The following is a 71,926-nucleotide window of genomic DNA, read 5'->3' as shown; positions in this document are numbered from 1 at the left end:
ACTTTTTACCTCCTTAGTTATGGAAAACATTCCCAAAACCTTATTCATCATACTTGACCGAGGAGTAAGTCTACTATCACCACTCATAAGTAGTAACGTGGACAAATTGTGAAAATAATTGTGGTACAAACAGAAATAGTTGTAGTACCGACTTACTCTTGACCGAGTTAAGATTCCTTGCTTCTTTTTCTGGTGCTGCGAAATTTCTGACGAATATAGGGCACATGAAATGAACACACATGGCACTGGTAAGATAAGTAGGCCACCATGTGAAATAACAAAAGCAGCTTCTGCGAAAGTTTAAATATATTTATTTGATTTCCATACCGACTTCATCTAACAAAATTTAAAAAAAACTAAAATATCACTACCAGTCAGTCAATAATGAATTACGCAGGCAGTGAATGCCAATCTACTCGTAATAAAATCCAGTAACAGACAGTCCAACTCGATCCTATGTCAAACCTAATGGTCTTTTATAGGTGTAAGTTTTGCTTGACCAAAGATAGTATATTATTGTAAAAATCTTTTAGTTCAAACCTGTAACAGATATTGGCCGTTCATCCATGAGCGGTCGGTCTCTGCTGCATTGGTGTTTTCACTCCCCACTCTCCCCGTAACAAAATGTTTCCACTATATCTCAGGAGTAGTAAAAGGAAGTACGGCGGGTCCAAAAAGCCATTAATATTATTTTTTTCTATTTTATTTGTTTTTTTTAATGAATTGTTAATGTTAGAAATACAAATTTATTTATAAAAAAATTTACAAATAACTAATTTGGTGAATAGTTATTGGTAAATGAAAAAGTGATGTTAATGGTGGGTCTAGATGAAAACCAATAAAAAACTAATCACATCGACAATTTGTAAAAATATTGTAAAATAGTTTGACGATAGTACTATTCTATTTTTATTATCTTTATTACTATTACTAAATAAATAAATAAAATGAACCACAAATACAAATAGTTAAAAAGGAGATTAATCCACTCTTAAGAGTCATTCAATCCTTGAAATGATTCTCTCATCATGTAAATTTTTTGAAATAAAAAACATCAAATGGAACAAAATATCTTGCATTTCAACCAACTATCAATGTATAAAAATAAATATATTTTTAATTATGAATTTATGATTAATATTTTTTGAATCATAATTAATCATAATTATGTCATTTTAATTATAATTAATATATTTTTAGAACATTTTGTATCAATCATTTATGTAAAATAATTTAGAGATTATAGGGTTATAGTTTATTAATAGTTTTAAAAATTGTGAAACATATAATTCTCTAAATAAAAAATTAAAAAAAAGGAAAATTAAGAAGAATTACCTGTTTATACTTTAAAGATATAGAATTATGAAGGTCAAGCTGACCAGCAACGACAAGTCGTCCCGAATACACTAGCATGTCCTTAGTGCTTAGTCCTTACTTTGTGAAATTGAAATTGTTGACTGGCAGTCCAGTCAATGCCGCTCTTATTACCGTTTACCAAACGTTTATCACACAGCGGCCAATATTTGCACAGTTTTATATATTTGGCCGCTAAAATTGTAAAGTTTTTAACTTATTATAGTTTCAAATTTCAAATTGGCACTTGAAAAGCTGCCTTATTAATATTATCACACTTTGCTGTTTGCATGATATTCAAGTGGATCACAGACTCACAGGTGACAGGACAGAAATGGACCCCACTTTTTTTGGGTTTAAACAAAGTGTGATATTGGCATATCATTGTTTGCTTTGCCTAAAATAATAGCTCCACGCTCTTTCCAATTGGGTGCTGAGAAACATTTTACAATTTTAAAACAAAGTGAGTGCGCTGGCTGGTGCTGAAAATAGTGAAATCTCTATCATTTCTTAGACCAATTTTCTTGAATCTTCCTGAGTTCTTAATTTAGACACCTTCTTTACTTACCTAATAAGTAATGAATTTGTTCTTATTAACCCAGTATGGTAACTGTAGTACAGGTCACTTGCTAATTTCCATTATATCTGCCTGTTTTTTTTGACATCAAGCAATTGTTTAGGCATATATATAGAAATACAGCAAAGAAATAGTTATTGTTAAAGATTCCTAGCAGTTCTAGAACAAAAAAAATTATGGATTCCATAACTTTTTGCTATAATTCGATATATAGTGAGCTGTTGTCAATCACTTATACATAAATCCACAATTTTTTCTTCGCCACATACTTTGTCACATAATAATTACGACAAAAAAAGAATCATGTAATTAGCCGTCGTACTAGATTTTTTTTTTTAATTCTTTTAAGGAAACTTCATTAATTCTCCACATGTAGTAATTTACAAACAAAACATGGCAATTTCTTCCACCAAAATCTGTTTTTTTAGTCAAAAATAGCATTTTCAAATGAAAAATATTACTATACACAATATTTTTGTAACAAATTATATGTAATAAGTTAACATTAATTCTAATTTAAATTAAACATTAAATTCTAATTTAAATTAAACATTAAATTCTTTTTTTACCCATTCATAGCAACTAATAAAAACTTATTACCTAAAATTTATTTAGCATAATTTCTCTTCTCAAATACATTGCTAAATATGAGCACCAAAATTTTATTAAAAAAAAAAAGAGCACTGTCGCTCATGAGACTGTTCTGCCACACGCATCAGGGTAGATAGCGTAGAACCGCGGACGGCACCATCGTGGCAAGTGTTGAAAAGCGTGTGTGTCTGCGTCCACATACAATAGGCCACGTGGATAACCATAACTGCCAACAACTCATATATCACACCTTATTGTCAACTTCGTTTTCCACATATTATCTGACGCGTGGATAGTCGTCACTGCTATCCATAATTTTAAAAAACAAAAAACAAAAAAAACGAGGTTATTAATGCAACGACAATAAAAAATTGAAATATAGGTACAATCTTCCTTAAGATACTTCTAGGAACTTGTTTCTTTTGTACCCCCCTATCTATTGGAACCACTTCCGAAACTTTCACCGCTTAACACGCATTTCAGTCTTCCTATATTTTTCTACAACGTTCTCAACAACAACAACTTCTTCAACAAACAAAACGCGAGAACATTTGAAAAAACCGAAATACTTACCGTTTCTTTCTAAAAGGGGCCTTTTTGTTTTCGGAATTTGTGGGTTTGTTTTTTCATTTTCAGTTTTCGTCCAAATTCTGATCGAACCAAAGGGGTTCGATCTCTGGACTATTATCGCTAAATCTAATGCCAGAGATCGAACACGCTCCCAACAACAACAATGCGTTGTTTGGGAAATACGAGCTGGGAAAGCTTTTGGGATGTGGTGCCTTCGCTAAGGTTTACCACGCACGCAATGTCCGTACCGGACAAAGCGTGGCGATTAAGGTCATCAACAAGAAAAAGATCGCCGGTACGAGTTTGATGTCTAATATCAAGCGCGAGATCTCAATTATGCGCAAGCTCAATCATCCAAATATTGTCAAGCTCTATGAAGTGCTCGCTTCGAAAACCAAGATCTACTTCGTGTTGGAGTTCATCAAAGGCGGCGAGTTGTTCGCCAAGATCGCTAAAGGCCGATTCTCCGAAGATCTCAGCCGGAAGTATTTTCAGCAGCTCATCTCCGCCGTCGGATTCTGCCATTCGCGCGGCATCTTCCACCGCGATCTGAAGCCGGAGAATCTCCTCCTCGACGAGAACGGCAATCTGAAAATCTCCGATTTCGGACTCTCCGCCGTCAAGGAGCAGATCAAACCCGACGGGCTCTTGCACACTCTGTGCGGCACGCCTGCTTACGTGGCGCCGGAGATTTTGACGAAGAGAGGCTACGACGGCGCGACGATCGACGTTTGGTCATGCGGCGTCGTTTTGTACGTGCTGAACGCGGGCTATTTGCCTTTTAACGATCCTAATCTGATGATGATGTACAAGAAGATTTACAAAGGAGAGTACCGGTGTCCGAAGTGGTTTTCCTCGGATCTGAAACGGTTCTTGTCTCGGCTTTTGGACACGAATCCCGAGAAGAGGATCACAATTGATGAGATGACGAGGGACCCGTGGTTTAAGAAAGGGTACAAGGAAGTGAATGTCTACGACGAGGAGGTTAAGGTGGATGAGTTCAAGGTCACAGATTTGAACGCCTTTGATATCATTTCATTCTCGTCAGGTTTGAATTTATCTGGTTTGTTCGACGACTCGTGTAACTCGAGCGATAATGGGCTACAGCGATTCTTGTCCACCGAGTCGCCGGAGAAGATCGTGGAGAAAATTGAGGACTTCGCGAAGGTGGAGAAGTTGAAGGTGAAGAGCAAGAAAGATTGGGGTGTTGAGCTCGGAGGGCAGAGTGGTAATTTGGTGTTTTGTGTCGATGTTTACCGGTTAACGGAGAAGCTGGTGGTGGTGGAGGCTAATAAAAGAGGCGGCGACACCGGTTGTTACAAAGATATGTGGAAGAACAAGCTTAGACCTCAACTCAATGGCTTATCATTATCAACGACAATAATGTCTCATCCTCAACCTGAAACTTCCCAGATTGCCGGATGCTAAATATGTTCATTTTGTCACTTCCATGTCATTCAAAAACAAAACATTTATTCACGATGAGGAACCCGGGATATCCGGATATGTTGTATGTTAGTACAGTGTAAAATATTATATATATTTCTAAGTAAGGTTATAATTATGGTGGTGTATTTTGGTGTTTGTGTTTGTGTTTTTTTTTTTTTTTTTTTTGCTGTGGAATAAAATATTATACTTAAAAAATAGGTTTAGTTTGTCATGGAGTTTCCAGTTTTCAATGTAACAGCAGCTCTGTAATTCTGTTCTGTTTCTTTAGATCTTTGTGTACATAAGAACAACAACAGTGATGGACTAATTAGTAATTACACAAATCGAAGATTCCTGAGTTCCTCCGCATAATTTTTGGAACAAATTTCTTTCCAAATTTTAAGATTTTTGAGTTCTCTGCAAAATTTTTGGAACAAAGTTTTTCTTCAAAAAATTTAACGAACTCCTCATATATTTTTATATTGAGTATGAATTTTGAAAATTTAACTGTTAGATTGTATGTTCTTATTATATTCTTTATGAAGGTAAAATTTCAAGAAAATCAAAGATTAATTTTTATCTCATCAAATAAATGTTAAAATTTTAAATTTTTATGATCTAAAATTGTGTATAAAAAAATAAGTTTATTGGTCAAATAATAAATAATATCTAATTTCAACGAAATTTGATATGCATGTTAAGAATATAAGGAACATAAAATTTAACAGTTAGATTTTCAAAATTCACACAAAAAAAAAGATATATGAGAAATTTGAAAAAATTTCTACAAACTAGTTTGAAGAGGAATTTTGTTCTAATTTTTGTTCTATTTTTACTGTGTTAGGATGTGTTAGGATTTTTGTTTGATTTCTGTGATTTCATATCTGAGTTCACAAAGATAGTGATAAATCAAATCTTTGAAGGTTGTATCGATTTTGTTAAGGAATATTGCATTTTTCTTGGCTTAGTCGATAATAAAGATTATTCCTTTAACCCCCCCCCCCCCCCCACCCAAAAAAAAAAGGTTTAGGCAAAGAAAGGGATCCGAAATATTTAAATAAATAACAGTCAATTTTCTTTTTTAGATTAAATAGTTTAGATTAATAGTCAATTTTCTTAAACTCTAAAACAATACTGATAACAGAAAATTTTAACAAATAATGTTACTCTCTGAAACTACTGTGGTAAGTACCCAGCGTTTAAAGCTTACCATTTTTTCTAATTTTTCAGTTGCACCAATTGTTTATGCTATGTTATCATTTATGCAAGAATTTCGGCAGACAGGGAACTACTATGCATATGGGAAAAAAAAATCATTCTACTCATTTATTAGCTAAATATGTTTTCGACATTGTTAATTTCACTGTTTCAATAGAAGAGAGTACTTTTTTTTTTTTTTTGAAAAGAAAGCATTCATTCATTCAATATTATGTAAAGAGTCTTGGTACAAAGCCTCCATCGCCGGCGGTGGTGAATCCTCTATCTAATAGATTACATCATCAACATTTTTTGCATACCTAGCTAAAGAATGCGCAGCCATATTCCCCCCTCGCTTAACACAACTAATTGAAATCTGCCTCATCCCATTCAGATTAATACAAATATCATCATAAATATGTCCAAGCAAGGAGTTACGGTAGGAAACATCTGATATAGCTCTCATTACTGTGTTGTTATCGCTTTCAACTACAAGCTCTGAAAATCCAGCTTCCATGGTAAAAAGTAAAAACCACTGCCTGTCGACACGCCAAAGCTTGAGCCTCTTCGCTATCTCTCACATAGGACCCCTTAGCCGACATCCCAGCCATTACTTCCCCTTGAGCATTTCTAATTATTGCTCCAACCCCAGAACACTGTTGCTCCATGAACACAGCTGCATCAAAATTCAATTTATACATATTCTGAGGTGGAGGCTGCCAATGGTGTCCACTTGATATTGTGTTCAAAACAACCAACTGCTCTTGCGCTATTCTATACTCTTCCATGTAATCTGCCGCTCGTTTGTTCAACCAACAAGGATGCTTCATCTGTCTGCCATGCACCATTGAGTTCCTCTGGTTCCACACAGTCCAAGCTTGCACCACAAAGATCTCCATCCCAGCTGCATCAAGTCTGTTCAACAATACCTCAAAAAGCTACATAAAATCATGAAAGTTAGTAGCACATTTCTACATCATGATGGAACTACCTGCCCACACATCTTGGGCTGCTGGACACTCCCAAATGGCATGAATCACGGTCTCTGGAGCTCTCTGACAGCAAAGGCATAAATTGTCTCAAATTATATTTCTTTTTGCCAAGTTTACACAGGTTGGCAGTATCTCATGACAAGCCCTCCAAGCAAATACTTTCATTTTGTTTGGCACCCTTATTTTCCACAATTTCTTCCATAATTGCTGCCCAGCACCTGTCGAACTTTCAGCCCATTCCCTCAATACTTTCCTTGCCACATGATATCTGGATTTAACTGTGTAAGCTCCTTCTTTATTGTGCAGCCATACCACAACATCAGCCACACGCCTATGGCTTAAGGGGATTTTACATATAACTTCCGCATCCTCTCTATTAAAAGTTGCCATGATGGCATCTCGCCTCCACCCATGTAAATCCAAATCAATAAGATCTGAAACCCTCCAATCCTCCTCTCCCTCATGAACCGGATGCAGCAACCTATTTGATGGATAATTTGGAATCCATTTATCCACAAAAACTTTTATGGATTCACCATTCCCCACACGCCAACAAGATCCACTTCTCAAAATTGGTATGGCAGCCACAATACTTCGCCATACATATGAGCAATTTGGGGACACAGCAGCATCCAAGAATTGACATCTCGGAAAGTATCTAGCTTTGAAACATTTGAAAAAGAGAGAATTTTGGTTCTGCATTAATCTCCAGCCTTGTTTAGCTAGCATAGCATAATTAAACAACCTCAAATTCCAAAATCCCATCCCTCCTTCAACCTTTGGTTGAGTTAGGCTATCCTAATTCTTCCAATGGATCTTTTTGCCATTTCCCACCTGTCCCCACCAAAATTTAGCACACAAGGCATTCAGTTCCACACACAATTTAACCGGCAACTGGAAAACCCCCATAGTATATGTAGGAATTGCTTGTATAACTGCTTTTATTAATACTTCCTTACCTGCTCTTGATAACATTATACCCTTCCACCCTTGCAATTTTTTCCAAACTCTATCCTTTAGAAAGGAAAAAGTTTGATACTTTGCCCTTCCCACCAAAGTTGGTAGCCCCAAATATGATTCAAATCTGTCCACCATCTTCACCCCTAACAATGACACAATTTCTGCCTTTTTCCCTTCTTGAGTACTTATTTTTTTAAACAAGATATACTTATTGCCTTTTATTATGAATAAAGTTGGTTGCTTTCCCATAAAAAAAAGTCCTCCATTATTTTGTTTTTATGTTTTTCCACTAATGTGTGTAACCATCCAAAATGGTAAATCTTACAATAAACTCATATTCACTTTATGGTGGTGTATTTTGGTGTTTGTGTTTTTTTTTTTTTTTTTTTTTTTTGTGTGGAGTAAAATATTATACTTAAAAAATAGGTTTAGTTTGTCATGGAGTTTCCAGTTTTCAATGTAACAGCAGCTCTGTAATTCTGTTCTGTTTCTTTAGATCTTTGTGTACATAAGAACAACAACAGTGATGGACTAATTAGTAATTACACAAATCGAAGATTCCTGAGTTCCTCCGCATAATTTTTGGAACAAATTTCTTTCCAAATTTTAAGATTTCTGAGTTCTCTGCATAAATTTTGGAACAAAGTTTTTCTTCAAAAAACTTTACAAACTCTTCGTATATCTCTAGATTGAGTATTAATTTTGAAAATCTACCCATTAGATTGCATGTTCTTATTATATTCTTTATGAAGGTAAAATTTCAAGAAAATCAAAGATTAATTTTTATCTCATCAAATAAATGTTAAAATATCAAATTTTTATAATCTAAAATTGTGTATAAAAAAATAAGTTTATTGGTCAAATAGTAAATAATATCTAATTTGAACGAAATTTGATATGCATGTTAAGAATATAAGGAACATAAAATTTAACAGTTAGATTTTCAAAATTCACATAAAAAAAAAGATATATGAAAAATATGAAAAAATTTCTACAAATTAGTTTGAAGAGGAAGTTTGTTCTATTTTTACTGTGTTAGGATTTTTGTTTGATTTCTGTGAGTTCACAAAGATAGTGATAAATCAAATCTTGGGTTGTATCGATTTGTTAAGGAATATTGCATTTTTCTTGGCTTAGTGGATAATAAAGATTATTCCTTTACACCCCCCCCCCCCCCCCCAAAAGGTTTAGGCAAAGAAAGGGATCCAAAATATTTAAATAAATAACAGTCAATTTTCTTTTTTAGATTAAATAGTGTAAGGACACAGTTCAAATTCTCAATCTACAACCAAAAGGAAAATGGCTTGAAAGGCCTTTTTACAATAAATTTGTAGAGAGTGGACTTGTAATCTAGATTTCAAAGATAGTTTAAATAACAAAAAAAAGAAACGGGCTCCGGGCCCAATGGTACGAAATAAAGAATTATTGTAAGAGTATCAATGAAAACTCTTCCTCGAATACAATCTGAGGATAGTTTATAATATTGCTGCCTAAGGTTGATTACAATTATAGATCGTTGGATTATCATATACTATTTTCTTTCTTTTCCAAAGAAAAAGCCTTCTCTCTTCCAAAGATCCTTTCCCTTATTTATACTTCCTCTTCTTCTCTTTATCATCTTCCACCTCATGGTTGTAACGCTGGTTTTGGATACTTGTCTCATCAATTTCTCCCCGAAGTCCGCTGGGGTCAGGGACCAAGTTCCGAACCTCATGCTCAGGTCCAACCTTTCCATTAATGTAGTCAGTATATCAATTACAGAGCCTTTAATGGGTGGGCGGTGGTAGCAGCTTTACCTTAAATATTCCACCGTTCTTTCTATTGTCCTCCACGTGTGCCGTGTCTTTCCGTGGTCATAGGATTTCTTATAACATAGCCCGGGGACTTTAAACCTCTCTTCCTATGACCTCGGCTTAACTATCCGAGGACAAATATATTCCTCGGACATAATTGGTCAATCGTTTATCACCTCTTACCTGGCATTTTCTTTATGAGGTACATTCACGCACTCCTAGATCATTTGATATCCTCGGATTTGGGTCTTTAGCCCAAAAGACTTTGTTGGGCCATTCTTTGTAAATTACTGGGCCCAATGTCCCTACAAATAGTTTAGATTAATAGTCAATTTTCTTAAACTCTAAAACAATACTGATAACAGAAAATTTTAACAAATAGTGTTACTATCTGAAACTACTGTGGTAAGTACCTAGCGTTTAAAGCTTACCATTTTTTCTAATTTTTCAGTTGCACCAATTGTTTATGTTTTGTTATCATTTATGCAAGAATTTCGGCAGACAGGGAACTACTATGCATGTGGATAAAACAATCATTCCACCCATTTATTAGCTAAATATGTTTTCGACATTGTTAATTTCTCTGTTTCAATTGAAGAGTCCTTATTTTTTAAAACAAGATATACTTATTGCCTATTATTATGAATAAAGCTGGTTGCTCCTCCATTATTTTGTTTTTATGTTTTTCCACTCATGTGTGTAACCATCCGAAATGGTAAATCTTACAATAAACTCATATTCACTTTAAATGGATTAAAAAACGACGAACCCTGTTCAAATAATTGGACACTTTTTTAAACAGACGAGAACGGAATATGATTATTTTGAAGAAAATCTGGTTTAATTTCCATGTGTGTGTGGTGCATGTTCTGCATGTCTGTCCGTTTCTTCTGTGTGGAATCGGACCTGTGACTGAACTGAAGGAAGCGGCTGGGAGGGATACATTTTTTGTATTTGGACTTTGGAGTAGGCCAGTTGTCTCTATATATATATTTTTTTTATAAAGCCAGTTGTCTCTATTTTAATAAAGTGTCATTATAGAAGTATCGTTTGTACTAATAAGAAAAGTCCATGACAACTCAACTTGATGGCTAGTTTACCTGTATTTAGCTAATTTGAAATTCAAATCTGTGACCAATCTAGAGTCAAGGTAAGTGGATCGGTTGATATGTGGTTGCAAATGTTTTTGTATCCAATATTCCAACCTGATTTGCTAGCTGAATTGTCATCACGTTTTCATAATTCATATAGCTTTAATTTTAAATTTTAATAACGATAGGTCAGAAGCTACTTCTATTTTTTTTTATGAGAAGAAAATTTTATTGCAAAAAAAAAAAAAAAAAAACATAAACTACAACCTAGCCTCATCCAGGATAATGCGAGCAAAACTTGGAGGGTAATGGCTCAAACAAAATGCACCAAAAACAGATTACTTCAAAGAACATTAAGATCATGAGAGCATTAACATCCGTGAATGTAAAATAAAAAAAGTGACCAATTTTGCATATTTAGCTCCAAAATTTTTGGAACAAAGTTTTTTTTCAAAAAATTCTACAAACTCCTCATATATCTCTCTATTGAGTATGAATTTTAAAAATTTAACTATTAGATTGTATGTTTTTATTATATTCTTCATAAATGTAAAATTTCAAGAAGATTAAAGATCAATTGTTATCTCATTAAATAAATGTTAAAATTTCAAATTTTTATGATCTAAAATTGTGTATAAAAAATAAGTTTATTCATCGAATAGTGAATAATATTTAATTTGAACGAAATTTGATATGAATGTTAAAAATATAAGGAATATGAAATAAATTTTCAAAATTCACAAGAAAAAAAGATATATGTGAAGTTTGAAAATTTTTTTCTACAAACTAATTTGAAGATAAACTTTATTCTAATTTTTTTTCTATTTTTACTGTGTTATGATTTTTGTTTGATATCTGTAATTTCATATTTGAGTTCACAGAGATAGTGATAAATCAAATCTTTGAAGGTTGTATCGATTTTGTTAAGGAATATTGCATTTTTCTTGGCTTTAGTGGATAATAAAGATTATTCCTTTCCCCCCCCCCCCCCCCTCCCAAAAAAAAAAAAAAAAAGGTTTAGGCAAAGAAAGGGGTCCGAAATATTTAAATAAATAACAGTCAATTTTCTTAAACTCTAAAACAACACTGATAACAGAAAATTTTAACAAATAATGTTACTCTCTGAAACTACTGTGGTAAGTACCTAGCGTTTAAAGCTTACCATTTTTTCTAATTTTTCAGTTGCACCAATTGTTTATGCTATGTTATCCTTTATGCAAGAATTTTGGCAGACAGGGAACTTCTATGTGTGTAGATAAAACAATCATTCTACTCATTTATTAGCTAAATATGTTTTTGACATTGTTAATTTCTCTGTTTCAATTGAAGAGAGTTCTTATTTTTTAAAACAAGATATACTTATTGCCTTTTATTATGAATAAAGTTGGTTGCTTTCCCATAAAAAAAGTCCTCCATTATTTTGTTTTTTATGTTTTTCCACCAATGTGTGTAACCATCCGAAATGGTAAATCTTACAATAAACTCATATTCACTTTAAACGGATTCAATAACGACGAACCGTGTTCAAATAATTGGACACTTTTTTAAACTGACGAAAACGGAATATGATTATTTGAAGAAAACCTGGTTTAATTTCCATGTGTGTGTGGTGCATGTTCTGTCAGTCCGTTTCTTCTGTGCGGAATCGGACCTGTCACTGAACCGAAGGAAGCGGCTGGGAGGGATACATTTGTATTTGGACTATGGAGTAGGCCAGTTGTCTCTATTTTAATGAATGGTATCAAAGTGTCATTATAGAAGTATCGTTTGTGCTAATAAGAAAAGTCCATGACAACTCAACTTATGGCTAGTTTACCTGTATTTAGCCAATTTGAAATTCAAATCTGTGACCAATCTATAGTCAAGGCAAGTGGGTCGGTTGATATGTGGTTGCAAATGTTTTTATATCCAATATTCCAACCTGATTTGCTAGGTGAATTGTCGAGACGTTTTCATAATTCATATAGCTTTAATTTTAAATTTTAATAACGATAGGTCAGAAGCTACTTCTTTTTTATATATATATAAGAAGAAAATTTTATTGCAAAAAAAATAAACATAAACTACAACCTAGCCTCATCCAAGATAATGCGAGCAAAACTTGGAGGGTAATGGCTCAAACAAAATGCACCAAAAACAGATTACTTCAAAGAACATTAAGATCATGAGAGCATTAACATCCGTGAATGTAAAATAAAAAAAGTGACCAATTTTGCATATTTAGCTCCAAAATTCTCCCACGTTAGTTGAGCTAAAACTTTGTAAATATACATATACAATTACTACAGTAACTGTATATATTTACACGGTTACTGTAACTTTATAATTTTGTATTAATTTCTCTCACCTCTCCTGTCGGACTCTCTCTCACTTCCTCTTGTTCTCTCACCATCTCATAGGACCTACAAGAGAATCACCACTAAAGCGCAGATTCCACCATCCACCCAACACTATCTAACCATCACCACCTAGCCACCACCATCGAAACCCGTTAAAACAATGAAAAACCCAAAATAAAACAGATTTCAAATATTATCAACCCAAAATCCACCGAAAAAAAAAAAAATCAATTCAATATTAAACTATCACTTCGAGGAAGATAAAGAGATTCCATTGTCTAGGCTCTGTGCTAGGCGACAGAGGCTAAGGCAGGGAAAAGTTTGTAATAATTAGCTTAGTTCCTTTTTATTGGTAACTTTAGTTTTATTTTAGAAAAATGATTAAAATGCAAACAATATTATTATTTTTTCCTTTTATAGAGTCTATTAACAATTTTATATCATTCGCATTGTGGGGACTGGATTTAGCTCTTTAGCCCAATCGACTGAAGGACCCAGGCTCAAATAGTCCAACATAATGAATTTGTTAGAGAGTGAGTTCTAAAACTAGGTTTTTATGGGTGAGATAACGCTTAATATGGGCAAAAAATAACAAGGAGATAAGGAAAAACAGAAGGCAAGAGAAGGATAATTCTCCTCGATCAAGTCCGAGGAGATTTGTTCTTGAATATATCACTATGAGGTTTGTTTACATTTTCAGTTCTTTGTGTTACAGTATTTTTCTCTACTATTTTTCTGATCCCCTTTCTCTAGGAGACCTTCTATCTTATATAGACCATTTTAAATGATCTTGGCTTTCCATTTGTTGATCACGTAGGTCACCACTCAAGTGCTAGTCCCATCAGTCACTTTCCCTGAACCCCTATGAGATGCGACATCCAAGGTAATACTGTTCAAGGGTCTTCTCCACATAAATGCGGTCAGGAGGTTTGGTGGGATGCATTAAATGTGGTGGTAGCCACTAGTTCTTCAATCACGTTAGTGCTAGTCCCCTTCCCAAAGCTCTTTCTGTACAGTAAGGCCTCCTCTGATGACGTATTGAAGACGTGATCATAGAATCCTAGGATGTAGACTCTTCGGCGCGGCAACTGCCCTTCTCGACCATGCTATGACACATGGTGTAATTACCTTACTCGAAATTTTAGTAACCCACACGCATTATGATCTCAAATTATGCATTGACTCCCCGTTCCGAACCTAAAAAAACAAGGAAATAAGAAAAAGCAAATCAATTACGTACCATGAATGAATGGTTTAATAATCTATATATTCAAATAAAGATTAAAGAGTTCCAATTCTTGCTGATGGGATTGGTAATGGTGGGGTGTCATTGTTTTTATCTAAAGCCCCCATTCCGGGTGTTCATTTTTCATTTGTTTGTTTGGTTAGACCGTTTTAGAAACCTGCTCTATGGGACCAACAACACGTGAGGAGCGGGCATAGGAGAGTTAAAAAAATATATGAATAATAAAATTGTTGCCATTAAAACAAAAAACTAAAACTCAAAATTAAAATTAAATTTTTTTTTTGAGGGACAAATTCAAAATTAAATTAATCACATGAAACTCCATACTAACATATGTATAAAAAATTGATACAAAATAATTTTTAGCAATACATTTTTATGTTAAATCTATATCCTAATATTAACTTATGATTGATTATGCATTAAATTTTGTAATTATTTTTCATTCAATGTTCGTAATTAAAGAGCCCATTAAAATTAGAATTATGCTATAGACACAAACTATTTTACAATATTTTTAAAAATTATTGATGTAGCTTTAGTAATTTTTCATATAATGATTAATAAACATAAATGTGATGTTAGTGGTGGACCCATATTATAACTAATAAAAATTTGCCATATCAATAGTTTGTAAAAATATTGTCAAATAGTTTATGTATGTAGCATTACTCTTAAAATTAATGTTTCGAAAATTATCTTTCACACAACCTACAAATTGAGGAAAATGCTAATAGATGTTGTAAGGACACAATTTGAACCTCCAATCCACAATCAAAGGGAATGGGCTTGAAAGGTCTTTTACAATAAATTTTGTAGAAAGTAGGCTTGAAATCTAGATTTTGAGGGTGATTCAAACAACAAAGAAAGAATGGGTCTTGGGCCCAATGGCACAAACAAGGAATTTAACTATAAGAATATAAATGAAAGTTCTTCATCGGACATAATCCGAGGATAGTTTATAGTATTGTTTCTCAAGGTTGATTACAATTATAGATCGCTAGATTATCATATACTCTTCTTTCTTCTCCCCCAAGAAAAGCCTCATTCTTCCGAAGGTCTTTCCCCTTATTTATACTTCCCCTTCTTCTCTTTATCATCTTTCACCTCATGGTTGTAACGCTGGCTTTGGATACTTGTCCCATCAAATTTCCCCGAAATCCTCTAGGGTCAGGGACCAAGTTCCAAACCTCATGCTCAGGTCTCCTTCCTCCATTAATGCAGTTAGTATATCAACTGCAGAGTTTTTAATGTGTGGGCGGTGGTAGTAGCTTTACCTTAGATATTCCACCGCTCCTCTATTGTCCTCCACGTGTACCGTGTCTTCCCGTAGCCATAAGATTTTTTATAACATAGCTTGGGGATATTAAACCTCTCTTCCTATGACTACAGCTTTAATATCCGAGGACTAATATCTTCCTCGGACATAATTGTTCACTCGTTTATCACATCTTTACCTGACATTTTCTTTATGGGGTACATTCAAGTACCCCTAGATCATGTGATGTCCTCGGATTGAGTTTTTAGCCCAATAGACTTTTTTGGGCCTTCCTTTGTAAATTACTGGGCCCAATGTCCCTACAGACACTCTTAGGGTAATGGTTAACAATCCATTTAAACAAACTTTTTATGGGAAAGGAAAAAAAAACAATTAATGTTTTAACAACTTTTTCAATTTTCCATAAAAGTGGGTCAAAATTTCCTAAAATGGATTGTTAATCGTTGCCTAAGGACACTTGTTACTTGTTAGCATGACCCATTTTTATTTTTTCATTATATATCAAATATTATTCAAACTAAGAAATTAATCATTGTTGCCAATTTGTGGGTTCCAGCTAGCTCAACTGGTAAAGTTTCTGATAGTCGAATAAGAGATCTAGGATTCAATCCTCGCTTATGCCAAAAACTGATTGGTGTCTTGGTCTGATGATAAAGAGCTATTATCAAGAGCAGGCGCAATAGGTTGAAACTCTCTCTCTTTCAAAAAAAAAAAAATTCATTGTTGCCAATTTTAAAAAGAAAAGGAAAATAAGAAAGATACACGCAAGCAAACAAAAGTTCAAAACTACCCAACTTTAACTACCTAACGTTATTTTTTTAATATAATATGTCTATAATTTTTTTAATGTGTTGTCATGTAAAAAGAATAAGAAAATCAAATCAAATCAAATGAATCTTTTAGGCGGCTAAGGCTCTGTTTGGATACTACTTATTGTTAAAAACTGAAAACTAAAAACTAAAAATATTGTAGCAAAATAATTTTGAAATGTATGAATAGTGCCGTAGAGCCAATTTTTAAAGTTGTTTTTACTGAAAAAGTATTTATGGATCCCGTGAACAGTATGCAAGACCCACTTAAAAAAACGTTAGACACTGGGAAACGCGCAAAATGCGCTTTCCAAACATATGCTAAAGTGGTCTGTTCATTTGGCATTCGTTTATTTAGCTTTTTTTTTTTTTATTATTATTTGTTGAAGGTAGAATAAAATTCACTTGTATTTGAAAAGTAAAGATTTTAAAACTATACATTACTAAAAATAAACTAAGAGCTAAAATGCTAAATTAAAAAAAGAAAAAACCGTTGGCAAACAAATTCTCAATTTTAAAGCCCTTTAAACCAACTATTTTAAGAAATCAAGAGTATGTGTGTCTATATATATATATATATATATATATATATATTTATTGATTCAAACTTTAAAATCGAATATATATAGCAATTAAAATTTAGTGGGGCCATGGCCCCCTTGATCTCTTCATTCGATCTGTCCTTGATCGGGAGTCCTATTAAACTTTGTGAATTTTGAATAAGACTTTCATCGTAAGTCGTAAACAAAGAATAGTTCAGTCCCTGCAAGTAAGTGCATCCTTTGAAGCTTGAATATTCCCTTTCCTCCACCATTATTTACTTGCCACAAAAAAAGAAATAAAAAAGCGTGTTAAATTTCTCTCAACCATTTCTTGAACTTAAAGAAACGACATAAAGAAACGAATGATTGATAATAAGGTCCATAAGTATAGCCGGATTGCCCAATAAAAGAAACTTCGATAAAGTCCAACAATCAAGTAAGCTTTACGTAACTGGCTACACATTACTCAAGACTTGATTAAGGCCTGCAGAGTTGGACCAAATAAATTCATATTCAAGCTGCATGCCAGTACATCAAAAGTAATTATTATTATTATTATTATTATTATTTTGGAGAAAAATCATTCAAATTCTTCATAAATTTTTATATTGAGCGTGAATTTTAAAAATCTAATCATTAAATTGCATGTTCTTATCATATTCTTAATGTTTGCAAAATTCCAAAAAAAATAAAAACGCAATTACTATGTTATCAAACAAATATAAAAACTTCAAGTTTGTGTGATCTAAACTTGTATATAAAAAATAAGTTTATTGATCGAATAGTAAATAATGTCCAATTAGAACTAAATTTGAAATGTATTTTAAGAACACAAGGAACATGAAATTTAACGATTAGATTTTTAAAATTCACACAAAAAATAAAATATATGTGAAGTTTGAAAAATTTCTCTCCAAACTAGAGGAATGAATGAATGCTAGATCTTTTTCTTTTTCTTTTTTTAACTTATTGTATTTCAATTGGATTATTTGGTGGCAATCCTCAATCAGATTTTTCTTCGATCTTGTCTTAAGTTGTTGGATCTTATTTTAGATTTTCTATGAGTTTTTGTATATCCCTGTTTTTTTGCTACATGTTTTATCTAAGTCTTTTATAGTTCTTGAATTAGTTAATTATTACCAAGTGTCCTTGTTCTTAATTAATCGTATCTTATGGTGTTTCTCTTGAAGACATTTAAGATTTAAATTTTCGAATCCCAATTATCAAATTACCCCCTCCCCCAAGTAAGATCCAGCAGCTCGACACAAGATCGAAGAAAAATCTGACCGTGAATTGCCACCAAATAACCCAATTGAAATACAATAAGTTAAAAAAAGAAAAAGAAAAAGAAAAAGAAAAAGATCTAGCACTCATTCATTCCTCTAGTAATCTAGTTTAGAGTGTAGATCTTCATGGGCCTTATCTAGTTCTCGCAAGTTACAAGTTTCAACAATTTGATTGGGGTTACAAAGATGGCCCAAATTTAAACAGAAGGGCTAGACCCTGTATGTGGGCCTCAGTCTTCTCTAATTGGACCCACCCATGATGAAGCAAGGTCTATTGTAAATCTTGGACCTCCCCAACCCCTATAACCAAATTCAGCCCAATTTCATATCCTAAACAGCTAAACTGAGTTCACTGAAAGCAGAGTTCAGAGTTGAAACTTGAAAGAGCAGAGTAGGGCAAACACAGCGCGGACACAAATGGTGGGTGGCAAATGAAAAGAACTCTTTTTGTCTTTCTGAAAGGTACATATGATTTTTGTGTTTTGGACTACAGTGTTTGTTATATTGTTGAGAATATCATTTGTCAGAATGTTTCTTTTCACTGTTTAGTTATGCTAGAAGGACTCTTCAAACTGCACGCAACGTGTTTGTTATATTGCGAAGTAACTGCGGCATAATCTAATCTCGCTGTATATGCATTAGTTTTGCCTTCTTATCCTCAATATTTATGGTGGCTTGGTTGTTGGGAAAGTTTTAGGATATTACAAAAACAATAAGCATTGTTGTAATTTTGGTATTTAAAAGTGTGCTAGCTAGGCCAAATATTTGCATTGTTCATAAGTTGAGCTGAGGTTCTTTCCTCCCTCAGGTCTCAAAATGGTGAAGTGTATAAGGTTCTTACTTTCAGTTTCAATCTTTTCTGTTTTTTTGGCAGCAACCAAATGGTGCTTTAATAACCTTGTTTGAATTTAAATGCAAATACCTTTCTTGTTGTCCATTAAATTAATGTCTACATGGGATTCAGTCAATCATTTTAGTTTCCAATTTTCCAGGTATAGAGTCTAAAGTTTACGCGAAGAAGGTATCTTCCTTGTTGCCAGGGTGCTGAGGGTGTTATATTTGTTGAATTGGGATATTGAGACAATATAATGTCTGGGGAGGCAGGATTAAGGCTTAAGCTCAATAAGAAGCTCAAAATTGCAAGTGGAAGATCTAGGAATTCCAAGGATGGAAGTAGAAAGTTTGAAAGGACACTAAATAATGATAGGAATGGAAACTTTAAACGTATGAATTCTGATAGGAAAAAGAAGAGAATTTATGCTGAGCAAGATACGGTTGGGGAGGTAGATTATTCTGACAATGAAAGGGCACCCAGTAAAAAGTTTGGGAGGACACTAAATAATGATAGGAATGGGAACTTTAAACGTATGAATTCTGATAGGAAAAAGAAGAGAATTTATGCTGAGCAAGATATATTTGGGGAGGTAGATTATTCTGACAATGAAAGGGCACCCAGTAGAAAGGTTTTGTCTATGAAAGAGCAGAAACAGGTGAAAAGTGACAATAAATCTTCGCGCTCAATATGGGTTTCTAAAAGATTGGAGGATGCTACTTCTGAAATCAAACGCTCTTCTTGTAAAGTTAAGGACACAGTGAAAGGTGCGCAGACATCAAATAGAACCAAGACAAAGGATGTTGATAACATGAATTTTGGCAGGGCTGACTCATTGAAGAAACCTACCAAAAGTAAATATGACTCAAGTAAGCTTGTGGATATTAGTAAGGAAAAATTCCCAGATGTATCTCCTTCAAAATCTGCTAAGAAAAATGTTCAGGAAAAGAGAGGGCTAGATGAGGGTACAGAGGTAATAGGTGATATGCCAAAGAAGAAGAAGCGGGTAATTCGGATAGATCCACATGATATCTCAAATAAGCGGCTAGATGATGGCATTGTTATATATGGTCAGTATTTATCATTTTATTCTGTTGGTAATGTAAATGCTGCTTGTATCTTCATAATTGTTTTGTTTACAGTTGTCTTAGTAGTCCTGTGACTTACCAACTTTTAGTCATTCAATTTGCAATTGGTCTCTTCTTTTTCTTTCCTTGTTTTATTTTTAAATGAAGTGGATAGTTAATGTTTTTCTTACAGCTCTTTGGTAATTTCTTGGCAGAAAGTGCCAAAGAGAAGAAAAAAGATTTGGAGGAGAATGCTAAAATGTCGAAGAATGCGCAGTTCCGAACAATACAACCCAGTCCCTCAATCCTTTCCTTTGTGGAAGAAAATGTAATTTGTATGAGTGAGGCCTTGTGATGTTTGAGCCATTTTTTTAAAATTTGAATTTCCAGCAATTTGATTATTCAAAACTTTATTCACAGTTGTTGGGCCGAAGACGCTTGATTGAACTGCGGAGGGCAGGCTATAACACTGAGCTTTCTGCCCCATTAGATAATATCCCCTTTTCTACCTGCTCCGAAAGAGAGCGAATTGAAGAAAATGTATGTTTATTTATTGCTTGTTGAGATAGTGTGTTAAATATTCCCATAATGATATATGCTTCTTTAATCTAGTAATCAATGCAGTAATGGCGTAGAATCTGTTTACTGTGAGCTTCTCTTTGCTCTACTGATCTATAATCAACTTTACTGCTAACTATTTTGCTCAGATGTTTAGGAATAAGTTGACATTTTTTGCCGCTGCAAAGGTTTCATCATCATTTCCTCCTCCTGAGCTTCCAGAGATTGCATTTGCAGGTAAATTCCATGTTGTCACCGTTCTTCTACACTTATTTTATTTCAATAAAGACCTTGTGTTTCCCTTATTTCTATGCACTGAATAGTTATTCTACTTTCAGTTTGTGAATGATTCATAGTCTGTTATATGTTCAGTTTTCCATTATTCCAAGGTGAATGCATGTAAGAATTTCACTGGTAGAGTTGTAGTCAATTATTTCAATTTTTTTTTTTTTTAAGTCATAGATTGGCTAGGATTTCTTGAAATTGTTATGGCACATTATGCCCTCAGCTACTGAGGTCAAAAGTTTTGGAATGGTGATGTTAATAGTATATATGAAGACAAACTTCATCCTTTTGGACAAAAGGAAGGATTTATTTTGTCTACTTACTAGTTAGTCTAAATGATTAGTGTTTTTCCTTTTTTTTGGAAGAGAACTTCCATTTGGCCTGTAGTACACAGGTCCCAAACTCCTGAGAGTGTGAATTGTTTATCATGTACTTTCTGAACTGAATGTCTGATATTTTTTCCTTTGGTTGCTTTTTTGATAGATTTGTACACTTAAGAATGTTTACTCATGTGTGTGTATATATATATATAATTTTTTTTCTTTTTCCTTTTTTTGATAAGTGAAAAAAAAATGTTTATTGCCCTGACTAGGGAATGAGGCAATGAGACATTAATTATATTTTATTGCTCTGACTAGGAAGGTCAAATGTTGGGAAGTCATCACTACTTAATTCACTTACCAGACAATGGGGTGTAGTTCGAACATCTGACAAACCCGGCCTTACTCAGGTGTTGTCATTTTCCTAGATCTTGTGATTTTAGTATCTATAGGACTTTGTTTGATATTGTCAATGGTTCTTCTGCAGACTATTAATTTCTTCAACCTGGGATCAAAACTCTGCTTGGTTGATTTGCCTGGATATGGCTTTGCTTATGCAAAAGAAGAAGTCAAGGATGCTTGGGAGGAGCTTGTAAGTATGCAAACAGAAACTCACATTCTCTCATGTAGCTGCTTTGTAGTCTAGACAGGACTTATACAGCTAAGACCAAGACGTTGGTATACCTCAAGACTTTGGTGCTACATGATACCATATTCTATTTGCATGATTTGCCTATAATCAGTTTGGTTTCTCATTAAAAATTATGTGTAGCTGACACTCAAAAACATCACCTATTGCTTGCTGCTGATCCACTGTTTTGGTGGGTAAGATCTGCATATAGATTATTTTGGTCAATTTTTGGGCCGGCTATTAAAGAATTAAAATTGCTATTTTGAAGCAATTTTGAGAAGCTTATAGGGTCAGAGTTCCATTCATTGATGCAGTAGTTGCTAATAATGCAGGCTACTGATAATTGGATAACCTTTTTGAGCCATCAAAATCTGAAATTAAGGTAAATGTCAGTGAGGGAAGTAGAAAATTAAGTGCATCCAAGTGCATGGAAAAGTCTTTAAAAAAATAAAGAAAAATAAATGGTACCTAGGCTATAATGGGTGTATAAGTAAGTTTACTTAAATATTACTTTTGCCTATTTCATGCATAGAATTGAGTCGATTTAGAATGTCTTATTGTTATATTTACCGATTAATTGTAAGCCTTCAATCTATAGGTAAAGGAATATGTTTCCACAAGAGTTGGTCTCAAACGGGTATGCTTACTTGTTGATACAAAATGGGGTTTGAAGCCAAGGGATCATGAACTTATCAATTTAATGGAAAGGTACATCCATTTCTTTGTAACATTGGTATTTTGACTTTTTAATTTTTTTTAATATATTTATTATCTGGGATGTATAGTTCTATGCTTTTTAAGTTGTAGATAAGTGGGTGTATAGTTCTACGCAGTAGTTGTTGCATAAACAATGGTGACCTGTATTGCAATAAAACCATTCCCATCTGTTAACATGACATTTGAAGGCACATACATAAATAACACCTGATTTTTTTTTTCTTCCTTTTATTCTAAGTTTCCTTCTCATATTGGTTGTGCCAGTCTGTTCAGTACATATATGCATTGGACACCATTTTTGGTATCTGTGGTGCATATCATTTGTTATATCTGCACTATCAACTTACTAGGGGCCAGCCATCTTGAAATTGACAAAGAAGTGGATTATAAAAAAGGTTATTAAAGGTTACATTCTTTAGGGAGTTTGACAGACATTTTGGAACGACATTTCTAGCCTATCACCTCAAGTTGATGTTGTGGATTGGTGACTAATACTATGATCTGGCCTAAAGCCACTTGAGGTGGTATGGTTACCACATTGCTCTTTTACATCTTCATTCTTGAATATGTATGTACTGGCCTCGTAGAAGTGGTTTTTACATAAGTTTAAAGGTCTTAATTATTTTTCTTCACAGATCCCAAACTAAATACCAGATTGTATTAACCAAGACAGATGTGGTATTCCCGATTGATGTGGCACGTCGTGCAATGCAAATTGAAGAGGTGAACATCAAATAAATATGGTGAAATTTTTATTACAACTTACCTTTGTCTCCTGTCTGACTAACAGCTTTCTGAATACTATTTGCTTCTTGCAGAGTCTCAAGGCGAATAAGTCTGTAGTTCAACCTTTGGTATGAAGGAACAAATTCATTTGATTGATTGATTGTTTCAATTATACACACACACACACACATGCAGACACACATTACATGTATGTATGTATTAACGTTGATTGAAGCAACCTAAGTACTTTGGATTTGGTTTTAATTTCAGATGATGGTAAGCTCAAAATCTGGAGCGGGAATTGGATGTTTAAGAACAGTGCTTTCTAAGATTGCGCGGTTTGCCAAGCTCTAATGTTTCATCAGGTAGCATTTTCCTACTCAAATTGTGTTTTGTGAAACCAAATTATATGTTGAATATAGTAGTGCAGTGCCCCTTTTAACATTTTCAAAATTCACATATATGTAGTCATCTTGTGGAATTAGAGATTTGAGTCTCATGAAATCAACTGGCAATTCAATTTCACAGCCCCAAACCTTCACAAATTAATCTCAATGTGCTAGCATGACTAGGACGAAATGCATGGTTATTATTTATTGTTTGTATTAAAATTTACAAGTGATGAATATTCCTTCTCTGCAGGCTGTGCCTTACTGCCGATGTAAACTTTTCAGGCACCCAATTATTTCCTTGTGAAGCTGAAAGCCTCTAATTCACTAAAACAATTATGGGGCGGATTTGGCTGTTCATGCGCAGCTTGCTGACAAGACGGATGGATGTCTTAACTTCATTTGTTTGGAGTAGCCTGCCCATTCCACTTTGCAGGATGATAATGGTGGAGTTGGAAGGTGTTAAAACAAAACCGTTTTTGTAGATTGTAGGGCTGGTGAAATATATCGTGTTCTGCCGTATTTATTTCAGAAGAAATCTTTGTGATCTATGAATCAAGACCTTTAACTATAAGGGCAATAATTTTCATGGTCTGTCAGGAATTATTGTAAATTTTAAAAGAAACAAAACTAAAGGCAAGAAGGTGTAGGTGTCATCTTCCTTGCAGATGGAGTTACTTTAAGCCAATTTAATTGGAGTAATTCCAATTGAGACTTCGTTCTTATTGGAAATTGAGCTTAGAAATGAATTGGTGGATTAAACTGAACGCATTAACTAGGCCGGAATGTTTGTGTATTATGACTAAAGACAATATGATGCAATGAAAAGGACTAGGTGATAACTGAAAAGTAGCATTTGGCCTTTTATTTTTATTTTTTACTTTGATTTGGGGCATGCATTGCAAGGATTTATTATTTTGTGTAATAGTAACATGCAATATCTCTAGTGGGTTTCACATCTGTGAGATCTATCTCCCTTTTAAGAGAGATATTGTATACAACAATTACATAAAATATTACCTCTATTATAAAGGATTTTAGGATGGCTAATGGTAGAATGGATCAAGCTGGTGTGCTAATGATATCGTGGAGAGTAATGCTATAGACAAAATTTCTCAAATTTTTTTTTTTAAATAGGTTGATTTGGCAAGTTTTTACTAGTTTTCATGTAAATAAGTTGATTTGAAGAGAAACATAACTTTTTTTTATTAACCAGTAACAATTTGCCATATTAGCCCTCGTAAATTGTGAACTTTCGGTAGTGTGAACAGTATTGAAAACGAATAATGGACGATTACAAAATTGAAGGTCCATAGAATATTGCTTGTATTTGGTAAGGTGTTTGATTATTAAATACATGGTTGATAGGATTAGGTTTTGAGATTTTTTTTTAAAAATTTATTTAATAACCTCAAAGTCAAATGGATAGATGTTCCAGTCCCTGTAAAAAGTCTGTAACACAGAAGTGGCAGCATATTCTTGTAATGCAATTCGTCCAAAAATAATAAATACAGCTGAAAAATATGAAGTGCGTTAGGAACGGGATCCAACTCATCGTCAAGGTGGACTTTTGCATTTGCAAAGCCGTGGTGGAATTATCATTCTACTCCATCTTCATCAAAATAAATAAATAATTTTTTCTCCATGCAATTCATATTATGTATTCTTAAATACTTTCGCCTGCTTTGATATCAATATGACAAAATGGGGCGGTTTTGAATCCGTTGAATTTGACCAACAAACAATAAATTTATATTCAAATCCTACATCAGCAACAAATTTATTAACGCATTTATATGGTAAAAAGTAGATGAAAATATGATTTTAGCTTATACGATTTCTTGTCATTATCAATTTAATTCCTTCATTTTGGTAGAGTTAATTTAGTTCTTGTAATTTTTAATTTGGAGTTAATTTGAATTTTAGTGTCAACTCGCTATCAAAAATTGACTACAAGTTAAAAATAATATAAACTAAATTGACAATAACTTTAAAATATAAAAACCAAAATGATATTTTAATCTCAAAAGTAATTATCATTGAGCAAATGTTACTGATCTAAATTCTATCAAATCTATATATATAATAATGACAGTCATTGTTAAAAATTTTATTTTACCTTATAACAATTTTGAGCAAATACTTATTTATAAAAATAAAAATACTAATCACTTTAAAGACAAATAATAAGTAGTTTTCTTCCCAATTTAATTAATACAGTCATTCATCAAATGGAAAGTTCTTAAATACTTTGCGCATGGAAAAATATTACTCTCCTTTTAAATTTATGATAAACCTCGTCATAAATTTAACGAGTAAATCTTGTCATAAATACGAGAGGGCATCATTTTTTGTGTTCGAAAAATAATTTCAATGGAAAAGAAAGGAGAGGAAATGGACAAAAGAAAGAGAGTAATAAATTGCAGGCATAGAAATAGAGAGAGAAATTGCGTGTGTGTCTGTGCAGTAAACAAAAAGAAATGATGAGCAACCGAATTTGACTAAGCTTCAACTACACCCACCGTCCCTCCTGACCTTTTTTCCCTTTACCCCATTTCTTTCATTTCAAAAAAATCCAAAAGAAAGACCTCTGTAACACACACGCATTTCCATTTCCATTTCCAATTACAATTTGTTGACATTTCTCTGTCTCTTTGTCTCTCTCGAAATGTGTCCGCTGAGGCTGATTCTGATATTCCTCTCCGCCACTCTGGCCGGCTTCTTCGTCCTCAGAAACCTCAAATCCCAACCTCAACCCAACTCCGACCTCGACCTCGACCACGACCACGACCACGACCACGACGTCGTTAAGGATCCCAACTCAACTGACTCTCAATCCACCAAGGTCTCCACTTTCAATTAATATAACACTTTCAATTTTCCTCTTTTATGTAATTGAAATTGAAATTGAAATTGAAATTGGTGGGTTTGTTTGTGCAGGTGCGTTCTGCTATAGAGTCAGGGTTTTGGACCTGTGTGGACATGGCCAGTGGTCGCTACCTCTGGAGGCATTTGGTCTCTAAGCGCTCCTCCTCCGATTGATCTCCGATCACACACACACACACACACAGTCTCTGTATTGTGTATTGTTTCTAGGTATATGCCTCATTCATAAATGTGTAATCTTTAGAATTACTTGATAAATAATCCCGTGTTGTGTTGTTGCAATTGTAATTTCAATTGACCTATGCTTGGATTACTTGGAAGAAACTATGCCCTTGTATAGATTTGTGCTTAGTCAAATTTAGATTTCATATTGAAACCTATGTAATTGGCTATTCTGTGGAAGGAACTATGTGTTTGGTTATCATGTGAAAGTGGTGCAAATGTTTATCTTGTGTCTGTCAGAAGAGGAAAAGTGAGGAATGGTTTACTTTGATGGTTTATCTAGTATGGGGTTTATATAATAGTTATACCTTGCTAGTGCTTCTTGATTTACATATATTTTTGTAATTCATGTTGTTATATTGATGTTGCGTCTAATATGCCAAATTAGATTTGTAGCTTAGCAGTGCTTGTGTGTAAAGTTTCATTTTGGTTGCTGGCATTGTGTCCAACGCATTTACACTAAGGCTACTTGATATATGTAGCTTATTTGTTTGGAAATGTTGATTTTGTTTGGTAAATATAGAATCAGTTCACCCAATACTTACATTCAACTAACAATGTAGGCTTGGAGGTCTACATTGTTTATGGTAGCCTCTATATCTGTCATTTTATGATCATGGCTTTAAATTGATATTTTGAAGATTGAGAGTATATGTTGGTACTTTATTCTGATGTCTGTTCTACTAGATTGGTTGTGTAACTTCTAAGCCTTGTACTGGCTTCTGTGCCCTAATAATCATTCTCTCCTGCAGTGTGCAGACGTGTGCGCATGTGTTTCTTTTAATAGGAAAAACTCTAAATTTACCATCTGTTTGAATATATTTGACCCCCCAATTAGAAAATCTTCTACAACTATCTTCAAGTGCATTTGATAGTCTGAATTTCTGATTTCATCAATTGTTACAACTTTAATGCTAGTTCGTAGTAAGATTGTGGCACTTAGCTAATTGAGATGTGTGTTTTCCACTTCCTGAATTTCATATTTATTTTCCTTAGTCTCAAAATAGAAAAGGGTTTGTATGCCCTGGACAACTTTAGTGATGCATCTTTCTGCATATCCACACTGTAGCTTAGCAGAACCTAAGGTTCTTGATGTCATGTTTGTGATGGGGGGCTACAATGCATAGAAATGGGTTGCCTTGGGAGTACATTTTGCAAGGCTCAATGGAGTTTCCAAGATAAAATTCAAGAAAAGTAAAAAGGAGACGTTTACTCTTATAAAGTATTCATGGTAGATTGTGAGATACGATTTTATGATTATTGATGGCTTAAATGATACTTTGTTTAAATGGGTAGTGTGAAAACAAGATTCTTGTGTAACTCATCTTCACAGAACCTTACCTCTTACATCTAATTATAGCGTGGCAAAATCTGTTTGGGGGTATCGGGATTCATGATTGTATAAATCATCCAATGTTTCATTTGGTCATCAAGAAGAAGATGGACAAAATAAAAGTTTGGGTAGTAGGGTTGTTGAACTTGCAAACCTAGCATAATATTCGTTCCATTGAGATTGAGAATGAACTATGAGATTGTCGGCAGTTCCCAATTTTCGCATTACAGTATCTTTTGAAATGAACAATATTCTTTATGTTACACTTTTATATTCATCATACCGTTGGGTTCTTTCCAAACTTTAAAAAAATATTGTATCTAATATGCTCTTTCACTGTAGTTACTAGGCACTCGTGATCTTTAATGTTCATAAATCCCACTTGGAAGCCATATGAACCTTGTGGACTAAAGTTGAGTGCTTGGTAGGAGCGGCTCAATTATTAGGCCATTGAATGACCTAATAAGATGATGATGATGATGATGAACTTTGGCTAAAAATTATCTTGGTCCTTTAAGTATGAAATTTGTCATTTTAGACTCATAATTTTGCCCAAAAATCATTTTCGTCCTTAAGTTTGAAGGTGGTCATTTTAGTTTAATAACTTTACCCAAAAATCATTTTAGTTCTTTGAAGACTCTCCTAGTTTGGTAATTTTGCCCAAAAATCACTCAAAATGACTGATCTATAGTAAAAAATGATTTTGGGGGTAAAGTTACTAGATTAAAATGACTAATTTCAAATTTAAAGAACTAAAATGATTTTTTGGCAAAGTTAACGAGTGTAAAATCCGTCTTTTCCTAATAATAAAGAAGTAAGGCCTCTCACGTAGTAAAAAAAAAACTTTTCTATTGGCCAATATAATGCATTGTCTATCAGTATTATAATGTAAAAATTTGAATTAAGAATCTATTGATACGCTTTACCATGATTGCGATAGTTTTAGAGGGTACTAATTTTTAATCTCCCAAAAAATTTACTCTTCCTTTCTCTCTATGCAAAATGGAAATTATAATTTATAGTTTTCCAAACCAATTCATTATAAAAATCTATTGTTTAATACTTGAAGTCCAATATTGCCAAGAGAGACGGACCATCTCAAACATTATATTTATTATGATACTTATTGTTTATTTTATTTTTAAATTTAAAATCTTTCAAGTATGTTTTATGAATAGATGAAAATAGTCCAATTAATGTATTAAATATATAAAAATGCTAGATTCTTTTTTTTACGGCATGTAGTTGCTTATAAAATATTAACTAACAATACATTTTACTCGTATAAAAAAAAAACATTTTACATTTATATCTCCAGAATGAAGTTATCCAAAATTAAAATTGATAAAATACTATTTAAGATCAACTATTCACAACAGGGACTAACCTACACTAGGGCAGGGGGCCTTGCCCCCCCCCTCCCCCCCAAATTAAAAAAAAAACCTGGTATACATATGTAATTTGAAAAATGAAGATTTGCCCTTAAATATATATATTTTTGGATCTCCTCTGAAATAGCGTCGAGTTTCATTTTGATAAATATGTTGAAATGTTTAAGAAATGCTTATTTTATATGTTATACTGTGTTGACATTTTTATAATATCAAATGTTTAAGAAACACTTATTTTATATGTAGTATTTTGTTGAATATGAAATAGCATCGAGTTTCATTTTGATAAATGTGTTAAAATGTTTAAGAAATACTTATTTTATATGTTATACTTTGTTGACATTTTTATAATATCAAATGTTTAAGAAACACTTACTTTATATGTAGTATTTTGTTGAATATAAAATAGATGTTAGTTTTTATTTTCATAAAAAAAATTTGTTTTAAGCTTTGGGCCTTCCCTAGGTTTGAATCCTGATTCCGTCCTTGATTCACAAGAAAGATTAAGGAGATTTACAATATTACCAATTGAAAAGGAATTGTTAGTGGAACTTGAACACAAAGATATAATTTTGGATCTAAGAAAAATAAAATTTTAAATGAAAAAAATAAAAAAATATTCAATTATTATTTAAAAATAAGAGAAGTCCCCCCAATAAATTATCCCCTTAGTCTCCAAAATGTGTTGAGCCGGCCTTAGACTAGACCCTATTATTGTAGACTGCGAATGAAACTAAATTGAGGTATTCAACATAAGCAACTCCATTTAGAATTTACAAATTGAAATACTTTGTGCATATGAAAAATCTTCATAGTAATGTGACCATATTTTATAAGAAAGACATTTAACATGCTAATAACATGGTTAGTATTTCATGATTTTGGCATGATTATCGTGGTATTAGTACAAAGAAACCAATTCAATTGAAGCTAAAGTTGTTAAAAACGCACAAATATCAAATTGATGGTTTTGCAAAGAAATGTACGAGGACCGTTGTTGGGATATTTTTTTTTTTCATTATTATAAAAAAGGGACCTTGCCTTAGACTCTAAAATGTGTTAAGCTGATCTTGACTGGTTGGAGGGTGATGAAAAAAATTAGAAGTGTTTTTTTTTTCTTTTCTTTTCTCTTTAGCCAATGGAGGGAAGGAACTTACAAATTATTTAGGAAGCATAAAGGTGAAAACTCAATGGAAAAGAACTTATAAAAGTGAAAATTTCTCCTTACCTAAGCATATGAATATTCTGTATTCATAGGGTTAATAATAGGATCTAGCACATAGTTGTCGTTTGCACATTTAAATCTTTTACGACTTCATGGTTTAGAGGACAAGAATGTTATTGCTGGAATTGGAGCACATTACGTTTATATTCATTTTTAAATCAAGCACTTGCACAAACTTGGAGTTTTGAAAGGATTATATTACGTTTATCTTCATCTATAAATCAAGCACTTGCAGAAGCTTGAAGTTTCGAAATCTAAATGTTTCACGACTTCATGTCACAAAAGGGAGTAGCTGTTGCATCTTTGCAACTTCACATTAAAATTAGTTTATTTCTTGACTGCAATTTTTTATTTTTTGATAATTCAATAGTTTTTTTTTTTTTTATACAAGATAAAATTCTACTCTAACCTAATCTAAGTTATATATGTGTGAAACTCTCTCCTGGAGACTTAAATCCCGAACCTTGCCCCCTACACCCCACAAGCACTTATACTTGTGGAGTGACCATCGCACCAAGAGTGTGCGGTGGTGATAATTCAATAGTTAGGAGTGAGAATATGAACTCTAATGTTAAAATATCAGGAGATGCCAACTAATTAAATCTCTTGGCTCTAGACTACCAAATTGTTTGGTTCAGGAATCAAGATTGTAAGTAAACCGAGCTATTCGTAAACTTGGCTTTACTAAATAATTATTTAACAAACAAATTAGGTTCAATTTTAAGTCTAGACTCAAGTGTTGAATGAATCAAGTCCAAGGAAAAAAAATATGTTCTAATGATTAACGTACAACTTCATGAGTAATGCTTGTACGAGAGTAGAAAATGACACGTTTTGACACGTTTAGACGACGACAAAAACCCCTATCATATAAATGTCCTCACATAATTGAGATAGCGCTTATTTTTAATAGAATTTTAATGGTTTTGTTTTATTCCAAACTTATAGGGTATACATGTAACATCAAAACTGTATGGACTAGAATGGTTTTACGTTTTTTCAAGTTGATTTTTTTTTTTTTTGTTTATTTATTATTATTCTTTTAAAGTAAGTCTATGACGCTGATTTCAAATTTGATTAAAAGTTATTGTTATAGGTCAAAGGCCCAATGCAACAAGAAGTGTCTAATCTCTCTGTTATTGGCTCAAAGAAAGACATGTTGGTAGAAAAGGTGAGCATGGACCTCACAATTGGATCATTCTCAGCCTAACATTCTTTCCTCAAACCCATTACCTGCTAAAAGAGCATGTACTACTGAAGAAGTCTTGGTTTTTGAAGTGGTTGCTCATGTTAAGTCTATTATATAAATGATATTTGGTTAGAGGATTTATCTCTTATTTTACTTTCGTTTTGATGGATGATGTACTCCAAATTTGATTATCTTAATAAAAATTTTTCAAAAATATAATTACAGGGGTTCAAACATATCCTCTAATAATCTCTAATAAATAGCCATTGGCTCTAATAAAAGATTAACCTTCTAACTAATCCCATTACTAACCAGTAGGTATTAGACATGTAGGTTGTGAATAATGGTTCAAAGGTTGCACAACTTGCAGTATGAAATGCTTTAACAGTGCGACACTTATAGTTTGGACATTGACAATAGTCATATTAATTGTAATGATTCCAGACAAACAATGGCGAAGCCAGACTATTTTCTCATAAGGGCCAATATGTAAAAATTAATATATAATTTTTATTTTTCATAGAAATTGCAAGGAGGAGGAGAGGTTTTTCCAAAACCCAAGGGGGCCATGGTCCCCCTCCGTCGTAGAAAACGAAAATGATTTTGACGACGACAACAACAACAACCTTGTCATATACATACCACATATGTGAGAGGTAAATGCTTATGTTTAAGTTTAGAAATTTATTGGTTTTATTCTATTTCAAACTTTTAGGGGGTATAAATGTAACATCAAAACTTTCTAGACAGATTTGTAATAACGGTTCAAACCACATGGGTTAAATTGTAATTTAACATTCTGTAAATAAAAAAAGAAAAAGAAAAAGTCTTTTGACGTCAATTTCAAACTTGCGTAGTTATCTGTATTAATTAATAGAAAAAGGAATATATCTAACGGTCGAATTGCAGTGCATCTTTTTTTGTCACTGTGAGCGTTTTTTGAGAGAGAGATGAGGAAAAGAAGGGGACGACCGGAGACCACGGAAACCCTAATGAAAGAAGAAGAAGGCGGAGTAGCAAACACAGGTAAAGAAGGGAAAGGGTTTTTCGCTTGCTATCTATTGCTCTCCCTCAGCCCACGCCACAAAGGCCACACCTACATCGGGTAAGGGTTTGCCCTCTTTTTCATTTCACTCAATTTGCTTAAAGTTTCAATCTTTCTTTAATATTTTGATTCTTTAGATTACATTTTTTTTTTTGTTTTGAAATTGCAATCTTCTCTGCTGCTTGTTGATTCAGCTGTGGTGGGGGGTTATTAGATTTTTTAACGTGACGGACTTACAGTTTATTTGATTTTGAACAATCACAATCACAGATTTACAGTGAATCCGCGGCGTCGAATCCGCCAGCACAATGGTGAAATAGTGAGTGGGGCATTCAGAACCAAGAAGAAGAGGCCCTGGGAAATGGTCTTGTGCATCTATGGCTTCCCAACAAATGTCTCTGCTCTCCAGGTTTCTATTCCTTGCACTACTAGATATTGTTTTTTTTTTGCACCCATTCTTTAGTACCATGATGCTTTTAATATTTTTCATGACTGTGGTGAGGTTCTTGGTTTTTCTTTTTTTTTTTTAGCTGCTTTTGACTAGTAATTGCCTTTGGTATGGGTAATTTTGGACTAAACTGTCTGCGAGCTGAACCTTGTTCCTATTGATGTTGTTGTTGTTGGTGGTGGGGAGTGCATTCAAACATGGGAATGTGTCACACGTGAGTATTTAAAATTCCCGGAATGTGTTATGTAATTGAGGAAAAATACTTGGTAATCCCATTACTTTCCTGGAAAGTTTAGGAATTTTGTTAGTATTCTGTGATGCCCTCTTAAAGTTTAGAAACACATAATGCCTTGTAATTGTAACCTTGCTCTTTGGCATGCTGCTTTTGTATATGGTAGAGTATTGATCTGTTTGAAATTTGCAATTTCTGTACCGTGCCTATACTAAGCCAAAGCAGCCTAATTGGTACTGCACTTTTATTTATATTATTTTTGGGAAATGGGAACGACAATTTGAGGTATTCATTGGTGTTGGTATCTGTGGGTGAAACTCAATACTGCAGAGATCCCTTTGGAAATCTGTTATCACATTTCATTCCTTTTATGGATGTGAACTAGATTGACCATCAAGCAATTTTTGACAATCCACTGTGAAGTCACATAAAAGCATTTTGTGTGACTTTCACGATGGAATATTTTTTATGAATCTTTTCTGTTACCAATCATTACAATAACCCAGATGCAGGCGTGTTAAACCATCTTGCAATTATTGTGCTATTTTCTTGTAATCATTTGTTGATTGACATCTCTTTTGGGTGAATTGATTAGCTTAGAATCCCACTTTGATTACAAAAAATGCTTTTGGTTTAGCTACTGGTTATTCTGAACTGCATAATTTCTTCATAATATAGCACTTTTCTTGTTTTCTGCATCCTCTGCAATAAATTAGCCCTATGCTTATTCCTGGACTCTGGCCATCTCTAGAATGTTTGAATGATTCTAATGTGTTATTGGTGAAGTTCATATCGAATAGCTCATTGATTAAGTTCACCCACATACTGTTACATCTTGCTCGAGCAACTTGTTCAATAGGTGGTTGTTTGTGTAGTATAGTAGTAGGTTTAAGATAACTGATACAAGTGGGCAATTTAGGATATAGCCCTAAGCACTTTTCTTTTTTAATGAGTGTGCACCATTCCAAAGGCATCTATTGATAGTTTTGAATTTTCCATTGGCTCAAAGTTTAATCTTAATATGATGTGTTGTTTATGAGTTTTATCTTTATTACAAAGCCAAATGTGAAATAAGAATTCTGCTGCTAACAAGTTAAAATGTTCTAAACATGTAGTTTGAATGGGCCTGGCAGCACCCACATGAATCGCTGGCTGTAAGGAAGGCAGCAGCAGACTTTAAATCTCTCTCTGGAATTGCAAATAAGGTCAAACTTGCATATACGATGCTCACCCTCCCAGCCTGGCAAAGGTATCAGCTTATGTCACTCAAAGTAATACACAAGGGGTTAATTTACTGCAACTAAATGGTTTGTTAATTAATATTGATTTTTGTAATACATCAGCTTGAACATCACTGTAAACTTTTTCTCAACCAAGTACACAACGCATTCTGCTGGTTGCCCAAGCTTGCCTGAGCATATGAAGGTCCAAGTATGCTCAATGGATGAGCTTCCATGCTACACTGAAATAGATGAGAGTCTAAGTGAAAATGAAGATGACTGGGCCAATAAGGAAGAATGTGATGAGGGTAGAAGTTCCAGTGAGCTTGTAGAAGAAACAGTAGCAGATTCTGCGGCTCGAATTTCAGCAGATTACGAGGTTAGTGTTGACATGACAACTGATGGTCTTTATAACAGGATTAAGGAACTAGGAGAAGATTGTTCACAGCCATCTAGTTTTGTCAAATCACTGATGAGCACATCGTCTTCGATTGTCACTGGCTCTTTAAGTGTAAAAGAAATTGCTGAAGATAGAGATATGATTAATGATGGTAGTGTTGAATTGCATCAACCAGCAAGGAATGTTTTGACAACTTTTGTAAACAATCAATTACCAAGCAGCAGCTGTATGGTGGTGCCTCATCAAGTTGAGATAATAGATGTGTCAACTCCATCTCCTGACTGCAGAACTAGTTTATACGGAAAGAAGAGAAGAATTTCCACTGTCCGTCCTGAGATTATCGACCTGACTAAATCTCCCAATTTTGTCCAATTATAGAAAGTTGGACATATCACTTAGGAATAATGACATTTGTCTTTGCATGATAATACACTGTAGTCTGTACACTGTGTTCACCATGGAATGAACAAAATAATGAAGATCCATCAGTTACATTGTAATAATTATTCCGAAATAATAAAGTTGAATTGCTTTCCGTCGCTGCTCATGGCAGCTCAACCATTAGGCCGCCTAAGCCCCAAATGGAAGATGACCTCCTAAAATAGAATATATTTACATCTATTTGTCTTTTAGTATTCTATTTGTATTTTAGTATTGCAAGTAAGGTCTTAATTTTTTTTAAACCTCTTTTATTAGCCAAAATAAAATGCCTTTTCCATTGTCCTACAATGTATAAATTTTAATTAAAGTCTAAAAATTTAATGAATAAAATTTTTATTTTTAAAATATTATACTTTTTTTTGTCAAATGTTATGTGTGGGGTGTTCGAGTGTTAAGAGTAAATCCAAAAACCAACAGAGTATTGCTCAAATGTCTAACCAGAATAAGGTTCAAATGTCCAACGGCTAGCACATATATACAACAGAACGGTGTCGTTCTATTTAACGCAGGATTGTAAGTGTATTTAATGAAACGCTGCGTTTTGTCCGCCTACTATTGGTTCATTAGATTAGCCTGTTAGGTAATTATGGCAGTTAATCAGTTCCTAATTTCCTTCCACACTTTACGGATCAATCCCGAGATTTCAGGTTTCTCTGTTAGGCAATTACTAATTCTCTTGTAATATATATATATTGTACATCAAGTGTAATAGATAAATGAGCAATCATTCTTCCAGAATTCTCTTTTCTTTCTTCTTCTCTCTCTGAACTTTCTCTCCTTTTCTCTCTACATTTATTGCTTCTCATTGAGTGTTTCATTGTGTGAACACCATTGTTGCAATCTTTTAAGCTTAGATTGATTCTTTTCATGGCATCAGAGCAGCAATCGATCCCAGCATCAATGGCAAAAACTACTTCAGCTTCACTTTCAACAACAGTGCCTTCAATCTCCACCACCATACCTTCAACTTCTAATTCTACCTCCACCAATCTAACAAATCAGCATCTGCTATTACTGCCTAATATGAGGACAGTTAAACTTGATTCTTCCAATTACATTGTTTGGAAGCATCAGTTCTCCATGGTGTTAGAAACATACTCCATGTTTGAGCTTCTTGATGAAGTTCCACTTGTTCCTGAGAAGTTTCTTAAGGATTTATCTGGTACAATCAATTCAGTGCTTAATCCAAATTATCTCATCTGGAAATCAAATGAAAAGGCACTTCTTACTTTCATTAGCTCAACCCTCACTCCTTCAGTTTTGGCTATAACTGTTGGATGTTCTTCAGCTTAAGAAGTTTGGAAGGTACTTAAGAACAAATTTCCTTCAATCTCAAGGTCACATGTGATTAATCTAAAGGGTGAGCTGCATACTGTGAAGAAAGGATTTGATTTTGTGGACACATATCTACAGAAAATTAAAGTGATCAGAGACAAGCTTATGGCAGTTGGTGTATTCTTGGATGATAAAGAGCTGCTTTATGTTGCAATCAAAGGTCTTCCAAAAGAATTCAGTGCATTCAGGTTTGTAATCAGAACCAGAAGCACCAAATTGAGTTTTGATGAACTAGCTACCTTGTTGAATGCAGAAGAGGAATCATTGAATGAAGGAATGTAGATAAAAGACTCCACCTTTGCAATGGCAGTCACTGCACCAAGATTTAACAACACTGGTGGTTATAATAATCACAACTAGTCTAATAATAGAGGAAGAGGAAGAAATAACAATGGAAGATGTAGAGGCAGAGGTTCCTCACCAAATCAGTTCAACCAATTCTCACAATCTCAATTTTCACAATCTCAAGGCTCTAATGCTAGGCCAGAAAGGCCAATCTGCTAGATTTGTGGTAAGGCAGGTCATCTTGCCTTAGACTGCTACCACATGATGGACTATGCCTATCAAGGCAAACATCCACCCACAAAGCTAACTGCAATGGCTACTTCTTCCAACTCTATGATAGCTTAGGAGCAACCTTGGCTAGTAGACAGTGCAACTACAAACCATGTCACTTCAAGTCTTAACCATTCGAGCTTTTTTAAGCCTTACACTGGTTAGGAGCATTTCACAGTTGGCAATGGTCAGAATTTGCCCATTACTCACATAGGTAACTCTCTAATCCCTACTTCAAATGCTCCTATTCAACTTAGAAATGTGCTTAGGGTTCCCTCTATTGCTTCTAATCTTGCTTCAGTTCACAAACTCTATCATGATAATAACTGTTGGTGTTACTTTGATGAAAACACCTTGCTAATTCAGGCCTTGGCCATGGGGAAAACTCTTTACAAGGGCAAGAGTAAAGGTGGTGTGTACCCCATCTATCCTCACAAGGCCACTAAGCTTTTGCTTCCTAATAAACTGTGCAATTCAGTCCAACTTTCTTCTTCTAGTTGGCATTTGTGGCACAGCAAGCTTGGCCATCCTAACTCTCAAGTTCTTAAGCTTTTGTTACAAAATAATGGACTGTTTTTCAATACTAGTGTTAATTTTGTCAATTCTTGTATTCACGGTCTTCATGGCAAAATGCACAAACTTCTATTTCCTAGTTCAAGATTTGTAGCTAATTCTCCCTTTGAACTTGTACATATTGATCTATGGGGTCTTGCACCTCTTAATTCAATAAATGGCTACAAATATTATGTCATTTTTGTTGATCATTTCACTCATTTTACATGGCTGTACTTACCTTCTGCAAAGTCTGAAGTTTACTCAAAATTTGTCATGTCTCATGCTATGGTTAAAACACAGTTTTCCTTAACTATTAAGACTCTTAGATCATATAGTGGAGGTGAGTACACTTCTAAGTGCTTTGAATCTTTTCTATCTTCCAATGGGATTAATCATCAAATTTCTTATCCCTATACACCTCAACAAAATGGCTTAGTAGAAAGGAAGCATAGACACCTAATTGAAACTACCATCACACTTCTGTCTCAAGCTACCTTGCCTTCCTCATACTGGTTTTTTGCTGTTCAATCAGCTTTGACTCTAATCAATTTACTTCCCACTGCTACATTAGGGTCCTGTTCCCCTTGGTACAAGCTTTATGGTCAACATCCTGATATTTCTTCTCTTAAAATTTTTCGTTGTGCTTGCTATCCTTTCCTTAGGCCCTACACCAAACACAAGCTTGATCATAGGACCTCAGAGTGTCTTTTCTTGGGCTATTTTTCCATTTCCAAAGGTTACTTATGTCTTGACTTGCTCACTCACACCCTATATACTTGTAGGCATGTTTTGTTCAATGAAGCTAAATTTCCCTTTCCTTCTAATGCATCATCTGCTTCAATCCCTCATACCTCTAATCCAGATATTTGGCTTTCTAACCTCCTACATTTACACTCTTCCAATCAGCCTTCTATCCTAGGACCTTATTCTACTCTTGTGTCTCACCCCACAAATCCTAATCCTACTCCTCCATCTCACACTTCTTGTCATTTTCCCCAACCTGACACTTCCACAATCTCTCAATCATCTGCCTCTATTCCTGCTACTACATCTCCACCTGTCTCTATTTCTCACTCTACACCTCATCATCCTACAAATTCATCTTTATCTATTCCTACTCCTTCAGCTCCTTCACAGCCTATTCACCCTATTTCTGTTCCCACTGCATCTTCACCTCTTGATGCCACTACTTCTGTCACTGCTCTAGTGAATATCCATCCTATGACCACCAGATCTAAAAATGGTATCTCCAAGCCTAAATTGTGTTACAAGGCTGTGGTTGATTATACTCACACTGAGCCCCTATCATATAGAATTGCTTGTAAGTTTTCTCAATGGGTTAAGGCCATGGATGAGGAATTTTCTGCTTTACAAAGACAGAAGATTTGGTCTCTTGTTCCTGCTGTGCTTGACATCAATTTAGTAGGTTGTAAATGGGTGTATGAGCTAGAATTACATAGTGATGGAAACATTGCTTGTTGTAAAGAAAGATTGGTTGCTAAGGGCTTTCATCAACAAGCAGGTGTGGACTACACTGAGACATTTCGTCTAGTTGTGAAACTAACTATTGTGAGACTTGTACTTTCCATTGCAGTGAGTTTTAATTGGCCTCTCAAACAGTTGGATGTCTCTAATGCCTTCCTTCATGGTTTTCTTAAGGAGGAGGTGTATATGGAGCAACCACCAGGCTATGTGGATCATTAATTCCCTAATTATATCTGCAGATTACATATATTTTTTTTTTATTTTTTTTATATAAGATAGAAATTCTATTCTAGCCTAATCTATGTGTATATGTGTGTGAAGCTCCCTCTTGGAGACTTGAACCTCGACCCTTGCCCCCCACACCCCACACATCACAAGCACTTATACTTGTGGAGTGACCATCGCACCAAGGGTGTGCGGTGGTCAAATTACATAAATCTTTGTATGGCTTAAAACAAGCCCCAAGAGCCTGGTTTGACAGATTTACTTCTCAGTTGTTGCATCTTGGTTTTGAAGCTTTCATGGCAGATTCCTCCTTGTTTGTGTTTCACTCTCATCAGACTAACATTTATCTCCTTGTGTATGTTGATGATATTATAATCACATGCAATTCTTCTTCACAAGTCTCTCATCTTGTCACTGCTCTTAGTAAGGCTTTTGAGCTTAAGGATTTGGGTGCTCTCTCTTATTTCTTAGGCATTCAAATTGTGCCTTCCAGATTTGGTCTCACTTTATGCCAATCCAAGTATGCCTTTGATGTGCTCCATAGATTCAAGATGGATAATTCTAAGCCTACAAAGACCCCTTGTTGTCCAAATGTATGTCTTACTCCTTTTGATGGTTCTATTTTTCCTGATCCCTCTGAGTATAGAAGAATGGTGGGTGCTCTCCAGTACTTAACCTTCACACGCCCTGATTTGGCTTTTAGTGTGCATAAGCTATGCCAATTCATGCGCATCCCACTACTTCTCATTTGAAGGCATCTAAGCGTGTTCTTCATTATGTGAGGGGTACTTTACATTTTGGATTCATCTTGCTCCTGTTCCACTTACCTTCTCTACCTTCTCTAAAGCAGATTCGGCTGGAGACCCCACTAACAAGAAGTCTACTACTGGGATGTTGGTTTTCCTTGGTTCTAGTCCAATTTCTTGATCTTCTAAGAAACAATCCACTGTTTCATGTTCTTCCACTAAGGCAGAGTATCGTGTCTTGGCTTCCATAGCAGCAGAGTTGGCTTGGCTTTGCACTCTCTTTAAGGATCTTAAGCTATTTCTTCCTCACGTTCCCACACTTTGGTGTGATAACAACTCTGCTATTGCTTTAGCCTCTAATCCTATCTTTCATTCTAGAACCAAGCACATTGAGGTAGATTATCACTATGTGAGGGGTTGTGTTCTTCGTTGTACTTTGGGGATTAAATTCATCTCTGGCCGTGACAATTTTGCTGATATTTTCACCAAACCTTTGCCTAGTCCTCATTTTTTGGTTTTGCGTAGCAAACTCTTAGCTGACGCTGCCTCGAGTTTGAGGGGGGATGTTAAAAGTAAATCCAAAGACCAACAGAGTATTGCTCAAATGTCTCACCAGAATAAGGTTAAAATGTCCGACAACTAGTTTTCCAACAGCTAGCACAAATATACAACAGAACGGTGTCATTCTATTTAACACAGGGTTGTAAGTGTATATATTGAAACGCTGCATTTTGTACTTCTACTATTAGTTCATTAGATTAGCCCGTTAGGTAGTTATGGCAGTTAATCAGTTCCTAATTTCCCTCCACACTTTATGGATCAATCCCGAGATTTCAAGGATCTCTGTTAGGCAGTTACTGATTCTCTTGTAATATATATATATATATATATATATATATATATACACACATACATACATATTGTACATCAAGTGTAATAGATAAATGAGCAATCATTCTTCCATAATTCTCTTTTCTTTCTTCTTCTCTTTGTGAACTTTCTCTCCTTTTCTTTCTACGTTTATTGCTTCTCACTGAGTGTTTCACTGTGTGAACACCATTGTTGCAATCTTTTAAGCTTAGATTGATTCTTTTCATTGAGGACCAAGGAGAATTGGATGTGGAGTATCATACACGATACCACTTGTAAGAGCGCATTTGACCCAAGGACTTCATTGACCCAAGAAGGGATGGAGAGGTGATGTAGCATTTTATGAGAACTCGATTGGAAGGAATAGAGCCTGGGGAAGGGATCAATATGGTGGGTGAAATGATATACCTTCCCCCTCCGCATTAAATGTTTTGCAACAATCTTATCAGCTGCATTAATGAGGAAATGACCACTGAAGAGTATCTTCACAATTAGCAACCTCTTCTATCACCTTTCGTAGAGCTTTGATGGGATAAGTATCCTGAGAAAGGCCTTGAGACATACAAGTGGAGGGCTAGGATCCAAAGAAGGGGGATATATAAGAAGGAAAGAGCTTCCCAGTGAGGGGGACTTTCTTTGGAAACAGAGAAAAAGAAACAAGAGAGTAAACAGTGTATTGCCTAATAGAAACCTATGTCATTCATATATAAGAACTTTACCTTGGAATTGACTGAAGAGAGCTTTTTACTCAATAACTACATGACTTGTTCTACTTTGTATGGGCTCCATGACCTCAGTCCTAAACTTAACTCATAACTGCACCAGAACTTTTTTCCCACCCTTTACATAGTAATCTTCTATTATTTGAGCTTGGTCTAAAGCACAAGACACTACTGTTCTAAGTGGACTTGGGCCATCAAAATCTTAGACCTCACATTATGCACCTTATTAATATGTTTTACTATGTTTGTGGTATTATATGAGCATAAAAATTTTTAATCTCCCAAAATTTTTACTCTTCCTTTCTCCCTATAAAAATAAAATAGTTAATTAGAATTAATATTTTCTAGACAAATTAACTACTAAAATTTATTTTTCAATACTTGAAATTTAATATTGCTAAAAGAGATAGTGACCATTTCAAACATGATATTTATTTTAATATTAATTGTTTAGATTTATTTTTAGAATTAAAAGCTTTGAAAAATAAATTTTATAAATAGACGAAAAAAAATATTCTAATTAATGTATTAAATTATATAAAAAGTCTAGATTTGTTTTCTAATGCGTGTAGTGGCTTATAAAATATTAACCAATAAGATATTTTAGGTATGGTTTCAAAAAGAAGCTATCCAAAATTAAAATTGATAAAATCCTATTTTAGATTGACTATTTCACAAGAAGGATTAAGTGGATTAGTGATATTACCAATTGAAATGGAAATTTTAGTAGAAGTTGAACACAAAAACATAATAAGTAATCTTGAACCTTAAAAAAGCAAGTAAAATAGATTTTTAAATTAAAAAAAAATATCAAAATATAAAGATTATTTAATTAATATTTAAAAATAAGAGAATGCCCAGTATAAATTGAGTCCCTAGACCCCAAACTGTGTTGAGCCATCCTTAGACTAGGCCTATTATTGCATACCATAAATTTAAGCAACCTCTTGAACGAATCTGTTTGAAATTGAATTGATGTATAAATGTATTTGGCAAAAACAACTTCATTCAAAATTTACAAGTTTTTAAAACTTTTAATTTTATATGTAAAATGCTCTACGCATAGGAAAAATTTTCATTGCAATGTACCCATTTATTGCTTGATTAGAGATTAAAGTTGTTAAGAACACAAATACCAAATTGATGACTTTGCAATTAAGTGTTTAGGTAGAAAACTGTTGAGATATTGCAATAAAAAAACACAAGTAATTTATTCTCCAATAATGTAATTTCTTAAGTTTGTTGGATTGCTCTACTCATCATATAAGTGTCGTCAATGCCAATTTTCTTTTGACAAGTCCATACACTTCATTTCTTGAAATTCACCTACAAGGAAGCGATGTAAATAGCTAGGATATGACACCAATACGTGTAGATAATGATCAATGTTTTATACACATTGATTTAACTCCTAGATAAACATCTTTCGCTTTTGCGTGAGTAGCGGTAGTTTATTGGTCCAATCACAATCGAACTTTGGAGTTTTGTTTTTTAATGGTAAGTTACTTATTCATTAAGAAATTATTAAAAGGAACAAACAAAAATAGTAATTTTTATTTTTTGGAACTGTCTAGTTCTTTGCATTTTGTACTTCAATCAATAATTGATCACGATAAAATACGTTCATATTCAGCCGACTTGTAACCAAGCAAAGATTCACCAATGTACACGATGTTTCCAGTAATGGCTAATGTTCCAAAATATTATCATCACTTTTCTTGATCCTTGAATAGCACTCAATCGAAAGCACACACATAAACCAACCGTACTGACAATGCCTTTTCTAGAAAGTAACCAAACCAGCATTGTCAAACAAGGTTGTCCAAATGAAAGCCATTTGGAGGAATTTTTGGCCTCAAAAACATGGGACCAAGTTCTTGAATCACGTGATTACTGCACTTTTGGCCTTTGCTTTATTTCTTGACGATAAGAATCAACGAGGGTCCCGTTAATCAAATTTCGTCTACCTTACAGCAACACAAGGATCTTTGAAAAGCCAGGTAGGATTTTGCCCATGTGGCCCTTAAAAATTCACCAACATCAATCAAACCAGACGTAATCAATAGAGGACTTGAACAACAAAAGTGAAGTTGAACCGCATTATAAGGACAACTTTATAAAGAAGATGAGGGAAATACATATGCAAGGCGATACGTGTCCGGTTGGGCAAAAAAGATGGGTGTTTATCACGAGCAACAATCTCAAATCTTGCCACGAGAGCAGCACTTTGATGCGAGTGTTTTAATTTGTTAGTGAACATGCTTAGATGTATACTTTGAATTTTAATATTACATATAAAAAACTGTCTAATTTAATTGTGGATTTTAGCTTGCATCCAGTGTTCTGGTGCGTTGACGTGATTCACAACACATGTTTGAAAATAATCACGTATTAGTCTCATATCATGTCTTAAAGCTAGGAACACAACTTTAAAGTACCGAAACTGGTTAGTCATTAGATACATTGTGGAAATGAAATATTCTCATATTCTATCTATCTAGCATCCCCAGTGTATTTCAAAGATTTTATTTTGAAGGGGGGTTCCTTCCCAGTTCCCATGTTTCTTGGGGCAAGAGGGATAAGGTAACCCACCTAGCGCTGCCTAACGAAGTGTTTGATTCTTGTGCATTTTAGGACAGTAATACAATATTTAGTCATTTTGTAATTTGATTCCTAGTGTTTCAAAACTACCAATCAAATCCTTAAAACTAATAAGGGCAAACGATCCAGTTTTTACTGCACGCGAATCCAGTTACTATCACTCAAATTTGTCATGTAATTAGGCACCTGTATAGTAATAATCAAAAAGGAAAATCACATTATCCGTTGGAAAAGATCAAACACGTACAACAAAGGCTCTTGAGTTTATGAAGCTAGGGAGAACAACACATAACAACAACAAAAACATAAAAGGGCAGATTATCAAATATACAAACAAGCATATGAGGCCATGGGAAATATGGAATTGTATTCTCATTGTTCTTGTTACTGATGCTGGTCCAGCTGTTGTTGCTGTTGCTCCTGTGGCTCTTGCAGTTGCTGTGGCGGCTGCTCACCTTGCCAAACCCAAACAATATCCTTGATAGCAGGTCTTATGTTTTCTTTAAGTACTTGCTGATATTCTAAGGTATCCCCATTTGCTTTCTTCACTTCCACCAAATGAAGAGATGGAGTGACCTCAAAGATCTCTGCATCAATGGACAAGATCCCATTCCTACCTTCCTTCAGTCCCTCCAATTTCAACAAACCTGCCTCCTTCTTCATCACTTTCATCTTTAGTCGCTTACCAATTTCTTCCAGCTTAGAGATAATGACCGATGCAGGCTTGCTGGAAGCAAATCTTGCTTCTTTCCTTCGAGAATCTTCCTCAAATAAACCAGACAGATCAAACCCGGCAGAAAGGGAAATAATATCAAAAGCATTCAAGCTTGGAGGTTTAGTTGATTCTTGCTTTGAATCACTAGCCATACTGCTACTCTCACAGGGACCAGAAGCATCCATTTCAGGACTCACATTCTTGCTTTTCCTTTCAGGTGAAGTACGTTTAGAGCTCAATCCTTTTCGGAACCAAGAACTTTCCCTAATCTTGGCCATGGAAGCCCTAGTGTTGGGGTTTGGGTCCAACATTTTGGACAGCAGCCTGCGCACTTCCGGGGGGAACCAATTAGGACACCTATATTCTGATTTGGCAATCTTTCTATACATCTCCATCAAATTTGAGTCGTGGAATGGGAGATAACCTGCCAATAAGACATACAAAACCACCCCACAAGACCATATATCAGCTTTGGCCCCATCATAGCCTTTCCTGTTAATGACTTCGGGAGCAACATATGCAGGAGTGCCACAAGTGGTATGGAGTAGCCCATCTTGGCGCTTTGATTCAGCGAGGGCACTTAACCCAAAATCAGAGACCTTTAGATTGTCATTCTCATCTAGTAATAGATTCTCAGGCTTTATATCCCGGTGATAAACACCTCGACTGTGACAGAAATCAACTGCATTGATCAGCTGCTGAAAATATCTCCGTGCAACATCCTCCTTCAGCTTTCCTTTTGACACCTTGTTAAATAGCTCACCACCTTTAGCATATTCCACGATAAAGTAAATCTTAGTCTTGGTGGCCATGACCTCATAGAGATGTATAATGTTAGGGTGTTTAACCAGTCTCATAATAGATATTTCTCGTTTGATCTGATCAATGAGCGCAACCTTCATAATCTTTTCTTTGTCTATTACCTTAATGGCCACACTTTGATTTGTTCCTATACTCCTCGCATAATAAACCTTGGCAAAGGTTCCTTGGCCTAGTAATCTCCCTAATTCATATCTTTTCAACAACACATTCGATGAATTTTCCATTCCAAGCTTCAACACCTAATACGCTAATACACAAAAACTCAACCCTACTCCTGCTAACACAACTTATTTAATTTACAGTGCAGGAGTTATAAACAGTATAAGCACTCAACCATCTTCAGAAAGATCATCAACAGTCATTCTACAATGACAAGTAGACCCCTCGGTCTTTTTGGAACCAAGAGCAGATGAACTCTTATTTATAATTCCAGTCTCATCACGAACAAAGAAGGATAGCTCTCTCAAAGAGTCAATATCCTCGGCTTTGGTAACAGAATCCTGACCGGTCAGGCACATCTTTCAGCATTCCCTGGGTTCTCCGATCTCTCTTTCAGCAAAAGATCCAACTAGAGAATGCTGAAAGCGTGCTTGATTGGAAATTCAAAATCAGTAAAACTGGAAACCTGAAAACAGAAACAGGAACAACCTTCAAAACTCTTTAAAATGAAGAGAAACAATAACATGCTAATTCCAGAATATTCTAAGTACTGCAAACTAATCATACTAAATTTGCATGCCAAATTTCACACTTCCACAAATTTTCAACAATCTGGTATATAACATAAGCAAATTTCTTCCAAATCCTATACAACAACAATAACAAGAACATTACAACAAGATATAAAGACAACCATGATTTAATTTCAATGCCCCTTTTGCCCAAACGATGCCTCTCACACTCTCAGAAAGTAAAAAGTTACTTTTCAAAATTCATGCTTTTTAATTAGAGAAATTCACACAGCTAGCTTTGAAACAAGAATCATATTAATCCTAAAACAAATATATATTCTTAAATATGATTTCCAAACACCGGCTGTGTCAAAAATCAAATATGTTTTTTTTTTTAAAGGAAATTCCGATGAAACAATAAAAGAAAAATCGAAATTTCCCGACGAAAATTGAAGACTGTTAATGTAAAAGAAAATCATGGATCAAGAATGGCAATACATAATAATAATAAAAATGATTATCAATGAGCATGAAAATGGTCATTCACACAAAGACCCAGATGAAATTCTTTTTAAAAAAAAAAGCGAAATTGAATAACATGGAAGAAAACAGAAACAAAATTTAAGTTTTTCAGAACAACAAAATGAAAAACCAAAAAAAAAAAAAAAATACAGACCTTTGACCTTTGGTTCTGCGAAGAGGCACCTGAGGGCTGAGGCTGGGGATACCCAATTCTCAAAATTTAGGAGATTTTATTTTTATTACTACAATTTTACTTTCAGTTAAGGCAAAATCTAAGTCCTTGAACAAAAAATCTCCGTAAATAAATAAATAAAGCTGATAGGTCATAGGTTAAGGTTGTAGCGTGTGGACCCCACTTTGTTTTTGTTTTTGTTTTTTTTTTTTTTTTTTTTGAAAACAAAAGTTAGCTGCTGCTATATATATCAAATAGCTTTTAGAGGGTGTTTGGTTTGAATTGTTTTGACTTATATTTTGTTTGTGCTGTGGAGGAAAAGATAGAATGATGATTGATAGACGCCTAATAAGATTGGTAGGTCTCTGAGCGTGACCGTTAGATGCTCAACGCGTGGTATATTCCTTTTATAATTTTAAAAGACGTTTGGCCATCTTTGATTTTAACGCCAGGGCTGTCATCCTGTGTTCGTGCCCTTATCGTGAGGGATTTAGATCCTCTAGAGTTCTTAGGGTACTCTACCAGTAGAGTTCATTAAATTTTAATCATTATTTAATGATTTAATAGTTTAGATTCTGCCATGTCAGCATTTCATTAATAATATTCTTGAAATAATAAAATAATATTGTAAACAAAACAATTAAGATGATTGTTAATGAAATGCTGACATGGCAAAATCTAGACTATTAAATCATTAAAGAGTGGTTAGGATTTAATGAACTCTACTTGGTAGAGTACCCTAGGAACTCTAGAGGATCTGAATCCGTGAGGTGAGGGGGCGTTTTCATATAGGGTTCCGACCATATATTAACCATGAATTTTTAAAAATATTTTATTAAAAATTAAAAATATTATCAAAAAAATTAGTAAATTTTTTATTTTCCCGTAAAAGATTTTTAAAAATAGTTTAAGAATGTATGTTTTAAAGGTACACATTAATCATCCATATTTATAAATATTTTATTAAGAATTAAAAAAAGCTATTAAAAAAGTTGATAAATTTTTCATTTTCTTGTAAAATGTTTCATAAAGTAGTTTATTTATATATGCTTTAAGGGCACATATTAGTAAAACTCTTCATATATTTATGGGGTTGAAGTGCGCAATCAACACTTCTGAAATTTGAACTAATGCCAACCAAGTTGAAGACATTTTAAAACTAATTAACCCTTGCTATTCTCTTGTACGATGATTAGGAATCAAATTGGTTAGTTTTTGAAATATCTTGAACTTTGCTGGCATTAACTCAAATCTCAGGATTGTTAACTGTATTTTACAATATATTTATCCATTTTCATTTTTAATAAATAATTAAAAAAATATTAGTTGATTTTTTTCAACTTTATTCTTGTTGTCTAAAAATGAAATTAGATATCTAGTAATTATTAATATAGGTTTTTATTGTAATTGTGTTTGTATATAGAATTATATCTTTTAGTATTAGACATTTATTATAATGTATTTGTATATGAAACTATATATTTTACTATTTAAAAAAATATGTCATGTCAAGATTTTAATGGAAAGTTAAAATATTGAATATAATTTTAAATTCATTTTTAAAAAATATATCAAACTAGTAATGTATAAAATTGTGAGACTTTAAAAGTTTATATGGCATAATGTTATGAAATTAACTAAAAGTTAAACGGGTTTATATATATAATAGTTAACTATCTAAGTTAGTACAACTGTACAAGTGCACCAAAGATAGCGTTTTCTAAATTAAATGAGAAAATTTGATAAACATATATTGAGGGTCTATTTGAGATCCGCTTATTTTGTTGAAATTGAAAAATTTTTGTTGAAAGCAATGTAGATAATTAATAAAGGTAAAAGTTAATCGAAATAGTACAGTAGACCCATGAATAGTACAAAAAAGTGCAGTGGGACTTATGAATAGTAGAAAAAATAAGCTGAATAATAAAATAAATTAACAAAAATAATTCATGCGAAACAAACACCATGAATATGAGATACCTATGTGTACTTAAAAAAGAAAAAGTATGTATGTGTGTTTAATAATATTAATATTATTAGAAAACCAAATCACCAAAACAAAAAGGAGCAAGCCTAGCTAACAGGCTGATCATCCTTGATGATAAAATCAAAGGAACCTGAAACGGAATTCTCTAAAGACCATCTAGCCAAAGAGTGAGCAACCTTATTTGTTTTTCTATTCACCCCCTCTGATACCTATTGAAGTATTGAAGATGAGGAGCATAAAAATAAATCTTTGTTGTTTGGTGCTTGAAAATGCCTTGAATGGATTTGGAGGTGTAGAAATCTAGTCTTATTTGAAGCTAAAGCCTTAACTAATTAACTTATAAGCAGGTGTGTAAAAACCTTTACAAAATTTCCTAGAGCACTTGTCAATTAAAAGATCTTGTTCAAGTCCCCCAAGAAGAAGAGAAGGAAGATGATCCAAACTACAGTAGAATCAAATTAAGCTCAACTGTGATTCAGCCATCGGTAAAGCAAGCTCTACTAATTATTGCAACGGTAAGGAGCAATGTTCCCTCTTCTCACATGAGGGATGGGCCCCATGGTGGGATCCATGTGTGGGGCCCATCCCTCATGTGAGAGGAGAGAGCATTACTTCCAGAACATGTAAGAATTACTTGATATTAGAGAGAGTAATTGGTTATTTCTATATCCAAAAAAGTGAATACAATACAATATTTTAATAAAAGTACAATATGTTCAAGCACTTTGAAATTTGTACTTGCAACTTTCAATATTTTAATAAAATTATGGCAGTAATAAGGCATTAGAAAGCAACTTTTATCTACTCGCAACTTGACTTAAAATATTGTACTAATTCAAGTAACATTAATAGAAAACTATGGTTGTGTATGCTCCGGGTTTTAGGGTAAGCATTAATAAAATATTTTAATAAAAGTTGCATTTCAATGAGTCTAGTGACATTTCAATGATTTCATGTGTCACTTTATGGTCAGATTCATAATTTAAGAACGAATTTAGAGATTCTAGCTCACAGTTTTTTTTTTTTTTGGAGGCTTGAAAGATGATTTTTTTTTTTTTTTGATAAACTGGATTAGTGTATCTACAATTCTACATATCTCTTTCATTCACTTGGCATCTTTTTTTTTTTTAAATTGCCTGTAAGCGTTCACTTATTCATAAATTGTGTGATTCCTTAAACAATAATTTGAATGTAAATTCATAATTTCTTCTGGGTTAACCCAGAAGAAATTGTGTGATTCCTTAAACAATATATGATTATTGTTGTAAAAGAAGAAATAAACGTTTCTTTATCCTTTTACAACAATAACCATATATTTATCCCAAAAAAAAAAATCTTATTAAGAATGCTCCTAATTTGATCTCATTGAATTTTGGGGCAAAAAGCCGCAAAATGAGTGAATATTCTTAATTTTAAAACTATGTAGTAAAATACTATTTTTTCAAAATATTTAGCAAAATGTCTATGTGGGCTACTTTTTTGTATTCCCAGGAAAACTTATTGCGTACTCCCTGGGAAACTTATTGCAGTCCCACATCAAAGAGAACTCTCCCCACTTGCTGCCTTATAAGCCTGAAACTGAAGGAGTAATGTACCATTAGTTATACAAAAAAGTAGCCCATAATAAAAGGAAGCTAACTGATGGTACACTACTCTTTAAACTTCAGGCTTATAAGGCAGCAAGTGGGGGGAGTTCTCTTTGATGTGAGACTGCAATAAGTTTCCCTGGGAGTACAAAAAAGTAGCCCACAGCCTCTATTTTTGAAACTCGACATTAATAATGTCGAGTTTTATACATATTTTGCCACTTAAACTTTATTTTATGTTTTTTGAAAATTTAAGTGGAACTTAACCTTACTAATGTCGACTTCTACTTAAAAATACACGTAGAACTCGATTTTGAGGATATTAAGTTTTACATATAACTCGATTTTGTAAATATCAAGTTCCAAAATAGGGACATTTTACTAAATAGTTTGGAAATGAGTATTTTGCTACATAGTTTTAAAACTAAGGGTATTTACCCATTTTACCCTTAAATTCTGAATGGCCAAAGTCAAATATCTTAATCGATAGGTTAAAACTCTCTCTAAAAAAAAATACTGACTTATTATTATTATTATTTTTTATAGGTTATTATTTTATTCATTGCTAGAGTAATAAACAACATAAAATGATGACAAGCAAATTAGGATTGTGTAAGCATTTTTATTTATTTATGTTTTTAACTAAGCTTGTTTTGTTTAGATGGACGCAAATCCACAGGATGAGTTTTCAAGCTTGGTTTGACCTGTAGACTGATGGTTGGAGTATTTTTTTAATTTTTTCCCCCTCTCCAAGATGTCCTGTTAAAATGGCCAGGTGCAGTACTCATTGCTACACACCCTAATCCATCAAAGATTTCACTTTTCAAGTTTTCAAGTAATACGTTTTAACTCTAATCCATTGTCAAGGTAATGATTTCAATGGACCATCAGCCTCAAAATCAAATTGGCCAAAGCCAGCTTCAACAAGTACATTTCTTCTCCATTCATAACTAGTGTGACCACACTAACCTTCAAATTGACGTAAAAACGTAAAATACTAGTAGAATTTAATGGATTTTGTATAGATTTTGATAGTGAAGAATTTAAAAGCCGTAAGCCATCCATCATAGAATACTATTAGAATTTGGTTTTGAATAAAAGAACTAAACTTTAATTACCAGCTAATTAGATAAATGTAATGTGATTATGGTTTTACAACGTACCACGTATATGACGAAACCCTAACATCATAGGTGGATGGATTTAGAAGTTGACTTTGTGGGTAGTCTAGGATTCAAAATTTGTGCTCTCATTAATGTGTCATGGATCTTGCCATGTGCAGTGTTAGTCCACGTAACTATTTAAATTTTTGGGTCTAAGTTGTCCACGTTACTTCCATTTCTTAGAAAGTTAAGCACAAATAGAAGCCTAGCCCACAACCAAAGACTTTCAGGCTTGCTTGGTCTGCCTTCAGGCTTGCCTGAGCAATGGACAAATGAGGTCCAATTTCACAATTGGGTTCTTATTTGAGTGTCATGTTGGGGAAATTATACTTTTGTCATTGTGAATCATGTCATTTGTCCACTATTCTACTAACATAATTCTCATATGTTTAAAATTGTTAAGTCAACTTATGATAACAAATTTTGTTAAATTGACTCAATAATTTTAAATATGTGGGAGTCTTTTAGTAAAATGGTGGACAAATGACGTGGACCATAAAGACCGTATAATTTCTCATCATGTTGGGGGTTTAGGATATTTTGAGAAAGAAACTTGCAAGAGCTCCGAAGTGAATGGTAGTTAGGGTAATCACAACTCTAGGAATTTTGTTTGGGAGGTTCATTAAGAAACTTAAATTAAATGAAATTTAATAAAAAAAGAATTTGATATATCGAATTATTGTTTTTTTTTTACAATTTTCTTCTACGAGTTTTCATATTTTGAAATTGTTACATAATAGTTCATTATCAGTATCTATAACCATGGTGAGCAGCTATGACCATTTTATTTTATTAAGTTTATATAACATTTTTATGTTCATGCCATTGTCATTATCTATTTGTCATTGTTTTTTTAAAAATATTTCAAACTAAATACAAAACTCAACTAACTGATACTAAATTAATTATTGGCACACATAGCCAAACTCATTCATACATAAAATAATACAACACGTGTCTTCTTAACCCATCAAATGCTTGGACAATCACTAATTTTACTTTTTTTTTCTTGAATTACTAACTTTATAGCAAAAAGTTATTATAATATGATCACAGAACACACACATGTGACAAACCATTTCTATTTCCTAATTATTAAATTATATAAATTATATTATATTTTTAAGGGCCCTAAAGATGGCTCAAGCTCACTTAGAATAGTGAAACCCAATACTTCAGGTCCAACACAATAAATTTGTAAGAGAGTGGATTTTCCGAGTACGATTGCGATGCTAAGTAAATCACAATCTTGGGAATAATAGTACTAACGTAATTAACAAGAACGAAAGAGGCGCAGATTAAGTGCAAATTCTTCCTCGGGCAGGTCTGAGGAGAAGTTGTTCATTAACAATCAAAATTGATTCTTCTACAACAGGATTTTCTAGTTTTCCTTCTCTAGTCTCCAGAATGTTCATCCCCTTTTCTAGAGGGGGTCCCTTCTTTATATAGCCCATTCCATTACATCTTAATCCTCCTTCTGTACGTCTCAAGGGAATAATTTGAATGCTTGTCCCATCAGGACCCTTTTAGAGGTGATAGAGAGAGTTGTGAGTTGTTAAGCCACTGTTCAGGTGTCTTTTCCTCATAAGTGCGGCCATCCTATTTGGTGCAGAGCATTGAATGTGGAGGTGATGACTACCTTCCTAGATATTTCCCTTTTCCATTGCTTGTACGACTCTAGTGTCTTCCATAGTGCTTCACTCTCTAGTGCAGAAGCTAGGTAAGGTTCTCCCGAGTTACGTTTGCTCCTCGGATGACGAGCCTGTTTGTCCCCCTTTCCTTGAACCTCTTTTTCTAAGCTTAGTCTGGTTCTGGGTGGTCTTGATGTCTTCCTTTCTCGGTCTTAGCCCACGTGCTAGACTTGGGTTGACACATGAATGAGCCTTTATTCATCGTCAGGTAGGGCCCATGGACCTTAAAATATCCTCGGGTCATTTGCCCCCACAATATTTATATTGTACATGCACACATCACAATTCATATAGATAAAATTATAATAATAAATAATACATACAATCAATATCATACACACTCACACATATATAATATAAATTTATAATAAAGAGAGAGATACTCACATCTCACAAAAACTTACTTTTTACTCTTAGATTTAGAAATACTTATAATCAGGGTGTGCAAGATTTAAGTTAGGGTGTTCGAAAATATTTTTAAGAATAAATTAAACTAACAAAAAAAATATTTTATATATACAAATATTTTTTTTAAGTTGAATAGAATGTAGTGCCGCCTTGGAGTTGGGTTCTTATGGATGGAAAAATCATGTGACCATCAAATAATCAATGATGCGAACTAGTTGGTGAATCTTCTTATTGTGGTCACAGTCATATAATTTTTCTGTCCATAAAAAATAACAAAAGTTGGTTCCAATGAACAATTTAGCGAATGTGAAAACTTTGTGAAGTTGCAAGAAAGAAGTGACATCTTAGAAAATATTTTTGCAACTTACCCAAATTTTAGGGGATGTCTATGTATTTTGGCCACTCTATAAATCCGGTAGTTGGCTCTCAAATATTCACAGTATTCACCACCAATGGATTTCTCCAATGGATTTTGTCCCATCAATATAAAAGTGAATCATTTAGGTCCCCTAGAGTTCTGTATAAGCCCAATATGTCTTGGTTCATGCAGTTGAATATGATGCTTCATGCCTTTCTATATCTGATTTTTCAATTGATCATTTACCCAAAAAAAGGAACAAAACATTTAACATTTAATTTATTGGCAGCAAGAAATTGTTCTATATACCGAATGTAGTATGTGTCCCTCTTTATATATATATATATAAGGGCAATTAAGATGATTCTATCTTGTATGGGATAGGATGATGCTAGATTCCCTAAATAATTCGGAAAAAATGTTTATACATTTTTTTATTAGGTGTGAATTTTGAAAATTTATCAATTGGATTACTTGTTCTTATCATATCTTTCATGCTTCCAATAATTAGGCCCCCTAGAGTTTGGTTTATGCCCAAAATGGCTTGGTTCATGCAGTTGAATTTGATGCTTCATGCCTCTCTCTCTCTCTCTCTCTCTCTCTCTCTCTCTCTCTCTCTCTCTCTCTCTCTCTCTCTCTCTCTCTATATATATATATATATATATATATTTCAACTGATCATTTACCCAAAAAAGAAACAAAATCTTTTTATTTTATTTTAATTATCTAGCTTTTTGTGAGATTGGCAGCAAGAAATTATTCTATATACCAGATGTAGTATGTGTGTCCCTCTTGTATGTAAAAGACCAATTAAGAGGATTTTATCCTGCATGGGATAGGAGAAAGTTAGATGCATGCACTAAATAATTTGGGAAAAAAATGTGTGTATCTTTTTATTAAATGTGAATTTTGAAAATCTAATCATTGGATTGCATGTTCTTATTATATCCTTGATATTTCCAAAATTTCAAGAAGATTAAAAATCAATTGCTATGTTATCAATCAAATATTTATTTACCAAAAAAAAAATTAAATATTTAAACTTTAAGTTTTTTGTGGTCTAAAATATTGCATAAAAAATAAGTTTATTAATTGAATAGTAAATAATATCTGATTTGAACAAAATTTGGTGTGTATATTAAAAATGTAAGGAACATGCAATTTAACAATTAAATTTTCAAAAATTCATATTTAATAAAAAGATATGTGAGGAATTTAAAAGGTTTCTCTACAATCTAGTCCTAAACGAGAAAGAAACCTTGTTTAAATAATTTCTTAAAACCAGTTATACCCTGACAACTGAGAATCTCCTCATTTCCTGATGTCAGAAAATGGGTTTTCTGTTTTGCAATTTTGGTAGCTTGAGTTTTTTGTGCTTAATTGGGATATTGAGATTGGCAAAGCTGATGTTTTCTACTTAGGATATGACATAGTGAACTGTATCAAATTATAAATGCTTCGATAACTCTGATGTTATTAAATATAATTGTCAATTCAGATTTGATTGAGATATTATTTGCAAAGGTGTGAGTGTGACTTAGTAGATTATGATAACAATATGAAACTTTTGATCCTGGGAAAATTATTGTAAGAATAATATATAACACTAAGCATTGGTTATGACGGAACCGTTGGTTGTTATGACCTTTCCCACACCTCTTTGCATGCAGCAAGTGATTGAAACTATTAAAAAAATTCTGTTTTGGCATAAAAAACAAGAGGAAAAATAAAATGGATACGATTAAAAAGCTCATGTAGTGATGAGGCAAGCCATAATGTGGTAGTAAAATATGCATATATACATAAAAATGATAAGATCACAGGAGATCACGCGTGCTTCATGGGAGCTGCATGCGTTGGGCCGCCTCTTAAGTCTTAATGCATCTCCAATAATTCATTTTATTATACAAATTAAGTCATTAATTGATGATGTTTGATACTTTATTTTACCAATTAAACCAAAAAACAAATAGTTACCCACAAAAAAGGAAAAGGAAAAGAATTCATCTAGACAATAGCAGCTATCTTTGTGCTTGATTATTATTCACAATGAACCTCGGAATCTAGAGAATAGGTGTTAATTAATTCAAGGCTTTAGTTGAAAACTGTTCATCTTGGATGGTCATTTTGTTTGATTTTTAAGGTATATACCCCAAGAGTCGGTTTCGTTTTTGTTTCAAATTTTTACAAATAGTCTAGTTTTTTTTTAGCTCTTTTTAAGAATAAATTAACTTTTACATTTTTGTTATACATTTAAGATAAATATTATATATATATATATATTTTATAAATATTATACAAATACACTATCACAAATAAAAAGTTGCCAAACACACTCTAACTATCAGTTCTACTCTATATAGATGTAAAATATCATTTTCATAGCTACATATGTAGATATGCGTGCAACAAATTTTAGTAATGAGATCAATTTTGCTGAACATAATGAGCAAACGAATGTATTAAGATTTTATCTTGAAACTGCTTACCTTTTTCTATAAAAAAAAAAAGAAAAAGAAAAAGAAAAAGTAAAGATTTTCTCTTGAAACTATGGTCATGTCATCACTATCTTCTGAAATGTAAAGAGAAGAAGAGCCACAGCTTGTACAAACATGACGTGACAGATTTGATTTGATTTGTGATGCTCCAAATACATTATACAAGCAACCATGTTGGTGATTCATCCTTAAAAGAAAAGCAACCACGTTGGTGCTTAGGTGGCCATGCCTCCCCCCAAAAAATGAAAAATTATTATAACATATGTAAGTATTTTACAATTTGGGCTTCAAAATTTTGACTTGTCCATTACTCAGATATTTAAACTGGTCTAATGACCCTCTAAAAAGATGATTTAGAAGGATAATAAATTCTTTTATATATATATATATATATATATATATATATTACACTACTCAATATTTTTTTGTTAGATGCAAATTTTAACAAATCTATTATTGAATTAGGTTTCTTCTTATGTACTACATGCTTGAAAATTTTCAAAATGATTTACAATCAATAACTATGTCACCATTCAATATTTAATTTTAAGTTTTTGTAGTTTTAATTGTGCATAAGAGATAGTTTTCAAGCTCAAATAGTAAGTAGTATTTGATTAATATGAAATTTGACATACATGTTAAAAACTTATAAAACATGTAATCTAATGATAGAAAATTCAAAATTTTAATTAATTTAATAAAAAATTATTAAGTGGCGTAACATTACTTCTACACTAATTCTAACTAGATCTTAAGCCTATATGTTGCAAAGAAAGCAAAACAAAAGAATTTCGTGGATCCACTTTTGCCTAAAATGATTATTACATGCATTGGAGGAGTCCAAAAAATTTGTTGGGGTCAAATATTTGACAAAGTTTTTCTTCTTCCTAATTATCTCATTAGCATTGCAAAAATCAGTAGACTAGGATGCAAAAATCCTTAGGAAGGACAGTGTATGAGTATCACACTTTGTTTTTAGGGAAAAATTAACGTAAATCCTAAAAATATTGGTTTAGAATTTTTTTTATGAAAAAAGAAAAAAGCAATGGACTTTTTTGATAATTTTTTATATTTCTCATGTGATATTAAAATTTTTTAAAAATAATTTATTACCAAATGCACACGAGCACCTGTTAACATGACTTTTTTTATTTTTATTTTTAATTTTTTTTATCACCAGTAATAAATTACATTTTGTCAACGACGGACTGTGCATTTGCTCTTCAATATGTTTTACTTTTAAATACTAATCAAACTGGCCAGTCTATTTTTTATTTTTTAAAACTAATCAAATTGATATAGTGCACCCTTGAGCTGGGAATTTATTAATTCTTCTTGCGGTCTTGCGTGACCTAGAGTGCAACCCATTTATTTTAATATGAAATTTTTTTCTACCAAAAATTATAAAAAAAAAACGAAAAACAAAAGCCAATATAGGATATTTATAAAAGTAGTCTTTTTTAGTCCATAGTTGAAACTCAGTTTATAGGCCTAATATAGGATAGTTAGCTAGTCGTGATACCTGTATAATCTATATATATATATAGATTCTTAAAAAATCTTACTACATAAAACTTTATTTAAATGCACCTCCCCACTCCCCCATTATATGTTAGAGATTGATGCCTTGGATCGATCTCAATTTCTCAACGTAACACGCAACAAAGTTTCCAACATACCTATTAGAACCCTTTATATTTGCTAGCCCCTCTGCCTATAGCTAAAACCTTTCCATCTTCCATCTCATCCTCAAGTTCCATTCGAGCAAAAATGGCTACAACTTGCTTGGATTTACCCCAAAACTTCTCTAATCACCTAGAAGATTATCAGGGAAGAATATCTGCTTCAATTCCATTCACATGGGAATCTCAACCAGGTACTCCTAAGCACAATTTTCTAGCTAATAGTGATAATCTCCGTCCTCTTACACCTCCACCTTCCTATAGTTATTCCGAAACCACAAGAAAACACGTTAGAAAGAACTCGAAGGCCAATATTATATGTGCCATCTTTCCCAAGCGCAATGGAAAGAAAACACGTCTGCCAACATCACCATCATCATCATCTTCTCCTTCTTCTTCATTCTATACATCTTCACTACCATTGCCACAATCATATTCAGTGTCATCTTCTACAATGTTGAACTCTCGTCAACATGGCTCAAGATCATCATTTGGTTCAAGAACGGATGAGGAAGAGCACGAATATGAATTGCCCGCTCCATCTTTTTTTGCACGCTTAAGTATCAATCGTGGAGCGAGTAGTAGGTTTAGAGGTTTGTATGCAACCATTATCAAGGTTTTGTTTAAGAGGTTATGAGTAAACAATTGGAGTTTCTGCATCTATCTGTGGCAGCTCTTGTTTGTTCTTATATATTTAGTTGTAACATGCACTGATAAACGATTTATATACCTTGCCGAAGCTAATACAGATCCTTGGATGGATCAAACTCAGCAAGTGATCAATGGCACATATCAGTTGGTAAATCCTCTTATTGTGGTCATGTGATGGTCATATAATTTTAATTTTCAGTCCATAAGTACCAACAGAAGTTAGTTCCAATGACCAATTTAGTAGATATGAAAACTTCACGAAGTTGTAAGAAAGAAGTGACATCTTAGAAAATGTTTTTGCAACTTACCCAAATTTTAGGGAATGTCTATGTATTTTGGCCACTCTATAAATCCGGTAGTTGGCTCTCAAATATTCACAGTATTCACCACCTGTGGATTTCTCCAATGGATTTTGTTCCATCTTTATAAAAGTGAATCACTTAGGCCCCCCTAGAGTTCCGTATATGCCTTTCTATATCGGAGTTTTCAATTGATCATTTACCCAAAAAAAAGAAACAAAATCTTTAATTTTTTATTATCTAGTTTTTTGTGAGATTGGCGGCAAGAAATTGTTCTATATACTGGATGTAGTGTGTGTCCCTCTTATATATAAAAGATCAATTAAGAGGATTCTATCTTGTATGGGATAGGAGGATGCTAGATGTACTAAATAATTTGAAAAAAAAATGTTTATTTATTTTTTTATTAGGTGTGAATTTTGAAAATATAACTGTTAGATTGCATATTTGTATTAATATCTTCCATGCTTCCAATAATTAGGCCCCTTAGAGTTTCGTTTATGCCTAAAATATATGTCTTGGTTCATGCAGCTAAATTTGATGCTTTATGCCTCTCTCTCTCTCTCTCTCTTAGGTATTTGATATCAAATGATACTATGTCAACAGTATCGAAATTCAGTAAGTATGAGACATATTGACAAAAAATAACTATCTTATTAACAAATGAAAGACATGTGTTAGTGAGTAGTTATTTTTATACATATATTTCTTATTTATTATATGGATGATATAGTATCATTTGATATAAAATATTTTTTCATTTCTCTCTCTCTATCATCATTTACCCAAAAAAGAAACAAAATCTTTATTTTATTTTATTATTTGGCTTTTTGTGAGATTGGCGGCAAGAAATTGTTCTATGTACTAGATGTAGTATGTGTTGCTCTTGTATATAAAAGACCAATTAAGAGGATTCTATCTTGTATGGGATAGGAGAACGCATCATGCATGCACTAAATAATTTGGAAAAAAAATAATGCTTGTGTATCTTTTTATTGGGTGTGATTTTGAAAATCTAACCATCAGATTATATGTTTTTATCATATCCTCTATACTTCCGAAATTTCAAAAAGATAAAAAACAAGTTGTTATGTCATCAATAAAATATTTATTTATATATAAAAAAATCAAATGTTTAAATTTCAAATTTTTATGTGGTCTAAAATCATGCATAAAAAATAAGTTTATTGATTGAATAGTAAATAATATTCGATTTTAACAAAATTTGACATAAATGTTAAATTTGTGAGATTGGCGGCATGAAATTATTTTATATACCAGATGTAGTATGTGTCGCTCTTGTATATAAAAGACCAATTAAGGGGATTCTATCTTGTATGGGATAGGATAACGCATGATGCATGCACTAAATAATTTGGAAAAAAAAAATGCTTGTGTATCTTTTTATTGGGTGTGAATTTGAAAATCTAACCGTTAGATTTCATGTTTTTATTATATTCTTTATACTTTTAAAATTTCAAAAGGTCAAAAATAAATTGTTAAGTCATCAATAAAATATTGATTTACCAAAAAAAAAAATTAAATGTTTAATTTTCAAGTTTTTTGTGGTCTAAAATCATGTATAAAAAATAAGTTTATTGATTGAATAGTAAATAATATCCGATTTGAACAAAAGTTGACATGCATGTTAAGAATATAAGGAACATGTAATTTAATAATTAGATTTTCAAAATTTATATTTAATAAAAAGATATATATGAAGTTTGAAAGGTTTTGGGAGAATTTTTTTTCGAATAATTTGATGCAACCCAATTACCCAGACAACTGAATCTTCTCATTTCCTGATGTTAGAGTATAGTTTTCTGTTCTGCAATTTTGGTAGCTTGAGTTTTGTGCTTGGGAAATTGAGGCCCTGATTGGTAGCTTAATTTTAACACACATTTTTACATTTTAAACAACATTACACATTTTTACACATTTTTCACTCATACGTATTTCGAAAAAACTACAAACAACATTACTCAAACTCTTCTACCAAACGGGCTATGAGATTGGCAAAGCTGATTTTTGCATAAATGAACGATGGTGATGTTTTTGGATGAAACTTAAATTTTTTTGCATGCTTCGATAACACTGATATTGTTAAATATAATTGTCAATTCGGATTTTATTGAGATATCATTTGCAAAGGTGTGAGAGTGACATAGTAGATTATAATAACAATATGAAACTTTTCATCCTGGGAAAATTATTGTAAGAATAATAACACTAAGCATTGGTTATGACGGAACCGTTGGTTGTTATGACCTTTCTCACTCCTCTTTGCATGCAGCAAGTGAATGAAACTATTAAAAAAATAAAAAAATCTGTTTTGGCATAAAAAACAAGAGGAAAAATTAAAATGGATACGATTATGAAAAGCTCATGTAGTGATGAGGCAAGCCATAATGTGGTAGTAAAATATGCATATATCCGTAAAATATGCATATATCCATAAAAATGATCAGATCACAGATCGCGCGTGCTTCATGGGAGCAGCATGTGTTGGGCCGCCTCTTAAGTCTTAATAAATCTCCAATAATTCATTTTATTATACAAATTAAGTCATTAATTGATGATGTTTGGAACTTTTTTTTACCAATTAAACCAAAAAACAAATAGTTACCCACAAAAAAGGAAAAGGAAAAGAATTCATCTAGACAATAGCAGCTATCTTTGTGCTTGGTTATTATTCACAATGACTTCGGAACCTAGAGAATAGGTGTTAATTAATTCAACGCTTTAGTTGAAAACTGTTCATCATGGATGGTCATTTTGTTTGATTTTTAAGGTATGTAACGAAAGATCGAGTCAGTTTGGTTGTTGTCGTCATTACTCATTACTGTCATTAGCGTATTAACTTATGTTTGAGAAAAGTTTTTTTTTTTTTTTTTTTCAAATACATTAGCAAGCAACCACGTTGGTGATTCATCCAAAAAAGAAAAGCAACCACGTTGGTGCTTGGGTGGCCAAGCCTCCCCCAAAAAATGAAAAATTATTGTAACATATGTAAGTATTTTACAATTTGGCCTGCAAAATTTTGACTTGTCCATTACTCAAATATTTAAACTAGTCTAATGGCCCTCTAAAAAGATGATTTAGAAAGATAATAAATTCTTTTATATATATATATATATATATATATATGACGGTGGGTTTATATTATATTTGGTGTAACTAGTTACTCTAAACTATATATATGTTACACCACTCAATAATTTTTTATTAGATGCAAATTTAACAAATCTATCATTGAATTAGGTATTCTTCTTATATACTACACGCTTGCAAAATTTCAAAATAATTTGCAATAAATAATTATGTCATTAATCAAATATTTAATTTTAAGTTTTTGTAGTTTTAATTGTGCATAAAAAATAATTTCTAGTTCAAATAGTAAGTAATATTTGATTAACATGAAATTTGACATGCATGTTAAGAACTTATATATAAAACATATAATCAAATGATAGGAATTTCAAAATTTAATCTAATAAAAAGTTATTAAGTGGTGTAATATTATTTTTATACTAGATGTAACTTGATCTTAATCCTATAAATTGCATAGAAAGCACAAAAAAAGAAGAAGAATTTTGTGGGTCCACTATTGCCTAAAATGATTGTTATATGCAGTGGAGGAGTAAAAAAAAAAAAATTGTTGGGATCAAATATTTAACAAAGTTTTTCTTCTTCCTAATTATCTCATTAGCATTGCAAAAATCAGTAGACTAGGATGCAAAAATCCTTAGAAAGGACAGTGTATGAGTATCACACTTTGATGTTAGGGAAAAATTAACTGCATCCTAAGAACATTGGTTTAGAAATTTTTTTAAAAAAATTATGAAAAAAGAAAAAAGCAATTGATTTTTTTGATAATTTTTTATATTTCTCATAAAAGTGGTATTAAAATTTTTCTAAAATAATTTATTATCAAATGCATACAAGCACCCATTAACATGACTTTTTTTTAAAAATTTTATCACCAGTAATAAACTACATTTTGTCAACCACGGCCTGTGCATTTTCTCTTCAACAAGTTTTAAATACTAATCAAACTGGCCGGGTTATTAAAAAAAAAAAAAAAAAAATCAAACTGATATAGTGCACCCTTGAGCTGGGAATTTATTAATTCTTCTTGCGTGACCTAGAGTGCAACCCATTTATTTATTTTAATATGAAATTCTTTTCTACCAAAAATTATTAAAAAAAAAAACGAAAAACAAAAGCCAATCTGACTTCTAGCCCTGATTTAATTTTATAAAACTAGTCTTTTTTTAAAGTCTATAGTTGAAATTCAGTTTATAGGCCAAATATAGGATAGCGAGCTAGTCGTGATCCCTGTATAATAGAAATATATAGATGCTTGAAAAATCTTACTACAAACTTTATTTAAATTCACCTCCCCACTCACCCATTATATGTTAAGAGATTGATGCCTTGGATCGATCTCAATTTCTCAACGTAACACGCAACAAAGTTTCCATCATACCTATTAGAGCCCTTTATATTTGCTAGCCCCTCTACCTATAGCTAAAATCTTTCCATCTTCCATCTCATCCTCAAGTTCCATTCAAGCAAAAATGGCTACAACTTGCTTGGATTTACCCCAAAACTCCTCTAATCACCTAGAAGATTATCATGGAAGAATATCTGCTTCAATTCCATTCACATGGGAATCTCAACCAGGTACTCCTAAGCACAACTTTCATGAAATTGAAGCTGATAATGATAATCTCCCTCCTCTTACACCTCCACCTTCTTATAGTTATTCCGAAACTACAAGAAAACACGCTAGAAAGAACTCGAAGGCCTGTTTTATATACGCCATCTTTCCCAAGCACAATGGAAAGAAAACACGTTCGCCAACATCACTATCATCATCATCATCATCTTCTTCTTCTTCCTCATTCTATACATCTTCACTACCATGGCCACAATCATATTTAGAGTCATCTTCTACAGTGTTAAAGTCTCGTCGACATGGCTTAAGATTATCATTTGGTTCAAGCACGGATGAGGAAGAGCACGAATATGAATTGCCCGCTCCATCTTTGTGTTCATGCATAAGTATGAATCGTGGAGCGAGTAGTAGGTTTAGAGGTCTGTATGCATCGATTATCAAGGTATTGGTTAAGAGGTTATGAGTAAAAATTGGAGTTTTTGGATCGATCTGTGGCAGCTCTTGTTTGTTCTTTTATATATATATATATATATAGTTGTAACATGCACTGATAAACGATTTATATACGAGTACCTTGTCGAAGTTAGTACTGATCCTTGGATGGATCAAACTCATCATGTTATATTATGATTATCTAAGTTCGCTTATTTTCTTGTTTTGCAACAAATTAAAGCGGGCAACTATTCTGCCAAGTCTTGTACCATTTGATTAGCGAAATTAAACAAACTAGAAAAGTTTCCTATTGCAAAGGATACGTTGACCCTTCCGATGTAATAAAAATTGTAAAAATAATTCCAAGACGGTGCATTTAATTTTTTTATTTATTTGTGTTTCTTTATCTTTCTATTCTTTTGTATTTTGTATTTTTTTTATAAATAAATTAAAAGGTACAAAATTATAGCCATACAAGTTACCAATCTCTTGTACCAATTCGTTGGAAGCTCAAAGTCCCAGGCAAGATCAAGCATTTCCTTTGGAAGTCTTGTACCAATTCGTTGCCCACTAAGAAAAATCTGGCAAAGAAAACCATTATATTAGAGAACATTTGTCATCTCTGCTCTGAGCATCCGGAAGATGTTTTGCATGCTCTGTGGGGTTGTTCAAAGGTCCAACAGGTGTGGCAAAGGAGTTTTGGTTGGTTGGATAATAATAATGATGCAGCAGGTTCCCTTTTTGATCTGGTCCTTCTTGTGCAGTCAAAACCAAGGTTGTTTCCCCTGTTTGCAGTCACGGCTTGGGCTGTCTGGCACCACCGTAACAAGTCTCGCCTCCAAGCAGCCACCATTCCTCTTAATCGTATATCTGTGTTTGCAGAAAATTTTCTGCAGAATTTGACTGAGGGTCACGGGCAGAAGCTGCCACCTGGGAGAAGAGCTGCAAGGGTCGTTAAGTGGAGGCCTCCGAGTGAAAATGTGGTGAAGATTAATTTTGATGGTGCAGTTTTTTTGGGGAATCAGATTGTGCGGGACTCGGTGTGGTTATTCGTAACTCAGAGGGCCATGTGCTGGCGGCCCTCTCTGAAAAAATTGTGAAGCCTTCGTCAGCGGAGATGGTGGAAATATTGGCTGCTCGGCGTGCGGTGCTTTTTTCTTTTGAATCGGGTTTCCTTTGCTCAGTCTTTGAAGGGGACTCCATTGGGGTTATCCAACTTCTACAGAACAGGCTGATGTCCCATTCCCAGGGGCATATCTTAAAAGACATAATTTCTTATCTAAATTCTTTTTAAAGTTGTTCTTTCTTTTATGTTGGTAGGTAAGGTAATGCTGTAGCGCATGCCCTAGCTCAAAGAGTTAGATTATTTTTTCTTTCAAAGGTTTGGACGGAGTCTGTTTCTTCATCCATCTCTTCCTTTGTTATGTCTGACCTTCGGGTGTAGTCTTTTAATGAATTATCTCTTTCTCAGAAAAAAAGAAAGAAAAGTTACCAATCTCTTTGAAGTTTGAACAAGTAAAAGTTTTTTTCCCCTTTTCCACTGAAACAGGACATATAGAAGCGTTGAAATTAGTGGATACTTCGCTTTCAAAACAGTCTTTCAAAACAACGAGAAGTTAGAACTTAGAACCAATTAGAAGTAGAATCAGGGAAATTCGTAGACCTAAAATTTTGTGCGGTTGTGCCTCTTCAGGCTTGTGAAACGAGTAAAGGAAAGGAACAAAGTATACTCGAAGATTCTTATGCCATTAATAACTCTTTTTTTTTTAATACATTTTTAGTTTGTTAAGCATTAACTAGACGTTAATTATGACCACAAATAATTTAGAAAAACCACCCACGTGACCACATGTGATCTGAAGTGAACGGGATTGAATTATTGGGCAGTGTTCTGTTGCTGCAACTAGCTACCACAGTTACACTAAATACGTTCACAAATCAAAATTCCATTGAAGCCTTTTCATTGAATAGCATTAAGAAAATTGGATCCCAAGTCCCAAACAAAACCTTCTTACAAAATATACTAAGGAATGAGATCGTACCTAAATGACAATCAATCAGTCTCACCAGTAACAGTACGCCCTAACCCAACTGATCTATGGAATATTTTAGTTTCATGAAAATTGTCGGCAGATCCTAATTGAAGGGATGTCAATTTTTTTTCTCTCTCTCTCTCTATATTTCATTATTATTATTTTTTTGGCCTTGTATGGAAATTTTGACCTGGGCATTATTATTTTAAAAGTTTGGACCCAGTTTTATATTCCCTCGTGCTGCATTGCACCTGTTTGGATCCCTGAAATTTGCATTTTATATTGGAATTTGAGTTCACGTTGACTTCTATGTTTATACGCGAGTGTCAGCAATGGATTATTGGGCACTAATCCACAGTTTAATATAATAAATATTAGTATTACCTATTACTAAGTTTAGTTTGACTTCTTTCTCTCTCTTAAGATCATCTTAATGATGACGAAATCACTAAGGGGCCATCAATTTTAATTTTAATATATATATATATATAGAGAGAGAGAGAGAGAGAGAGAGAGAGAGAGAGAGAGCTAATTTATCTTAATTGGTCCCTAAAATGTTAGAGGGATGAAAAAGTGAGAGAATAAAAAATGGGAAAGAGATAGAAAAGTGAGAGGGTAGAAGAGATTTTAATTTTCTCTCATGAACTCATGGTATTTGGTTTGGGAGTGAAAAAGTAGAGGGATGAAAAACAGTTTTATTTGGCTGAGAAAAAAAATGAGATGATGAAAAATATAATTTATATAAATTTACTCTCTTACCCCTATTAGATTAAAAAAAAAAGTAACATATTATATATATATATATATATAAATTTTATATGGATAGGTACTTCATTTTTTTTACAACAACCCAAAACAAATGAGGAAATGCTTAAAAAAAAAGTGATGAGGAAAAAAATGGATTAAAAAAACCAAAACAAGATTATAATAAAAAACTGATTTGAACATAAGGATGAAGAAAAAAAAAAAAAAACAAATGAGAAGAGAGGAAGAAAAAGACAATATGAGAGAAGATGACAAAAATAAAGAACAAAGCCCAAGGAAAGTTGAATACTACAGTATCGAGCCAAGTGGATGCTGCGGTCTAGTCCTTGAATGACAACCCATTGCCTAGGACAGAGGAAATAGGTAAGGCGGTGGGGATAAGAAAAGCTCTACAACCCCAAGCTACTGAAGCACATAGGGAGGAGTTCAAGTCCTTCCTGTCACATCATAGCAAATCATCTGATGGCAAAAGTTCCAAAGGGAACAGACCTCACTCCAAAACAAACCAGAGAGCTAAGGAAGGTGTTGGGAACCAACTAGGTGGTGTGGGCTCGAGAGAGTCTAGTGGGCTTTTTGTGTTTGGAAGTGACGCTGGCTTTATGAATGAGAATGGGCCAAATCAAGGCCCATTTCTTTTTTCCAGTTCATCAAAAACTGAAACTAGCCCTAAGGAAATGAGAATAAAAGCTCAAGTTGGCTCCCTTAGAAGCAGCAACTATGGAGAAAACAGAAAAGTGGGCGATTTTCTACAAGGGAAAGGTCATTCTAATTGGGGACAAGACAATACAGTGGATAAGGCAGGACCTAACAGAAATCTGGGGGTGGTTCGATCTGGAGTTAATGTTGGCATGGAAGAATTTGTTTCCACTCATGGAAGAGAGCAGGAGACTGGGATATCTACCTCTGAAAGACGATGCTTGGATGTTGACTCTGAACCCATGGTGGAGATTCCTCACGAACAGGCTAGCTATGCAAGTCCCTCCACCAACAAGCTTCGACTCATCAGCTCCAAGATCAAGGGTGCTAACCTCGGAAAAATTTCTGACCAAGGCAGAAAAGGATTGGACCTAGACTGTGATAACAGTGAGGAAGATCCTGGAAGACAAGCCTGTGGAATGCTCTATAATGGGGAATCTACACAGGGTGAAGCTACTTCAATTTTCAGAGGCTAAGATCAGTGGCACCATCCTCATCAGAGCAACACAAGAGGAGATGGGAATAATAAAGCATTCGATGACTCTGTTTCGAAAGAGCCTGGAGATGAGAGCAAAGCTGATGGAAGCATGGAGATTGAGAGACACTGAGGATTCTTCCTCCTTGGTGCATTTTGATTCCTCAACTACTCCTTTTAAGATCATGAATACTTTGATTTGGAATTATAGAGGAGTTATGAAACCCCAATTCAGGAAAATAGTGATGGACTTGGTGGAGTGGCACACCCCGATTCTCATGGTCATCATGAAAACAAGGTTAAGTAGAGCCAGGGCTGTGGAAATTATTGAGACCTTGCCTTTGATGGATTTGTGGTGGCAGACACAATTGGATTTGCAAGGGGGATCTGGTTACTATGGAGAACAGATTTGGAGCAAGTGGATGTCTTAGCGTCAACAGAACAAGAAATTCATGCCATCATACAGGTAAGTTCTCAAACCTTAAACTGGATGATCAGTGCTATTTATGCTAGTCCTAGATTTGCTAAGAGATGCATGTTATGGGAAAACCTTAAATTGATATCTAAATTGCATGACCTTCCATGGGTTCTTATGGGGGATTTTAATGAGGTTATAGCTAATGGGGAAAAGTCTAGAGGCAATCCCATTTGCCAGAGAAGGGTGAGGGCTATTCTAGATTGTATGAATGAGTGTCAGATGATGGATTTGGGTTTCGCGGGGCCGAAGTTCACCTGGTCCAACAAAAAAGAATTAGGGGGTCTTACTCAATGTAGATTGGATAGATGTTGGGCCAATCCTAACTAGAAGTCTTTCTTCTTGGAGGCAAATGTGATGCACCTAGCAAGAGTTAACTCAGATCACTATCCTCTCCTGCTCAACCAATACCCTAGCAGGGATAGTGCTCCTAACAGACCTTTTAGGTTTCAACCTATGTGGCTAAACCATGATGACTTCCTAGCCATTGTTAGAAAGTCTTGGGCAGGGAAGGAAGCTGACCTAGTAGGAGCAATCATAAACTTCACCCAAAAAGCTCAAAGTTGGAATAAAGAAGTTTTTGGAAATGTCTTTGTTAGGAAGAAACAAATTATGGCTAGGCTGTGGGGCACTCAAAGAGCTCTTGCCAATAATCCTAACAATTTTTTGATCCAACTTCAAGATCAACTATCAAAGGAGTACAATCTTGTACTTTAACTTGAGAAGGAGCTTTGAGCGATGAAGTCTAGGGTAAACTAGACCATTTTTGGGGGAGAAAAAAATACAACTTGCTTCCATATGGCCACCCTGACTAGAGGAAGTCAAGAAAGTATTTGTTACTAGCTTTAAAAAGCTTTATCAAACTGATCAATTAGCCTGCCCTTTGAACCAACAATGGGATTCTGAGTGGTGTATGAAGTTAGATGAGGAGGAAGCTTTAAAAATGGCTCTCATGCCTTCTGACAAAGAGAGGTGAAGAATATCTTTGCTTGCCAAAGAATGCCTGATTACCATAACCAAACATTAATTGCCCTTATTCCTAAACAGTCTGGTTCGGAGACTGTCAGCAAAAATAGACCAATAAGCCTATGTAATTCTGTCTATAAAATAGTCACAAAAATTCTTGTCCATAGGTTGAGACCCCTGCTGCCTAGCCTCATTTCTCCTATACAAGCTGCTTTTCTTGAAGGTAGGAGAGGTTCAGACAATGTTATCATTGCTCAAAAGCTTATTTACTCTCTTGGGAAGAGGAAAGGTAAAGATGGATATATGGTGGTGAAAATTGATTTGGAGAAAGCCTATGATCACCTAGAGTGGAGTTTCATCAAAATGGTGCTTGTTCATTTTGGTTTCCCTGAAAGCATCGTAAAGCTTATTATGAGTTGTGTTTCTACAACATCAACTTCTCTTCTTTTCAATGGAAATACACTTGAGCCCTTCCACCCCACAAGGGGAATTAGACAAGGTGATCCCATTTCACCCTTTCTATTCATTCTTTGCATGGAATTCTTGAGTGCTCAAATCACGAATATGTGTGAGGATAAAAGGTGAGATAAAATCAAAGCATCCAGGAATGGACCTAGCTTCTCCCATATTTTCTTAGCAGACGACATATTGCTTTTTGCCAAGGCTAATGCCAAGAATTGCACTGCCATCCTTGAGGTTATGAATAATTTTTGCAACTTAGCTGGGCAAAAGGTGAATCATGGAAAATCTAGATTCTTCTTCTCTCCCAATCTCACGGCTAGAAGGAAAAGGAATCTCTGCCAACGCTTGGGAATTATTGCTACTAATAATCTTGGTAAGTACTTGGGCTTCCCCATTATTCACCAAGGCAGGGTGGGTAGTGTTTTTAATTTTATTATGGAAAAAGTCCAAAGTAAGCTTACTGGTTGGAAAACCAAGCTACTGCCAAGAGTTGGGAGAATTGTGCTTGTCAAAACAGCTGCTGCCCCCATTGCAAAATACTACATACATTGCCATGCTCTTCCCAATAAAGTTTGTGATGCAGTGGACAAGATGGTAAGAGATTTCATATGGGGCTCAATAGATGAAAAGAAAAAAAAATGCATATGGTCAGTTGGAACAAAATTACTCTACCTAAAGAATTAGGAGGATTGGGGCTTTTCTCCATGAAGCATAGGAGCCAAGCCATTATTGCCAAGCTCTGTTGGAGGCTTGCTAATGAGGAAGAGGTGCCTTGGGTAAAAATGCTAACTGCCAAGTACCTAGCTCCAAATAGAATCATTGAAGAGGGGAGGAAACTTCCTTGCTCTTAGTTTTGGGCAGCTTGTAAAAAATGAGGTCTAGTTTATGTTAAAGGTTTGAGATGGGCAGTGAAAAAGGGTGATTCAGTGAAGATGTGGATGGACTTCTGGCTCCCTAATAGGAGGTTGAGGGACCTTGTAGAAGGACCCTTTACCTGAGAGGAAGACAAACT

The 71,926-nt window shown here is 33.8% G+C and overlaps 6 protein-coding genes across 7 annotated transcripts; 4 read left to right on the top strand and 2 right to left on the bottom strand.

Moving 5' to 3' along the window:
* The first annotated feature begins 2,906 nt into the window (after window positions 1-2,906).
* LOC142607342 (CBL-interacting serine/threonine-protein kinase 11) lies at window positions 2,907-4,675 on the top strand. Its single transcript, XM_075778791.1, has one exon. The coding sequence runs from the start codon at window positions 3,221-3,223 to the stop codon at window positions 4,517-4,519; it is 1,299 nt and encodes a 432-aa protein (XP_075634906.1). The 5' UTR covers window positions 2,907-3,220; the 3' UTR covers window positions 4,520-4,675.
* A 1,526-nt stretch (window positions 4,676-6,201) lies between these two features.
* Window positions 6,202-7,410, bottom strand: LOC142606215 (uncharacterized). The gene is made up of 3 exons (XM_075777598.1): window positions 6,868-7,410; window positions 6,708-6,771; window positions 6,202-6,620 (listed from the first exon to the last, which is right to left on the bottom strand). The coding sequence occupies exons 1-3, from the start codon at window positions 7,408-7,410 to the stop codon at window positions 6,202-6,204; spliced, it is 1,026 nt and encodes a 341-aa protein (XP_075633713.1).
* A 10,981-nt stretch (window positions 7,411-18,391) lies between these two features.
* On the top strand, window positions 18,392-24,427 carry LOC142606655 (uncharacterized). 2 transcript variants are annotated; one of them, XM_075777980.1, is made up of 12 exons: window positions 18,392-18,515; window positions 19,046-19,955; window positions 20,168-20,280; window positions 20,373-20,492; window positions 20,660-20,747; window positions 21,434-21,525; window positions 21,603-21,707; window positions 22,345-22,454; window positions 23,099-23,186; window positions 23,282-23,317; window positions 23,460-23,554; window positions 23,832-24,427. In XM_075777980.1, exons 2-11 carry the CDS (start codon window positions 19,142-19,144, stop codon window positions 23,541-23,543), a joined length of 1,650 nt encoding a protein of 549 aa, XP_075634095.1. In that variant the 5' UTR covers window positions 18,392-18,515; window positions 19,046-19,141; the 3' UTR covers window positions 23,544-23,554; window positions 23,832-24,427. The 2 variants fall into 2 exon arrangements, with proteins under 2 accessions (XP_075634095.1, XP_075634096.1); XM_075777981.1 differs by having other exon boundaries at window positions 23,864-24,001.
* A 1,681-nt stretch (window positions 24,428-26,108) lies between these two features.
* Window positions 26,109-26,888, top strand: LOC142606213 (uncharacterized). Its single transcript, XM_075777597.1, has 2 exons — window positions 26,109-26,423; window positions 26,519-26,888. Exons 1-2 carry the CDS (start codon window positions 26,247-26,249, stop codon window positions 26,618-26,620), a joined length of 279 nt encoding a protein of 92 aa, XP_075633712.1. The 5' UTR covers window positions 26,109-26,246; the 3' UTR covers window positions 26,621-26,888.
* A 5,829-nt stretch (window positions 26,889-32,717) lies between these two features.
* On the top strand, window positions 32,718-35,730 carry LOC142606756 (uncharacterized). The gene is made up of 4 exons (XM_075778090.1): window positions 32,718-32,929; window positions 33,140-33,278; window positions 34,665-34,798; window positions 34,893-35,730. The coding sequence occupies exons 1-4, from the start codon at window positions 32,775-32,777 to the stop codon at window positions 35,545-35,547; spliced, it is 1,083 nt and encodes a 360-aa protein (XP_075634205.1). The 5' UTR covers window positions 32,718-32,774; the 3' UTR covers window positions 35,548-35,730.
* Window positions 35,731-44,895: 9,165 nt separating this feature from the next.
* LOC142607630 (CBL-interacting serine/threonine-protein kinase 10) lies at window positions 44,896-47,737 on the bottom strand. Its single transcript, XM_075779188.1, has 2 exons — window positions 47,589-47,737; window positions 44,896-46,866 (listed from the first exon to the last, which is right to left on the bottom strand). Exon 2 carries the CDS (start codon window positions 46,463-46,465, stop codon window positions 45,089-45,091), a length of 1,377 nt encoding a protein of 458 aa, XP_075635303.1. The 5' UTR covers window positions 46,466-46,866; window positions 47,589-47,737; the 3' UTR covers window positions 44,896-45,088.
* Window positions 47,738-71,926: the final 24,189 nt, after the last annotated feature.

The sequence above is a fragment of the Castanea sativa genome, chromosome 8 (genome assembly GCF_040712315.1).
Source record: "Castanea sativa cultivar Marrone di Chiusa Pesio chromosome 8, ASM4071231v1".
NCBI classification, from domain to species: domain Eukaryota; kingdom Viridiplantae; phylum Streptophyta; class Magnoliopsida; order Fagales; family Fagaceae; genus Castanea; species Castanea sativa.
Note: the sequence above shows the minus strand (reverse complement) of the source record. Positions and strands in the feature narration are given on the sequence as shown.

Excerpts from the sequence above, each read along its gene's own strand:
- LOC142607342 (XM_075778791.1), top strand. The coding sequence starts at position 3,221 with ATGCCAGAGATCGAACACGCTCCCAACAACAACAATGCGTTGTTTGGG.
- LOC142606215 (XM_075777598.1), bottom strand. The coding sequence starts at position 7,410 with ATGCAGAACCAAAATTCTCTCTTTTTCAAATGTTTCAAAGCTAGATAC. Across the intron at positions 6,772-6,867 it reads GGGTGCCAAACAAAATGAAA|AGAGCTCCAGAGACCGTGAT; the intron begins GTATTTGCTTGG and ends CTTTGCTGTCAG. Across the intron at positions 6,621-6,707 it reads AGCCCAAGATGTGTGGGCAG|CTGGGATGGAGATCTTTGTG; the intron begins GTAGTTCCATCA and ends GACTTGATGCAG.
- LOC142606655 (XM_075777980.1), top strand. The coding sequence starts at position 19,142 with ATGTCTGGGGAGGCAGGATTAAGGCTTAAGCTCAATAAGAAGCTCAAA. Across the intron at positions 22,455-23,098 it reads CTTATCAATTTAATGGAAAG|ATCCCAAACTAAATACCAGA; the intron begins GTACATCCATTT and ends TTTTCTTCACAG. Across the intron at positions 23,318-23,459 it reads AGTCTGTAGTTCAACCTTTG|ATGATGGTAAGCTCAAAATC; the intron begins GTATGAAGGAAC and ends TTTTAATTTCAG.
- LOC142606213 (XM_075777597.1), top strand. The coding sequence starts at position 26,247 with ATGTGTCCGCTGAGGCTGATTCTGATATTCCTCTCCGCCACTCTGGCC. Across the intron at positions 26,424-26,518 it reads CTGACTCTCAATCCACCAAG|GTGCGTTCTGCTATAGAGTC; the intron begins GTCTCCACTTTC and ends TTGTTTGTGCAG.
- LOC142606756 (XM_075778090.1), top strand. The coding sequence starts at position 32,775 with ATGAGGAAAAGAAGGGGACGACCGGAGACCACGGAAACCCTAATGAAA. Across the intron at positions 32,930-33,139 it reads AAAGGCCACACCTACATCGG|ATTTACAGTGAATCCGCGGC; the intron begins GTAAGGGTTTGC and ends TCACAATCACAG. Across the intron at positions 33,279-34,664 it reads CAAATGTCTCTGCTCTCCAG|TTTGAATGGGCCTGGCAGCA; the intron begins GTTTCTATTCCT and ends CTAAACATGTAG.
- LOC142607630 (XM_075779188.1), bottom strand. The coding sequence starts at position 46,465 with ATGGAAAATTCATCGAATGTGTTGTTGAAAAGATATGAATTAGGGAGA.